Source organism: Ipomoea triloba, chromosome 1, assembly GCF_003576645.1.
Source record: "Ipomoea triloba cultivar NCNSP0323 chromosome 1, ASM357664v1".
Lineage (NCBI taxonomy): Eukaryota > Viridiplantae > Streptophyta > Magnoliopsida > Solanales > Convolvulaceae > Ipomoea > Ipomoea triloba.
This window is the reverse complement of record NC_044916.1, coordinates 27,752,615-27,819,231: the sequence shown is the minus strand read 5'-3', so window position 1 is coordinate 27,819,231 and position 66,617 is coordinate 27,752,615. Positions and strand designations below refer to the sequence as shown.

Below are 66,617 nucleotides of genomic sequence, written 5' to 3'. Positions count from 1 at the left end.
TGGATAACCTAAATCAATTTATTTTTTTTGTGATTTTTCGTCGACTATGGTCACAATGAGGGATTTACTCATGTACACTGTCGGATAGTTGTTGCAGCCTGCAAGTTTCATCATCACCAAAAAATAAATAAATATTAATGTGATGTTTGGTTAGAGACTTTAGTACCATATTATCGAATTTGATACTATCATGTTTGTTTGCCTATTTTTACTATTCTACTATTGGATTCAAATCCCCTTAGTAATCATAAAATGCATTACTTTTCTTGTGACAAAAGGTGGAATTATGCACCCTAGACGCCCCTGCACCCCGCACGCCGCCCTAGACTCGACATGATTGTGAAAGCGTAAATCAGTGTGACTTAACTAATCAATAGAAGCTAGACTTTTGTTCACTGCGCATAAGGAGTCCCCCTCATTTTAAGATGTTGCTCCAACACTGCTGCTGGTGAGACTTCATCATTATTCTCTTATGATAAATTTTACCTATACGACCAGTTGAGCTACTCATGCGGGAATTCATTACTTTTCTCATCCCTAATTTTGAACAATGGATCAAAAATTGTTTTGTTTCAATTCATATTTACTTAAATATATTACAATTATCAAATATTTGATTCCAATTAATATTTTGATTCCATGTTTAAATTAAACGCCCAATAATAAGAGTTTTTTAGAATTTTGGTATGAACTTTCATTTAAATTTAAAAAATGTGTAATATTTGAGATCAGAAACCAAATTAATATTATCATATTTTGGAAATAAAATCAAATTAATATTATTATGTTTTGATTTATCATATTTTGGAGTTACAACTAACTGACTAAATTATATAAGATTCAATATTGTTAAAATTTTAATGAGAATATAAAAACTATTGATTTAGTTATGCGCATTGATAAATTGTATTTTCTTTGAACGGCCTGAGAAACTCTTAGTCACTATTCTATGATATACATGGAGAGATCATATGTAATAGCATACAAAAAAAAAGTGTATATTTTTATTTATTCTTTGTATAGTGATAAAATATTATAAAATTTACCTCCTTTTTTATTTTTTATTTTAATTTTATAAACAAACTTTGGTAACACAAACATTCATTTACTTATTAATATTCTTAAATTGACTTATTGCAAAATATTTTATAACATAACAATAATAATAAGAATAATATTTCTATGTTATTATAACAATTAAAATTAGTGTACGCAAAAAGAACTAATGATATTTTTGTTTTACTTTTTTCTATTCTTTTTGCAATTATTTTCTCTTTCCGCTCAAATTGGCCACTGAACGAAACCTAAAAGTGCAATTAGGCCACTGAACGAAAAAAAAGTTCAATTACTCCCCTCAACACCCCAAATGTATGCAATTTTGCCTGATAGCAGGTTAACACTCCATCCAACAGGTTGCATGTTGACGTGGACGATGACTTGACTTTTTTTTTTCTTTTCCTTTATTTTCCACCGTACGTGTACAAGGCAAACTAATAAGGTATATTATAAAATTTCCAAATCAACCAAACTTCTATTAGAAATTTCCATTAACCACTCAATGTTCCATCACCGTATAACACTCAATCTTCCATTAAACAACTAAGCTTCAATTATAAATTTCCAAATCAACTATGAAATTTCCAAACCACATCTTAAATCCCTAACAGTTTATCAATTTGTAGCTTTATCGGTTCATAGCTTCATCAGTTCAAATTTTCAAAGAAAAAAAGGTTCATCAGTTCGCAGTTTCAATTCCTTAAGGTGTATATGTTCATACAAAAGAACTAGGTACTACAGTAGATTTTTTGCAGATTGTAATGAAAGGAAGTGCACTAGAGGTTTTAGCTCCAAAATAGTGTTTGGTCCACCTTTTAGCCTAATTTAACTCCAAAGTATTGCACTGTCAAGGATCCGTTTTCATTCTATTTATTAACATCTTAGTTCTTATATAAATTGAATATATACTGTTTTTGGTCCATCTTTTTCACTGAATATAAACTGTATAAAATTGAATACTCTTCCACAAAATTTATCCAGTTCGTAATTTAATTTGGAGAGAAGATTTCGATGCTGTGGAATATTGCAACTCATACGTACTACACTTATCTTAATTATATGGTTAGTTGTTCTATAAAGAATAAGACAAATAGAAGGAAAGGAAAATAAAGGAAATAAAAAAAAAATGCCAAGTCAAGACAAATAGAAGGAAAGGAAATAAAGAAAATAAAAAAAAAAAGCCAAGTCATCGTCCACGTCAACATGCAACCTGTTGGATGAAGTATTAACCTGCTATTAGGTAAAATTGCAAACATTTGGAGTGTTGAGGGGAGTAATTGCACTTTTTTTTTCGTTCAGTGGCCTAATTGCACTTTCACGTTTCGTTCAATGGCCAATTTGGACCTTATTCCAAAATTATAATATAACCATATTTATTTAAGGAAAAAAGTATTTTTGGTCCTTAAGCTATTGATAAATTTTTATTTTGGTCCCTAATTATTTCATGTGCTTAGTTAGTGCTTGAGTTAATTAAAAGGTTGCACTTTTTTTTTTATTTTTTTTTATAGCAAACCCTACTGAAGTTCTCTCCTCTTTTGTTTTCTTCACGGCCGCCGCCTCCGTGAAGTAAGCGGATCGGAGGCGGCGTCCAATCGTCTTCCCCGGCTGTTATCTCCACCTCAGGCAGCGTCCATCTTCATTGTCTTTTCTGCATTCACTGTTTTCTCCTCCATCTCCACCGCTACCGGTCGTTACTCTCTTATTTTCGCACTGTTTTTCCCTTTGATTTGTGTTATCGGTTTAATTTTGTTTGCAGTTTTTGTGTTTTTCCTCTCGTTGTTTTGACGAGTTTCTTCCTCTCGTTGTTTTGACGAGTTTCTTCCTCTCGTTTACTTGGCGAGTTCTTTTTTCATAATGCGTGAAACGATAAAACTAGTCATAGAGTACGTGAATCTCATTGATCCTGGGTGACAAACATGACAATGAGAAAGAGACTCCTATGAACTATGATATGCAGTTCAGCCCAATGGAGATATTGTCAATGCATGGATAGATGAATGGCGATGGAGATATTGTCAATGGATAGAAGAATGGAAATAGATACTCAGGTGGTGTGCAAGACTATTCAACCAGTGTCCGTCTTGGGTACGTTTGACCAAATCATTAAAGAAGCTTTAAGTTCGTTCAAAGAATTCAGTTTCAAATTTGTAAAACAGTCTGCGAATCAAGTTTTCTATGCTAGGGAAGTTGTTTCTATGTCTGACTGTAAGGAATGTTTGACCATTCCATCGATCTTTATTGTAAACGTTTCAGCCTATGATTAATGAATTAGCTTCTTTATTTAAAAAAAAAAAAAGTTGCACTTTTAGCTCTTGACCTAAAGTCATACATTATACTTAACAAACTACTACTAAACCATAAATTATTAATGTTTAGAGTGAAATTTTACAAAAATATTTTATTTAATTATATATCTAGTAGATTACCTCAAAAAGAGAGAATGATATCTATCTTTGATAATCTACCCAGCTTTTAATCACCATTGTTGCAGTTAATATTAATTTTATTGAACACCCATGTTCTTGGGTGTTCTTGTTTGAAAGTGAAAGATCTCAAAACTCCCCATCCCATGCCAATAGTTGTTCATCCACAAATTGTATTATATTCATTTTGTTTATCATATCATGTATAAACATAAATGTGCAATCCAACTATCAGCTTAAGTTTTTAGTTGAGATTGAACACATGCTTCAATTTGGTATCACTGTATCAGAGTGATGCCAAAAAGTAATTAGCCCGCACACGTGAGGTGGCGTGTAGGCTTTTAGTTGCGATATGCTTCAATTCATTTAATTTACTCAATCTGTCCATTTTATCTATCTTACTTACTATTTTCTTTATTATTTTTTTACTTATTTTTAAATATGATATTTTGTGTTTAATAATACTTTTAGTGTAGTTAATTTCTAAATATATAAATTTTGTATATTAATACTAAACTTAATATAATATTGTAAAAAAATTGAATTAAAAATAATTTCAGTCAAACCTCGTTAATCAAATAAAATACATAAAATGAGACAGAGGGAATATCATATACGGGGTGTTCTTATACCTCTAGGATATCAACATGATTTGTGGACGAAGAACTATTGGCATGGAAAGTGTTGACATCTTCCACTTTCAAAACAAAATGCCTATGGAACTTGGCATTCATCCAAACACTAATATGAGCTACAACAGTCATGGCTAAAAGCTTTGTAGATCTGGCAAATATACAGATCGGATATTGTTTTTATTATTTTTTTTAAAATAGAGTAATATGTTGGATGTATAATGTTTATTTTAGGTCAAGATCTAAAAGAGCAACCTCTCAAATAACTAAAGAATGTAACTAAAACTGAGCACTTGAAATAATTAGAGATCAAAATAACAATTCACTAACAATTTAAGGACCAATTTTTTTTTTCCCTTATTCAATTTGATTTTTTTTATTCAAGTCATTAAAAAAAAGGTGATAGATATTATTTTTTGAATTGTCACCCTAAATAAATATAGATGTCATTTCCTAAACATATATTGTCTCCTCTTTGTTTAAATCAAACGTTGTGCGTTGTAGTATAAATTTTAATTTTATGTTCCAAAACTATATTGCTTCAATTAGAATATACTCCGTATATTTTTTAGTGCAAGTTGATCTACTATATTTTGAACAAAATTTCTCTCCACTTTAAAAATTTAAATGCAAATATTTTATTGTCTAATTAATCTTGTAGTGAAGTATTTCAAACAATGAGAATTTGCAAAAAGAAGAGTTTACGTATATATAACTACAATTAAGTCCTAATTATTTACACAAGAAAAGCCTATGAATTTATACATTATAGTTTCATTACATAACTCTTTAATCACTTTTTGGCAACACTAATAAGCTCATTATAGACATGTAACTTTCAATAAAAAATAACATAAATTTGAGAAGTAAAAAAGTAGAGACAGAATCGTGATGTTCAATAATAAATTTAGGGTTTAAAGTTATAACATGTGATTTCAAAAGTAAAAGAATCATGATATCCAACAATAAAGAATTAATTTCATTTTTTATCGTAAATTTATAAGTGACAATCAATTTTAATCTTTTGTTTTTTAAACATCATCATTTGTTCTAGTATTATTGTGGTATGACTATATTTTGTCCTCTATCAACAAAATCGTAGCCCTTGTATTTACGATTTTGTTGAAGAAATGTCAAAAATTCATGTCATAATAATATTAGGACTAAAGGAAATATTTAAAAAAAGAAAGATAAAAAGTAACTATAACCTATAAATCTAGAACAAAAAATTGAAAATAACTCAATAATAAATTTTGGGTTTTGGTTAGTTGAGCTTGGGTTGAACTTGGGCCAATCAAAATCATGCAGCATGACAAAATAGTTATCTTAAGGAGGTGTGTCATTAAGGAGGTTTGTCATCAGTTACGTAGCTACTATACGATAACCGTCTTAATTAGATGGAGCTGCGAACCACATGGGTAGTTAGCAAAATAGGTGTTGAAAGATAATGAGGAAGAATTGAAGTGGCATACTAACTATTCATGAAGAATGTGCAGACAACACGTGTTGATTACCACTCTTTCTGCCGATTATTGAACCTACTCATAATAATTATAAATTTAAAAAAAAAATCATGCCATCTTGGGTCATTTCTTATCATGAAAATACCGTTCAGTTACGCGGAAGCTCATTTTGGATAACTGATAAATTCCGTGTTTGGTAAATGTCTGTTAGCTGATTGGGTTAGCTGTTTGGGTTAGAAGGTATGATTTGTTGATAATATTAGTTGATTGTAAAAAGTTGTTTGATAAATTATATGTTTGGTATAAGTTATTTTCTCAAAAAGCTAACTGAAAAGGCTGCTTTGAGTAGCCTTTTGAATTTTAGCATTTTAGAGTTACAAAAAACTTATTAACCAAATAACTAATAGTGGTCAAATAAGTCAAAATTGACTGATAGGCTTATTATTTACCAAACAGGACCAAAATAGGTGTTGAAAGATAATGAGGGAGAAATAACATATCAACTACACATGACGAAGTGCATAGAATAAACGTTAATCATCATTCTTTCTAAAAAGCAAATTTACTCATAATTTTCTTTTAAAAAAAAATAGTTTGCATGACATATCATTTCTTATTATGAAAGTACCCCAGTTTCGCAAAAAAACTCATTTGAGATAGATAGCAAAACAAGTGTTGAAAGCTAACGAGGGAGAAGTGGCACACCAACTACACACAAGGAATGTGTGGAGAACACATGTTGATCACCACTCTTTCTGGCAATTGAATCTATACTATTCGTAATTTAAATTTAAAATAATAATAATAATAATAAGTTTTCATGCCATCTTGGGGTCGTTTTCTATTACAAAAGTACCTTTCATTAGTTTTGTGGAAGCTCAAGTGGCACACCAACTACATAGGTGGAAGGTGCAGTGAACATAACCATGCCCACACAAGAAATAGAATTATAAGTTGAAATGCGACGCCCTATTTCTGTTCCACCATTCAAATTGCACAATTAGCTACACATAAATGCACCACAATGTGTTCAACAATACACTAAGGTGAAATGCAAAAATGCACCACAGAAATAGGACGTGCGGTCATGTATCGTTACGTATGCATAAATGCATCACAACATGTTTAAAAATGCACCAGGGTGAAATGCACAAATGCACCACACCCCGGTGCGTTTATGAACACGTGGTAGTGCACGTCCACATGAGAACAAGATCATATATATATATTAGATGCGCTTATGGAGGGCTTGTGCACTTATGGATGAGAGCGCTTCAATTACTAAGGAGTCATGACACTTACTGAGAAGATCCGTTGTAGTTATTAGGAGGGCGTTGTGTCGCCTTGTAACCGTTAGCCACTGTCCATTATAAAATTTTAGTCCCTATGACACCAGGGGAGACCCACTTCTAAAATACATAAGAAAATAAGAATGTAACATATCAATATAAATGTCGATGTCGAAACGGGCTATTCCACCCATATGGCCGGGCTGGCTTGCATAAAACGAGTGGAGTCTTACATGATCTATTTTAGTATACGGGTTGAGAACATGAATCCAACACGTATACTAGCAAGTTGGCCGGCTAAACAGGCCAGCCTGCTTATTTTCTAAAAATATATTTTTATATTATTATAATATTTATATATTAATTTGTATAATATAAGAATTGAAACTTCAATCTCACATAAAACATCTAAAGCTTTTCTCCAACTAAGGAACTTGTGTTTTTAAAATAAAACATGTGTATATAAGTACACATATAAGTATATGTATGTATGTGTGTGTGTGTATATATATATACATGCTATTTCATTACATATCTACCAAAAATGTAGTTACATGATCATGAATCATATCATACAAATATATAATTATAGAACATAACATATGTAATTATAAAATATATAATGTTTGAAAATGATTTATATAAATATATAGTCATACATTAGATTAAGAAATTAGGAGTTCAATTCTGTTTACTAATTGAACAAAGTGTTGGTCATATTGATTTTTTCATACGAGAGGGGCATGACTGCTCACACCAACTAAATGGTTATTATATAGATGCAAAATTGTCTCGATTTTTGTAAATCAAACATTTTCTTTTAATTAAGTTTTAATAGGGTTAACTATTTAACCAAAATATAGGGATTATACAGAGTTGTAATATTTTGATAGGATTCAATTAAGTTTGGAATTGGTGGATTGAATTTCAAATATATATTTTCAAGGAAAAAATTTATCAGGCTCCTTATTAATCTGAAAGAATACAATCAGACTTGTTATAGGTTTAAGGTACCTCATTGAAGTTATTTTCAGTTAGTGATGCAATTGCAATATTTACTTGTTTTATGATATTAATTTGACACTTTCCTTCTTAAAAAATGTAAGAAAATAGGAACATATCAATATAGATGTCGAAACAGGCCAGCCCACCGCATATGGGCTAGCTTGTCACTAGCTTGCGCAAAACATGTGGAGTCTTACCCGGTTGGGAACATGAACCCAACTCGTATATACTAGCAAGTTGCAGCTAAACGGACCAACCCGCTTATTTTTTAAACAAATACATTTATATTATTATAATATATATTTAAATATTAATTTGTATAATATAAGAATTTAAATATAAGAATTGAACCATAGTGCCGGTCATATTGATTTCTTCATACGAGAGGGAGCACGATCACTTACACTAACCAAACTGGTTATTATATAGATGCAAATTTGTCTCGAAATTTTTAAATCAAACATTTTCTTTTAATTAAGTTTTAATAGGGTTAACTATTTAACCAAAATATAGGGATTATACAGAGTTGTGATATTTTGATAGAATTCAATTAAGCTTGGGATTGTTGAATTGAATTTCAACTATTTGTAATTTGAAGGAAAAAAAATATATCAAGACTCTTTATTAATTTGAATTGAAAAAAATCGACTTGTAAAATATTTAAAATGTATAGAAATCTCGATGGAATACACCTCTTAATTTTTTTGCTTATAAAATACTCTATTTCTTACGGAGTATTATTTTTACTATTTGGCATTGGTATAAATTATATGAAAAAAAAAATATTATATTTAAACTTACAGGCGGTGTGGTTTTTTGGTAGTCTTGTAAGTTCTAATCATATGGCAACATAAACATTTAGTAGAGTGGTTTCAAAAAAAAAAGAAAAAAAAAACATTTAGTAGAGTCACGTGATTTTATAGAACCTTCGAATAGCGACGCACGCTTGGTGTGTCGACCATTCAGAGATGCCATGCCAGGTTGTCTGACACATCTGATTTGTACAGAAATCCACGAAAAACAACAAAAGTAAAGACATTGACAGAGGTCAGAGGGAACCTATGGATTCTCAGCAGCGGCGGCGGCGCCGTCGCCGTTTGGCGGCGCTGATTTCTTCGTTGGTCGCTGAAATCCTCTCTCTCCTCCTCCTCCTTTTCCCTCCTTCTTCTAACCCTCTTTCAATTTCAAACGGCGGGGTTGGGGTTCCAGTTTCCGATCAACACGACGTCGTCCTCCCTCTCCTCCTCCATTTTCTCTCCACCTCCGAAATTGCCGCCACGCTGTCCCTCCATTCCAAGAAACGCAAGTTTTCGGGGCCCGATTTGGACGACCCGGAACCGACGCTGAGTCAACTCGTCCGAGTGGAATCGGTGAAGCGGCGGAACCCGGACTCGTTTAAGCAGTTTTTCAACATGAATTCCTCCACCTTCGAGTGGCTGTGTGGGCTCTTAGAGCCGCTCCTGGAGTGCCGCGACCCAGTTGACTCGCCTCTCAACCTCGCCGCCGAGACCCGGCTCGGAATCGGGCTCTTCCGCCTCGCCAGCGGCGCCGATTTCCGGGAAATCGCTAACCAATTCCGCGTCTCCGTCTCCGCATCCAAATTTTGCGTCAAGCAGCTCTGCCGGGTCCTCTGCACCAATTTCCGATTCTGGGTCGGGTTCCCCAGCCCGAACGAGCTCCAATCCGTGTCAACTCAGTTCCAAACCCTCACCGGAATGTCCAATTGCTGCGGAGTTATCCAATGCGCCAGGTTCAACATCAGAAGAAACAATAAAGAAGACACCATAGCAGCTCAAATCGTTGTGGACTCATCCTCGAGAATTCTAAGCATCATAGCGGGCTTTCGCGGCCAAAAGGGGGATACCCAGATCCTAAAGTCTTCAACTTTATACAAGGATATAGAAAAGGGGGCATTATTGAATTCGCCGCCGATGTATATAAACGGAGTGGCTATACCCCAGTATTTTGCCGGTGAAGGATCCTACCCTTTACTCCCATGGCTAATGCTACCTTTCCCTTGCAGTGTCCCCGGGTCGAATGAGGGGAATTTCAACAATGCGCTTCGAATTATGCTCTTATCAGCCCTTAAAGCCATTGCAAGCTTGAGGAATTGGGGTGTCTTGAACAGGTCAATTGAGGCAGAGGATAAGATTGCAGTTGCATATATTGGTGCTTGCTCAATTTTGCATAATATGCTACTTATGAGGGAGGATTTCTCAGCGTTTATTGACGGGCGGGACGAGCATTCTTTGCAGTATTGTCAGAGCTCTCAGTTTCCTGAACAGACTTCTCCTCAGAAGATGGCATTGGCATCTGCTATAAGAGCTGCATTGGCCACAAAAGTTAGTGAACAACACTCGAGGCCGCAATGAGAAAAGGGATTCAACAATTTTGAGGACTGCAAATCATATCTTTCTCATTTTAGACTATCCTGCAAGCATTTCTTTGTTTCGATTCACTTAGGGAGCTGATATTATTCATCTTTTTTCTGGATTTTACACTCATGACCATAGTTCCTAGTTTTCACATTAACATCTGAATATGATAACAGAGCCACTCTGATGTGCTAGTTGTCTTCATAGTAGTGGGAATTGCAATTATACCCAGTACAGATTTGAAATAGAAATTTTATTTACATATTTGCAAGTTGTACTCATTGTTCTAACTCTAGTTCATTACTGCAATTTGTTTTCTCGGAATTCTACTGCAATGTTCCACTTGTTCTATCAAGTATCCTATTTTGCTGATTTATGCCATTGTATTCTTATCAATGTTTGGCATCATAGTCCTAACTGAATCAGTGATTTGAAGTTTTGAATATTGTTTTGGTCTTCAGCACTTGTTGTTGATTTGAGTATGATTCTTCATAGTTATTTTATGTTGTTGGTCTGCATCTGAACTGCTTATAACATGGCAAGAGAAATGATTAGACATAGGAATCTTTGTTAAACAAAACAGTGCATCTCAGGTACGAATTCCACCGGTCTGATTAACGGTGACTTTTACTGATATCTCCAATCCAGACCTCCATTTCCTTGTCGAGTTGTTGCAAGTCAATGTCATGTCAGACATGGAGCCTCCTGTCTTACTAGTCCATCCTGTAATGTCTATTGCTGATCAATTCTCTTGTGTTCAGAGCCACACGTAGAGAAAACCGATTTTGTTTGATTGATCGAGGAGTGCTAGCTGTTGAGTAACCGAGTGGTCAGTACAGAACTACAGAAGTGAAGATGATTGTACGGTGTTGCTCGTTGTATGGAAACAACTGCGCTTTCTTCTGTTATTGGTACGAATCGTACGATCTTATAGTGTTGCTGTCTGTTGGATAAACTCATCTATTGGCATTATTGTGGAGTGATTTGTAGGTGAGAATATAATTCAGTTGATTTGATGAAGACTAAACTTAAATTGAGCAGCACTGTACTGCTGTCATGTTTGGTTTTTGTTATTGGACAGGGAAATGAAGAGCAATTAGCAGTAATTCTGTGAGACTGCAACATTCTTAGTATTAATGAGGTACATAAGATTATACAACAATGTCTGTCATATGTCAAAAGGAAAGACTTTTAGAGTTGTTTATGTTTCTCTGCCCCCGGATAAATGCTAAGACTAATTACAGTTTTGACGGCCGTTCCATATGTCCCATAGTTTAATTTTGACCTTTACTATTTTTGTTTTGAGATGTGGTCTAATTTAAATAATAGAGTAAAATTGCAATCTAAATATAATAGAGTAAAAACGAAAAACACAAAGATAATAATCGAGAGACAAGAACATAGTGGAAGAGAGATTTTTTTAACATTTAGATTTCACTATAATAATATAAAGACATCTATTTATAAAAGTAAGAAACATAATTCAAAAAAACGTACGAAATATAAAATTAGAATTCTAGAAGATCTAGAAAATCTCTATAACTAAGGTAGTTGAGTCCAAATTCATATAGACTAGTTATTGTATTTTATGACAAAAGTGAAAAAGTAATAAGCATTTTTTGTCTAAATATAATGCATAAAATTCAACAAAGAAAAAAATATAAAACATTTTTGTCTAAATATAATGCATAAAATTCAACAAAGAAAAAAAAATATATTTCAAAGTTTAATTTAAAATTAGTGGCAGTTCCATGCATACAAATTTATTCACCCAAATTTTGATGTCAATTACTTCTAAAAATTTATTTTCAGTTACAATTAAGACCAATATATAGATTCTAAAAAAATATTTATCAAGTATTTTTTTTTTGAAAGAAAATATTTATCAAGTATACAAATATTGAACTATATATAAAATACTTTTTAAAAAGTTTAGGCCCCCAAAAATTGGGGGCTCTGTTCGGTCGCCCTGGCCAGACATGGCCAGGGTCGGCCTTGCGTTTTGGATTGCTCTGCCAGAAATGCCAGAAATTCTTGCAACTTTAGCCTGCCTGGTAGAAAAGTCATTTGGACTATGGGAAGATTGAAATATCTCTTTGAGAACGATATGTATATGCTAACCGAATATATTTGAGAACGATATTTGTATCATTGTATGCAATGTTATCGTAGATTTATTCGTATTTTAATTTTTATATAGATTTTATGGGATTAGTTCATTTACAAGTAATTAATGAAATTTTTAATAATTAATCAATGAAATTTTAGGGTCTATTTGAAAATTTGAAAAATATTTTTCGAATAATTTAATTTTTTTTTTAATGTTTGGCCGAATGCCTTAAAACTATTTTTTTTATTTTATGTTTAGCTAAAAGTTAAGAAATGACGTTTTTTCTGTTTGATTCATTTAATGAAAATGAACATATTATTTGTTATATAATAATAATAATAATAATAATAATAATAATAATAATAATAATAATAATAGTAGTAGTAGTAGTAAGTGGTTGTGTATGTGGATTTGCCTCCCATGAGAACCATGTCTCATGTGAGAACTATGATATAATCTAGGCTATTGAAATTAGACCATCCACGATAGCATCAATTCGCGACAAAATGGTGTAAATATCTTCCACTATCATTTTTAAACGCAAATAGTATCTCTAAGCTTCCTAGTGTTTTTTGTTACCAATTATGCACTCCTCCAACTACTCCAATCACCATATCGATCGACATCCTCATGGGCAGTGAATAAATAGCCAATGCAATTATTGTAGTTTGTGTATCAACCATGTGCATTCATACGATATTCGTCGTGCCTTCATATTGTTTTAATCGTGCATTCTTATACCGAATGTAGTGCAGCAATAACTCTCTAATGGTGCATCTAGTTCGCGAAACTTTTGCAAACATAACCTGAACACATAACTGACCTGGACTAACATAGCATGCACAACGCTACCCTACAGAATGTACACCTTTACCACTAGAAATGTATAACTGTACATCTGGGAGTGTACAGAGGTTGTAAGTTCACACCTTAAACCTCTAAACCCTAAACCCCACAAAATAAAAGAATAAACCTGAATCTATGACGAAAGCTCACAGCTAACAATGGAAAATCTGAGCCAAAAATATAAGAGAGGCGACGAAAGCTCCTGACAGAAATGATAAAACTTGCCTATATAGGTAGCTCAACTGGTTATAGGGGTGAAGTTTGGGAGCAAAGACCAAGAATCGAGTCTCACCCGCGCGGCAATGTGGGGGCAACCTCTCAAAGTGAGGGGTTCTCTGTGCGCAGTAAACAAATGTCTAGCTTCTGTATGTATGTGTTCGGTTGAGTTATCATGATTTACATCCCCCCAGATAATTGATCCATTACCCTTGCCACTTAATTTCTTTTAAAGGTAATTAATTAAACATTAAATCTTAGCCATTACATCTTGTCCAATAGATAGTTTCGATTAGACCACAAGTCATGTGTAACACACACAGTCTTTTTAAAACAAATTTGTCACCTCCCGAGTATGCTTCGAGCGTTAATTGTAGCGTCAGTCTCTCAAGATAAAATGGATTACAACAATATTTTTGAGCACTCAAAAATAATGCTTTTGGTGAACTAGAACAATAGGTGAATACTTCGTTTATTTAGAAGTGTTGACAGAAATTTTCAACAAAATGGTTTGAGAAAGAGAGAAAAATCAAAATTGTTGAAGTTGTTTCAAAAAGTAGCACAAAACAATTTGCCCAACACAAGGTATTTTAGTATTTATAGGAGATGTTCAAATAATTAGCATTAAGCCATGGTATTATCTTCTGATTTAAAATTATATTGCAACCTCTATAATAGCCCATTAAAATGGAATTAACACAATGGCTTACAGTTTTTAAAAAAAAAAAAAAAAAAAACACAATGGCTTACAAAATAAATTGAAGTTAATTCAAAATTAATTTATATGGATCAAAATTAGCTCGTTCTAAAATGATACACCAGAAAATAAAACTTGAAAGATAAATAAACCAAACAATGATTACCTTAAAGCATCGAATAGTGCGTAAAATAACAAAGCACTAGAACGTGCTGGAATAATAAAGCACCGGAAGGCGCTTAACTACAAATCCTTAGAAGGTACTTAACAATAAAGCATCATTGAGAGGTGCTTAAGAAGCACTATAAGACTTCTCTATTTTCCAATCTCAAATGAATATGTTATGCAAATTAATTTTTTCATTTACTTATTATATGTTTTTAGCATGTAATATATCAATTTTTTAGTCTCACTCAACAAAATTCAAATTCACTTTGACTCCACACAGATTAGAAGTAAATTTCATAAATATTTAATGACAAAATATATACACTTAAAATCTCATTTTTCTAAAAGCTTTCAACAATTATTTGTCTGGTCCAACCCCTCCACTCAAAACAAAAAATAAAAGTAAAAAATCAGGAGATATTTATATTAATATATTTATTTATTATCGGATGAGGTTGTGGATTCAAATATTGCATGGTTGTTGGCATTAAATGTGGCGTGAAAGGCCATTGTCAAGTCCTAAGGTAGTACCGAATGAAAGAATGACTAATATTACAACTACTTTATTTTTATTCTTTTCAAAAAATGTTTACTTACTTGGCATACTCTGATTATTTTAAAAAAACTATGAGCCATAATTTTAATTTTTTTCCTTTAATTTTCTTTCATAAATAAAATCAGAATATGTAAGGTACATGCGTTTTACTTTACATGAGTACACATATTATTACTTATTAGAGTTGCCTTGTACAAAGATGGATTAGGTCCTAGTCTACGACTTAATACTTGAAACGGTCATACATAAGTGCGTTCAAGTGGTAACATTGGAACAAATATCCGGGTGCGAACGGAAAAGTAAACACTACGCAAAACTGTAAAGTATATATATCCAATGATGTGTAAATTAAAAATGCAACTCAAAATATGTACAAACTCTAAAATTATTAAGCCATGCAAAACTACCAAGTGAGTTAGTCTTTTAGTTACACTTTTAAATATCAATAGATCTAAAAGTTCTTGAGTGCAGTTTTTAATATCATTCGATACATTTACTAGTTTTGGTGGTGATGGTGTTGTGTGGTGTGGTGGTGTTGGAGACCATGGTGTAGTTGTGGTGGTGGTTATAATAATTTCAAAACTATAAAAGAAATGAACAAAAAATAAATATGAGAAAATAAAGAATTTAAAAAATTTATTCTGACTAAATAAAAATATAAAGAAATAGAAATATTTTTCGTAGAATAAATATTTTCATTTAACTTTATTTTTCTTGAATACTCAAACACATGAAAATTTGATAAATAAGTCATTTTTTTGGGTTTTCAAACGGATCATAATTATTTTACATTTGTTTTTTTTTTAATTTATTTTTATCTTATATATTGAATTTTAACTTTTTTTTTAGTAGCACAAAAAGTCAACAGTTGCCTACACTTAGGCTCAAACCCACTCCCATCATCCATGTGGGAGTGTAAATCGGGACACTGGGTGCCAGTAGACCACAAGGTCTTTGGCATATTGAATTTTAACTTTAGTTATAAAGATATATGATAACGTTATATATTATAGTTTTTTTTTTTTATGCTCCCACGCTTTAAAAAAAAAAAAGTACCAAATTCGCAGTATTATGTTTCTTAAACAAGTCGTCCATTTTTAATGTCAGCCCCGTTTTCAAAAAAAAAAAATATGTCAGCCCCTTGAGCACGATACACCTATCATAGAGACATCCCCACTCTAAGTCCGGACGACACTTATGTATTCCCAATTTTCCGTAGGTTATTTATTACTATTAGAAAATTGGGGAAATTTCCTTTTCTTATAAAAATAAAATAAATTGTAAATTATTATGTGTACCGTGATCCACACAGTGCTATGTAGATCACAACAAAAATATATTTTTAATATACTAAAAATATATTATTTGTGTATTGAAGGTACATTATTACAAAATAATATATTTTTATACTCAAATAATATACTTTTTAAAAATAAAATGTATATTTTAAATATATTAAAAGTACACTATTATGTACTGAATTTATATTATTTGATAGAATGGTACAGAATGGTACATATAACTGTGAGAACCATAATGATTGAATATCAATTATTAAACTATTTGCGGTCCAAATGCATTGATATAACCTTTTATTTTCTTTTAATCTTTTAATTTAAATTATTACGACGTGTTGGGTCATGGCCTTCACCAACCCCCTCCAAAATATTAAATTAAAATTTAATAGAATGATATTGTTTAATGTATTAAAAAAACGTTGCAACAGCATTTTACCAAATCCATTGTCTCTCCGGCCACCAGCCAGTGCCACGGCATAGCGGCTTACCCACCCTTATTACGCCACGTGTCCATTGCCAACAAATCTCCGCCGTTCTGCATCCGTAGATGATGTTCATCGTTACGTCACTTTCCGTCAATTGCCACTGTCCATGGTCGCCAAACGATGGCCCACCTCAACGACTTCCCAAGGGTCCCACCACTAAGTCAGACGTGGAATCTCACCAACCCCAGACCGGGTTTGGGCGGTCTAATCCCACCAAACATCGAGTAAACCCCGGTTCGAACCGGATGGCTCCATGCATATATACCCTACTAGCTTTGATCCAAAACTCAGGCACCCACAAGACTACGAAGAGTGCTTTAGAAAAAAAAAAAAAACTCAGGCAACGAGTGTGAAAGAAATCCTCGCCGGAAAATTCAAAACCATGGCGGAGAATCAGACGACCAGACACCAGGAAGTTGGCCACAAGAGCCTCTTGCAAAGCGATGCTCTTTATCAGGTACTTAATTATATTATATACACTCAAATTAATTTAATTGCATTATTATATTTGATTTAAAACTATCTTCAGAAATATTATTTTCGGCCTTTTCATTTTTTTAATTCTACTTTTTGCAGTATATTCTTGAAACTAGCGTGTACCCCAGAGAACCAGAAGCCATGAAGGAGCTTAGAGAAGTCACTGCTAAGCATCCCTGGTGAGTATCACGTTGAGATTATATATATAATAATGCCCATATTAATTTATTATGTATAAATACAATTATATATATTAATTCGGATATACATATATACGAGGAACATATATATGTAGTTGGATCTGATCTGACGTTAAAGAATTGATGAAAAATGAACAGGAATCTTATGACAACCTCGGCCGATGAAGGGCAGTTCTTGAGCATGCTTATCAAGTTGATCAATGCCAAGAACACCATGGAGATTGGTGTTTACACCGGTTACTCCCTCCTAGCCACCGCTCTTGCCCTTCCTGAGGATGGAAAGGTAGTAATCATTTCTTAATTAATCCCCATTATTATGCTAATTAATTAATTAATTACTTTCCAAATTAATATATATTATATACGTTTCAAGCTGCACCAACGGTATATTTCCGGAGGAAGAAATTAATAGGATTTTTAGTAAGATTATGAATATGGTAAACAAATAAATCACGGAAAAAATCGACTTTATTGATAGTAAGTAAATAAATAAAAATCTTTAATTTAGACATTATGAAAACTCGTTTATAGGTATTTAATCTGAGATGATGAAATGATGGAATAATGTTACAATCTCTTATAAAAATCATTCCATAAATTATTATTCTATTGAATTTTATTTATTTATTATTATCTGATTTTTTTAATGAATTTGGTCTACCGGTTTTTGGGTAATTAATTAAAATAAAGATAATATATATGCAATTTCCGAAACGTAACGCAAGATGCACCTCCTCAGACGTCAGCTTTAGGTGAAACAGCTAATTCCTTCCTTTCCCTCATACCTGCTACCAAAAAAAAAACTAATTTAAAAAAAAAAAAACCCTAAAAAAAAAAAACAAAAAACTAGTGTTAGTTGAGTCACGACTTCTGAATATTTAAAAAATATATATATTGTGTTTACGTTATTGTGTTGTCGCGCGAAATTAAATCATTACCGTAAAAGAAAAGAAAAAGATAATAAATAGGTTTGCACATATTTAGTATCAGAATTATTATTATACTGATTAGAAGAAAATTAAAGCTGATGATAAGGAGTGAATGAATTGAACTTTGCAGATATTGGCAATGGACATCAACAGAGAAAACTATGAATTGGGTCTGCCGGTGATAGAAAAGGCAGGAGTTGCCCACAAAATAGAGTTCAAGGAAGGCCCAGCATTGCCCGTTCTTGATCAACTCGTTGAAGATGTATGTCACAGTCTCACCAACCTTGATTCCGACATCATCGAACAATTACATTAATATTACCAAATTTAATTAATACTCCGTAGAATATTGAAAGTCAGAATATGATATAATATGGGTTTTACTTTTATTTACAGCCAAAGAACCATGGCACATACGACTTCATATTCGTGGATGCTGACAAGGACAACTACCTCAACTACCACAAGAGGTTGATTGATCTGGTTAAGGTTGGGGGCGTGATCGGCTACGACAACACTCTGTGGAACGGTTCCGTGGTGGCCCCACCCGATGCTCCAATGAGGAAGTACATCAAGTATTATAGGGATTTCGTGTTGGAGCTTAACAAAGCCTTGGCCGTTGATCCCAGGATCGAGATCTGCATGCTCCCTGTAGGCGATGGGATTACCCTGTGCCGCCGCATCAGCTGATCACACAAAATTTAAAAAAAAAAAAAAATCCCAATAATTTTTTCTTCCCATTTACTCATTCCGTATTACCATATATCGTATAGTACTTCTTGGAGTTGCACTGTTTTTTTTTTTTTTTGGGATGATTTTGTGTATGAAGTATGGGTATTCATCGTTTATGTCCTTTTGATGGATATATATAAATGAAGAAATATATTATTTGTGATTTCACTATTTCATTAAAAAATTTAAAAGATGTTTTGGATAAATACTTTTTAATTGAAAGAAGATTATTGATTTTCACCTTTGAAATAATTAATGATATGCATGCAATCATGGAGAAGAATATATATTTTATTATTTATAAATTATTTTATTGATTCCCTTGTATTTTAAAAATGAAAAGGTGATTAGACATTGAAATTAAGCTACAGGCCTACAGCCTAGAAGATAAGGTTAGGTTGAACGGAGGAAAATCCAGGATGTATCTGCAACAAACATCCCTTCGAATTAGTTTATTTAATATTAAAATTAAAAAGAAAAAAAAAAAAGAAAAAACAAATGAAAGTAGGATAAGCACGAAACACCACTACCCAAAAGGGAGTGGGCAACTGAACTTTTGGTTCGGTTGGTGTGCTGTTATTTTCTATGGTATAGAAACGCGTGCAAATATAGAATTAAACACGTAATTTTAAAGAAAAATTAGAGTTTGAGGGCAGTCTCAAACATTTTACAATTCCTTTCTCATTCTTCAGGATTAGCATTCACAGCAAGTTTTGTTCGCTGAAAAATATTTAGAGGAAAATAGAATTTAAATTTTATGGAAAAAGTATTATTACAAAAATAAATTTTATTATTTAGAATGTAATGAATGTAAATTATTTGATAATATGAACCACACAACCACGTGAACAATAGTCTACACAATAACAATAACGATTGGTGCTGGTGGTTAAAAATTGTCCAAGTGGCTAATTCGCATCAACAAGAGACGGAATTGGCAAATCATCGATCAACAGTTGTCTTATGCCACCATCAGTCGAGGCTTCTTCCTCCATAATAGACCTCCTATTCCCGCTCCTACTTCAAAAGTGCGCCTCCATAACATTGGTCAGGAAATGGACTCATTGTCACCTCTGCACCCACGGCTTCAAAGTCCCCATATGTATACAGTATACATTATTCTCTCCATCACTCCATGAATGCCAGACGCGGATCCCTTACGGACGCTCGGCCATTGTTCGACAATATGCCACACTGAAGTACAGTCACTTATAATGCAGTAGTTATACTATGCATGGATCATATTAGAATCCATCTCTCATTATGAATTTTGGTTCAAAAATTATCTTTCTGCAATTAACATGTTATATACCTTCTGTTAATAAATTATTTATTTGTAAATAAATTGAGGGTACATAATATACTAAATGCAAGTACATAATAATTAATTACATGCACATAATATTCAAATTGCATATTATGTGTATGCAATTAATATATTATTTACATTTAGTTAACATATTATGTGTCTTTAATTTATTTACAAACAAATAATTTGTTAAGCGCATACAGATAATTTGTTAATTATATACATATAGTTTGAAAGTCATTTTGGAACAATATCTACACTGCGAACTTAGCTTGCAAAGTAACCGGATCCATGATATAATTACCCTCAAAGAACTGAAAAGAACAATCGCTTAGAACTACCACAGATGAAATCAATGATTTATGGGTCACACTTGTGTGAGACCGTCTCACGGATCATTATTCGTGAGACGGGTCAGGTCGGGTCGAAGCACCATGCAAATGTCACACTTATATGTGCAAATGTTATACTTATATGCTTAAATATAATACTAATTAGGAATACAATTTTTATTACTTATAAGAAAAAAAGTGTTACATTTTTCATAATAAGTAATGTTGACAATTTTCCTTACTTATAAGGGAAAATATAATACTTTTGAGGAAAAATGTAATACTTTTAAATCAAAATGTAAAAGTATTATATTTTCCCATAAAAGTATTACATTTACCCTTATAAGTAACAAAATTTTTATTCCTAATTAGTATTACATTTGAGCATATAAGTATGATATTTGTGCGTATAAGTGTTACATTTACCTCATGACCCGATCCGACCCGACCCGTCTCACGGTGAGACGGTCTCACACAAGTTTTTGCCATGATTTATATATTTCCCCTCTTTGAGATTGATGGCAAACAGCTGCATTTGAAAGTTGTTTGTTTGCAGTGCCAGATTATTGGTTTGATTTCTTACCTATCAAGGAAAATACCAACGAACCAACTGTGTATAATTGAATTAGGTTTGAATACTTTTCAACAATTGTTATACCATGGACTAGAGTTCATATTACGAACCTTAATATAAAAAATTTGTACCTTCAGTTAACACATTTTGTACTTACAATTAATAGTTTTTGTACATGCATGTAAACAAATAACTTGATAATTGCTGACACATAATATGATAGCTACATGTACAGAAGCTGCCAATTGCAGGTACAAAATGTGTCAACTACTACAGATACAGAATCTTATGGGCATTTGATTGGAAGAAGGAATTATCTGGGAAAGGAATTATAATTCCATGGGAAAAGAATTATATGGAAATAAAGTAGGAGTTTAAATTCTAGTGTTTAGTTTGCAGAAATAAAATTACTGGGAATTTCAATTCTAATGTTTGGTATACATGGAAATTGAAAGGGAATAAGTAGTATAAAGTCCAAAATGTCAATTGTTGTTGTTCTTATATGACAAGTATCTCTTGGACCTATTTGCATATTCAAAAACCCAAAAAATATACTACGTAACATATTAAATTCAAAATTTTGTTCTTCAAAGTAGGCAAATACGTTATATACACATCAAATTTAAATACTTGAGAGTTTTGAGAAAACATACTTGATTAAGGTTGACCTAAAATGATTATTGCTCAGGAATAATATTCTCTGTTGGTAGTAGTCGAAGAATAATACACGCTATCATTTAGAAATGAATGTCATACATTAATATTAGGTTTAAAAAAATGCGGGGTAATTTTGTCTTAGGACTCTCTTTTTTTCTTCCTGAAATTCACGGAATTAAAATCCGAGGGGGCCATGGGATTCTAATTCCATGAAAATGAGAGAATTGCCATTCCCTCCAATCAAACGTTGTTAAAGTTTTTTTTGACCAAGAACTACGATATAAGGTAGACTTTGGTATATGGGATAATTTGCCACTTTTCAATGTATTGTTTACATTATGTGCAATAGGTACCAAGTTTTAAATTTTAGGGTTGGTCTAGTCCAAGTCCAGTCTTGAATAAGTTGACTGAACTCAAGATCTTATGGGCCTGCGTACTTTGGGCTGAGTTACTAGGCCTATTTCACCCTGGGCCGAGCTTACTATCTTATCAGACTTTTAGACCATTTGTGATTTGTCCATGTTATCCCAGTGGGTGTGCATAAAATTACATTTAACAATTGACTTCCACTAATTCAATAAAATTACAAAATTTCAAATACCCAACAACATTATTATTGTATGGAATTTCTATATCCTTATTGTTATTCTTTGCAACGTATAAAATGATATGGTTCTATGATCCTATGATGTTGTTTGTGCGCACATATAGATTTCAAGTTTTGGGTATAGACTGTTCCGCTGCTGCTTTCATCTCCATCAATGAATCTTCAAAACACTTGGCAAGAACTTTGGGGTCAGGTATAATGTCTTTGGCTACCAAGATCTGCAGCTCTGCTTTCCCAGCGTAGCTCAACATGTGCATTGTAATGGCCTGCAGACATTTGACCACACAAAACACGCATTAACACGCGAGACCAGATGTAGGGTGTGTTGAGCATATATAATATAGAAATATAAATATAAATATAAATATAAATATGCAATTCAAATATCAAGTCATGTTTCAATTTGGTATCAGAACCAACATACATGAGGTAAGCTTGATGAATTTGCTCTGATGTAAGTTATGGGGTGTCCCGCAAAAGAGATCTCTTCTTGAGGGCCAACCACATTCGAGATGGTGAACGTCGAGTTGCACACGACCCGGTAGTTAAGAATGCTCGCCACCTACACATCCATTAAACCACAACATCGTGGGCGTTTATATAGTCTCGGTATCAAGTTAAACAGGTACCAATATAATATTAACCTTTGCACCAAGTAAAGACATGACAAGATAGCCGACTTTGTAGGAGCAGAGAGCTTCTAACGACAACTTCTTCTTGTCAATCATGGCTTTTGCTCTCTTCACAAACTTGAGAGGATCACTGCCACTGCCAGCATTGCGGTAATAATTTACAGGCAACAGTAAAATCCCAATTTTGTTACCCCACCGCGTGCCCGATTTACTATTCATCAACTTGATAACATCCTGAGAACCATATCATATTATATTGTAAAATATAATCCCAATATTATTATATATGAAGTAGTCTAATATTAGAAATTATAGGATACCTGAAGTCCAGGTTGTGGCCTTAAATTCACCATGGCAACACCAGTAATCTGAAGACCATCCCGCAAACCTGCATGCAAGACAAACAATTGTTTAATGTATGACAGAATCGAATTGAAACTCAAAGTTACGTTGAAGCTTTGTTAGTTAGTTGTTACCTTTGGATGAACGCATGTCCAGGTACCTAGACAGCCCACATGCTATCACTCCGAAAAGAACATCGTTAATGGTCTGCAAGTAACAAATAACAAGTGTCTTAACTAAAATTTTATTTGTTATTACATGTAATAATTTATTAGGTAGTTAGCAGTCAAAGCAAGGCATTGTTGTGAAAACCATTGAATTGAATGATATGATGCCTTAACACAAGTGCCAACGCAATAATAAATAAAGTAAAACTGCATTTAATTAAAGAGTCACGTCAGCCAAGTTGATCAGACGGATAATTTAATAATAACAAAATTATAAATTCGTTGAAATCTAAACTAATTTACTTGAGTGTAGATTCTGACCGTAGATTCTTATTGTGACTTTTTTTTTAAAAAAAAAAACTATAGTTAACAACGTACTAATTGGGAGTTGGGACCAGGGACTAGAATAGGACAAGTACGCCTGGCCTGCCGTGGAAGCAACTAATACCCAATTTACTAATTAAATACATATTTATTACATATGCACTTAATCCAATAAATCACGACACTTGATTGGTAGCCGACAATTAAGAATAGGGTATGAGGCTGACCAATCATGTCGTTAAAACCTATGATAATACTAAAAGTATTTATATTTATTTTTCAAAAAAAAAAGTATTTATATTTATCTTTATTTTAATGACTGCTTATTACACTGCACTTTTGACCAGTCCAGTCCTAGAAGGGCCAAAGGTAAATTATCATGCATGTTGGGTAGAGACAATTCACAATAGAATGTTAGTCAACTCTAAATTTTATAATAGTTTGACATTTAATTTTAAAAATATAATAATATAACGTTAAATGAGATTATTGTTTTCTATTCTAGTGTATGTGGCCACGTGGGTCGGCCTGCAAAGATTTTTTTTTTTGCCAACATTAATATAAAGGTTTTGAAACTTTTTTTCAAAGATATTATTGTGCTTGGGATGGGGACAATTGGAAATTGGAAAGTCAATCCAACGGTGATTTTTAGAATGCTGATGTGGATATATGCGAATCTAACGTCTGAGAAAGAAAGAAGCTTACCGCGTCAGCAACCGCCTTCTTAACTGTTTTCATGTCGTCAATGGTGAACTTGGCGGTGGCGAGCTTCCGGGGCCAGAGCTCCACCCCATCTCCGCCGCTCACGGCGGTGGGCTTATCTTTCAACCACAAACTCCTCAGCGCAAACTCCAAAACGTACACCAGCGTGTACCACAACACCATCATCAGTCTCTTAAAGCTCCACCTCCGCCGCGGCCTCGTCGGAGCGCCGCCGCCGATCGCCGGAGTTTGGGTGGGGTCCCCAATTTTCCGGCAACACGACATGAACAAGGAGACGATGGAAATCCCGTCCCCCAAAGAGTGGTGAATCCGTAGGACGGCGCAATTGTGAGCCAAAAGGAGATGGATTTCCCACAAGGGCTTGTCGGCGGGGAGCGGCGAGGAGACGGCGAGGTCGGCGAGGTATTCGTTGACGGCATCCTCGTCCGACACGGTGTCGTTTAGCGGCTCGCGGCGGATGACGAAGTGGTCGTCCACGTTGACCCGGGTTCTACGCCACTTTTCGCGGCCGCAGGAATCTCTTACCATGAGGCTGCTGAATCTTGGGTGTTTGACCATTAGGGAATTCCCGATCTCCGATTTAACCGCTTCCACATCCCATGGATACTTCACTCCGATGAGTGCGTGTATTACTTGGTTCATCTCCGGCTGAAGAAATAGCCGGCCGGCGGGTGTTACCGGCTCATCTCTCATCACTGGGATCTCCATAAATGCTCTTTCTTTTATGTTTTTTTTTTTTGGGGATAGAGTTTGGTGTACATCTTAGGCCATTATATAGTCATCAATAATTTGCCTGGGTGTTAATGGACGGCCATTAATTACAGTTATCATTTGCTATAAACACATATATACAGTACAAGATGACTACTAATTGAGAGTGGCCATATATATTTTAAAATAAATAAATAAGGTTCCGTTTAGAAACAAGGAATATATTTTGGGAAAAATAATTTTCACAAACTAATTTTCATATTTTTGGTATTTAATTGGAAGTAGGGATGTCAATTGGGTCCGTTCACTTATTTTTGGGATAGTTCGGTCAAGCGGTTGAGTTTATCAATTCGAGCTTATTAGTTTTTTTATTGTTAGGTACAATTTTTTTTTAAAAAAAATGTTACAAATTTTAGTTGAATCTACCTGATAAGCTCGATAACATGAGTATATTTTATTGTAGGTCATGCATCAAAACACATCCACACAAATAATATAGATTTACTAAATTTCATGTTTCTAAGTAAATGGGAGTGTGGTGTGCCGAATAAGTCCAACTATGCTCAGCTCTACAAATAATGAACTTCTAAAATCTCATATTATTTTTTATGCATAAGGTATATTATTTTTACACAAAGAGTCAATAGTCGCCTCCACTGGGGCTTGAACCCACTCCCTTTCATATAGGAGTGCAATCGGATGCCACTAGACCTCTTTGGCTAACTAATTGTAGGTTGATTATTTAGAAATGTATATTCTAGGTGCATTTATGTTGCACATGAAGTTCATTATTTGTATAATGTACATTCATTACATAAATAATGTACATCCCTTGAATATAATACACATGTTTAATGTACTAAAAATACATTATTTTTATGCTGAATGTACATAATTTGATAGTATGGTGCACACAGTTGTGTGAACCATAATCCACACAATAATGATTGATAAAGCTCTCTACGTATTTAATTTCACATCACTTGTGAAAGAGTAACCTTAACTATCAGGCTAACCCACTAAATTTTGGAGTAACCTATTTGGACCATTAGACTTATCAATTTTGAACTAAGATTAACATCCTAATTGTAAATCAAAAAGTAATTTTTTTGTTTGGTTGAAAGTTTAATTTTTTATTTTTATTTTTAAAAACATGAACATAAATCTATTAATAAGTTATTTATTATATAATATTAATTATTTTAATGTATATAATAAATATTATTTACATTAAAATAAAATTATAAATTAAAATTTATAATAATTATAATGATTAATAATAATTACAATAAAAATATGTAAATAAATTTTTTTTTACTTGTAACTTTTTTTTTTAGTACTACTGACTCGGACTTGTAACTTATTATAGTAAAAAATAAATAAACAAAATTCATAAATATAATAATTATGAATTAAAGAATTTGAAAAGAAAAAAAAAAGAAAAAAAAAATTTTTTGGGTGATATGGTTGGTCCGATCCAGGCCAACATTTTTATTGTTTGACTCATCAAAATTCAATTCACACTTAATTTAACATTGATAAATGTAATAAATATGAACTAATGGAATTAAATAATTTTTTGTTTTAAATTTCTTGAATTGTGGGTTGGACCAAAATTTTAAATTAAAGGGATTAAAAAAAACCAATGTAATAAGTTTAAATCACCCCTTATAATTTTCTTTTCTCTTTTTTTTTTTAAAAAAAAAATTAGCTCAAGTCGACTAGACCCATATTTTAACTAGAGTAATCTAATCCACTTCAAATAATAACCTACATGCTTACTTGTCCTTTTGACATTACTTAGAAGAAGGAGGGAGAGAGGGAGAGAGAGATCATAGAATTCGGAGATTAAAATTCGGATAATGTCTTACGACTTAAAATCTTAAAAGATGTTTTTTGTTGTTTTTTTTTAGATATCTAGCTAGTGATCTCTTAGACGTTAGTTTTATGTTTGTTAAACGATTCGCGAAAAGAGCAGCTCATCAACTTGCTAGGGAAGCTTTGTTCACTGTCGCTCGTAGGGAGTGAAGATTTGTTACTCCTTCATCCCTCCTTTCTGTATTCACTTTTGATAATTAATCTATGTTGTTGCTTAAAAAAAAAAAAGAAGATATTTTTTGTTAAAAATGATCATTTTCCTTTTAATCGTAATGAGTATTTAAAAAAAATTATTTTTTGTTCAAGTCAAACACTAAAAAAAAAAAATTACAAAATGACTTCCAATAATTATTTTTAAAAATTTTAAACAAACCCAGAAAAGACAAACGAGATCGGCATACAAGAAAATGTTCATCGGATCATTAAGCTTTATTCAGTTAGCTAGTCCGTGTTAATTTGAACCAAGTTGTCGGCTTAATTGATATATTTTGTGGGCGTGTACTTTAATTTGGTGACAAGTATGTTGCATAAATGATTTATGAATGGAGATAGGATATGATTACTTAGCTTTCTTCCCAAGGAAATGATTACTTATTCGAGGGATATACGTCTGCCTCTATTCTATTAATATCATAATTGTTTTCGATTAACTTATGAATGAAGAAAATTTTGATGGTTAAGATTCACTCAATCACAAATCACAAAGGAAGTTCAAAGATGTTGGAAAATTAGTTAAAATGGTATGTACCATAATCATTTTGATGCAAAATTTTTAGTGAGTTCACTTTCAATTAGGATTGGGTCAAAATAGATTCAGATTCTCTAGTATTAACATAAAAGTTTAAATCGATATTGATAGATACCCAACACCATTATTCCGCAAATTTTATTGTAGATCGCGGTCCACAATAATTGGTAACATCAAAACGACGTCGTTTTGATTAATGAAAAAAAAAAAAAAAAGAAGGCAGAAACGGCTCCGTTTCGTGCCATTAACTCTATGTGTATAACATATTCAGTTTCATTTTATATACAATGTAATTCCCTTTCAACACAACTACAGTTCATTTTTTTATATAACTACGGTTTCATTCGACATTATACACTTAAATATGTGAAATTGTTATTCAATTTCCTTTCAACACAACTACAGTATTATTTTGACATAACTATAGTTTTATTGGACAATATACACCCAAATATGTGAAACTGTTATTTAGTTCATTTTATATACACTGCAGTTTCCTTTCAACATAACTACAGTTTCACTTTGATATAATTACAGTTTCGTTTGATAATATAAAAACAAATGTGAGGTAGTATCTTTTGAGATAATGAACTATAATTTCATTTACGGAGCTCCGTTAAGACTTGACGGCAGTCGTTTCTTTACTTAATGAAACGGCAGCGTTTTGGAACCATGGTCCACAATGCAATACCCGTAATCACCATTAAATCTCCCCAATTATTACTCATAAAACCTCTTAATTACCTATTAATTTTTTCCATTTATCATTCATTAAATCCCATTATTACCCTATTAAATTACCTATTAATTTCCCTACTCAACATGTACAATCCTTCTACTATAAAAGAGGAGAGAACGGAGAAGAGAAAGGGGGCTCCATCTCTAGATTAGAAAACATGCAACGTTACATGTATAAAAATAATTACAATATAGTGAAATTTGGCGTGGCACCGTTCAAAAATGCCAATGATTTTCACCTTTTCGGTTTCCACGTTAAAATTCTTGTCGATCTTTATTTATTTATTTATTTATTTATTTTGTTTTACATTTTATTGAGTCAATCGGTTATGTTGGCCCGCCGAGTGACTATCCTCAGGTCACAAAACCAACAGATATATTATATATTCAAAATAGATAACAGATGAATGAGAAATTGATTATCAAAATATACTAATTTGATCTTAGAAAAATATGGGTTTGTGCTTGTTATAAATATTTTGTTTATGTTCATTAAAATTTGAGACTCTTCATTTGCCTTCCATTTATTTCATTGTTTATGTTAAAGAATTGAAAGGTTGTATGGAGGTGTATATATTATTATATTGAAGTTGAAGAGTCTCCTTTTGTTCTACTCCTTTTGTTCTTCTCTTTCTTTACCTCTTTACATTTCATATATATATATATATAGTGGCGGATCCAGAAAAATATTCCAGTGGGGGCGAAAACATAAAAGAGATAACACCAAGTTGCTCCCTTATATGGAGGTTGTGTTTGAGACTCAATAATATTGACTCTTTGTGTTTCAATAGGTTGAGAAAGTAGTAAAGAACATAAATTGCATTGTAATATAACGGTAGTACTTAAAAAATGAAACACTTAAAAAGATTATAGTCATAAATATTGTTGGATATAGACGAAAAATAAAACACATCAAAACTTTATACAAATATTAATAAAAATATATGAAATATAATTAAGTTGATAAAATAATTCAAATAGAAAACATATTATAAATTGAATCACTTAAAAGGAATATAGTCATAAATATTGTTGCATATAGACAAAAAATAAAACACACTAAAACTTTATAAAAATATGAATAAGAATATATGAAACATAATTAATTTGATAAAATAATTAAAAGCACTAAGAAGGCTCTAAATAAAACCACGCATACTGTTCACATGAGTTGAACACTCGCCCTCTCCTAACTAAAACCGCAGACTACCCAACTCAGCCAACTTATCCATTGTTTACTTATATCTGTTTTCATATAATTATACCTAAAATTGTACTACACACACACACACACACACACACACACACACACACACACACACACACACACACACACATATATATATATATATATACTGGCTATTACCGTGCAACCATCACGCGAGAACTGAGCAAAACAAAAGGTCAAATTATAACACGTTATCAGCACGAGTTTCCTATATGTTCTTTTTGGAAAAATGCATCCATAATAACTGCATGGACAATATGATTTTGTAGATCATGTCTTATATCACCAAATGAGAATTTACTAAGCTCTTACTTGCAGAAGCAAATATTTAACTTGGGCTCTAGAAATCGAGATTCATCTCGCGTCTAAAGAATTGAGTCAAACCGTTGTTGCTAAGTCACAGTGTACTAAACACCCAGAAGGCGCATGCTTTCATTTTCTTACGTCACCACTTGAACCACGACCTGACAAATGAATACCTAACTAAAAAGAACCATTTGCATTATGGAAGTCGCTGAAGGACTGTTTTGACCAGCAGTCATCGATTGTCCTTCCTCAATCCAAATTTGAGTGGCTTAATCTTAGGTTTCAAGACTATAAGTCAGTATTGATTACAATTCGGCCCTTCATAAAATAGTCTAGCAACTAAAGCTCTGCAAACAAGAAGTTTCAGAGAAAGATTTAATTGAAACGACCATGTCTACTTTTCATGCGAGTAACCTTGTACTCCAGCAGCAGTACAGGGCAAAGAATTATGAAAAGCATTTTAAGCTAATATCTGCACTTCTTGTGGCTGAGAAACACAACCAGTTGTTGATGGAAAATCATAATGCACGATCGGTTGGGTCTGCCCCAGTGCTTGAAGCACATCATTTTGCCCAAGGAAGCAATTCTAGAAGGGGTCGAGGAAGGGGTTGTTGTAGAGGTCACGGTCGAAACAACCGAAGTGGTAGAGGCAAAGGCAACACTAATTTGCCTAAAGCAAATGCAGTTATGAATGATGATGATGATGACCTTTTAAAATATGAGTTTGAAGACTTTGGTGATCATGAGTGATCTGTTTGTGTTTTTGGGTCATGACCTTATGCTTTTTATATTGAATTTTTTTTTATAACTAAATGTCTATGGATATTTTTCTTTAATCGTAGTGGATGGTTTGCTTTTACTCTTCACTTGTTGTCTTTGGTGCAAATGTGATAAGGGTTTTTTTTTTTTTCAAATTTTACCTCTCAGATCTTACAACATTATGAAATCTATCGTTGTCCACACAATGGAGTATAAACCAACATTGTGTTTGGTGGATAGTGCAACCACACATACTATCCTTACGGATAGGAGGTTTTTTCTTACCTTGAACAAATCAAGTAGTAATATTACTACCGTTACTAATGATGAGGTACAGATAATGGGCACCGGAAGAGCATCCATCATCCTCCTTAAGGGTACAAAGCTACTAAAGTACTAATTAAAAATGCTTTGTTGTATCCCCAATCTAAACGAACCTTGCTGAGTTTCAAGGACATTCGATCAAATGGTTTGCCTATCGAAACCAAGACTAAGAGAACAATAAGAAGTTCTTGATCATGACTCAGTTGATCACTGGTCAAAAGCGAGAGGTTGATGAACTTGCCTCCTTATCTTATAGGTTATATTATACTTATATAAAACCCAATAATTCATGTGTTTCACTAACCATGAAACTCAAAAGTCCACATTATTTTCAATCGTGGCATGACGGTCTAGGTCATCCTGGATAGAATATGATGAGTCGGATCATATCTAATTCTGCTAGACATAACCTTTCGAGGTCTCATGTACTTTCACCAAATATGTTTACATGTGTTGCTTATGCGAAAGGTAAATATATTGTACGCCCATCGCGTACTAATTTGAACATGAATCGCATATTTTTCTGCAAAGGTTACAAAGCGACATTTGTGGACCAATTAGTCCACCTTCGTCTGTGCCATTCAGATATTTTATGGTCTTTATTGATGCTTCCACTTGTTGGACTCATGTTAGTCTATATCCATGAGGAACAAAGCTTTTGCTAAATTTATTACTAAAATTATTGAGTTAAATGCCCAATTCCCAAATTATCCTATTAAATCAATAAGAATGGATAATGCTGGAGAATTCACATCAATGACTTTCAATGATTATTGTATGGCCTTAGGCATCAAAGTGGAGCATCAGGTACCTTATGTCCATACTCATAATGGTCTAGCTAAATTTCTGATTAAGCGTATTAAATTGATTGCTAAACCATTATTGCAGAAATTCAGTTTACCGGTTTCTTGTTGGGGACATGCAGTATTGCATGTTGCAGCTTCATCTCGGCTTCATCTTGGGGTAGCAGCGGAGTAACCAGATTCTACACCCTCGCCACCATGTGGGTTAGTGTTGTTGTTGCCTGCTGAAGATCGTGCTATTGTTCCAAGCTCATTAATGAGAGAGAAAGACATGTGATAACATGCTTGAGAGTTGATCTCATGCTCTCAATAAAAGTACAAATGACGGTAATAATGTTACTAGAATATACTCCCTCGTCACATTTTATGTGTCTAGTTCGTTAACGAAACTTGACTAAAGTTATTTTTAATTCAATTTTTCATAATATTTAGTTTAGTATTAGTATACAAAATTTATATATTTAGTAACTACACTAAAAGTACTATTAAACACAAAAAAATCAAATTTAAAAATGAGTAAAGAATACTAAAGAAAATAAAGAAAGAAGAAAGAGTTGGTTTGACCAATGAATAGTAAGTATGACAGATAAAATGGGACAGATGGAGTACTATACATTAGCCACTAAGTATAACGATTATAATAATGAGCACAACGACCTCCTAATAAGTACAACAACTCCCTTCAATAAGTGTTATGACTCCTTAGTAATTGTTGTGCACTCTAATAAGTGCATTGGCTTTGTGCTCAACCGCTCGACCTACTCTTTGCTCAACTCTTGAGCGTTACTACTTGACTGCTTGTTTTGACTACTTTGAGTTAAATCAAAAGTGCTTCAGGTCAAGTCCAGTAGCTTATCCGATTATCTCTCCAATATATATATATATATATATATATATATATATATATATATATATATATTACTGGATAGGCATGAGTCATTTTCAATAAAGATGGTAGATTGATATGGTGGTGCAAAATATAATATAAAAAATTAGTTCATGGAATGGCGTGTGTTAGGACTTATGGGGGTCCTTACTTCTTATTTACTTTGGATTACTAAGTGGGGTAGTTCACGTGGCTAATAAGACTTCCACTCATATTTGATGGTGACGGAATACAATGCTTATATAATGAATCACGATTCAAGTAGATACAAGTTCATTTTCAATATAATGCAATTTTATTTTTAGTGTATTCTATATTCGTTTTGACTTAATAAAAATAAACATGTATCAAAATAAAATAAATATGTTAAAAATAAATTTATAATACATTAAAAATTAAAAATGAACTTACAATGCACTAAAAATAAACATCTATCAAGCTCTATTATAAACTTTATTTTAGTACTACTGACTCTATTACAATATAGTATATGTTCATGCACACTTTCTCAACCTATTGAAGCACAAACCTATATCATGATTTATTATAAACTTGTATCAGTGTCACACGGTCTATTTCACAAAGTAGATCTCAAGTGCTAGATATAATTTGTTGAAAGAATAGGGTTAGTGGTAAGTGGAGCTTTAGGTTGTGGGTTGAGAAGTTGGTGCCGTGCTATTGTGCAGATATTATAGACGGTTGAATTTAAAAAAGAAATCTCTAAGTCGAGAGATGTTGGTGGGCCAGGGTGCCCCAACGGTGTACGAGCTTTAAATGCTTTTTCAGTTTTCCTAGTTCAGCACAAACAAGAAAATACAAACATTTGACAGTTAGCAAATACATGTACTAATGTTGTTGTTGTTCAAAAAAAAAAAAAAAAGCAAATACATGTACTATCCAACAAAGCTTTAAAGATTTTTTACGACACCAATAGATAAAGTAGGGTATAGACTAGATTCTTACCCACCACATTATACCTTTTTCTTTGTACCCTTCTGCCTTCTCCCCTATTTACTAAACGTGTTTTCTATTGGAAAAAAGAGAATGAAGAACAGGAAAAATAAAAATAAAACTGAACAATTGAGGCAAACACCTATAGTATCAAGTATACTAGATTTTTCTAGTGTTTGAAAATTCAAAAAATAATTTCTAGTGTTTGGATGTATTTAAAAAATTTAATCAACGAAAAACATTTTTCATTGACTATGAAAAATCCACCCATTTTAATAAAAATTAATCTGTCAAATTTGACAAAAATCATTTTTCATACCAAGCTACATCGACAAAAAACCAAGACTTCCTATCAAAAGCCTTTCAAAACCAAGGCTTCCTATACAAAGCCTTTCGGTACTCTGTTTCCAACGGATTGATTTCCATCTTTCTTTTTTTCTTTAATAAATAACATTATTTTTAATATTTTTACATTTTAATAAAATAATCAAAATATACAATTTTACTCATTTTTCCAAAAAATAAACCAAGCACATCAACACGATTTTTAAAAATACAGCCAAATACTAGAAAAGAAAATTTTTTTAAAATACAGCCAAATACTATAAAAGAAAATGTTTTCTAAAAAGTGGCTCATTTTTCAGAAAATATTTTCTAGAAATCATTTGTTTTTTCTTTCTAAACAAACTTAGAAGACAATAATGCTAGTCCTATGTGAATATATGCTGGAAAAAGAAAAAGACAAAAAACAAAAACAATACATACCATTATGGCATTATCCACCGCCGAGAACTTCACCTATGAGTGGTGCCATTCTGACAGAGACAATTCGGGGTGAGGAGTGTAAAAGTGTAAAACCATTCACAAGGGCACACAGAGAAACTATGCAGAGTAAAACAAAATAGAGTAATGTCCTCAAACCAAAGAATTCATAGTAGACTAAATGTCCTCAAGCCCACGCAAGCAAAGTTTATGCAGAGTACGAAACCAACATTATCCGCAACACAAATTCAGAAGTTCATCAGAAAAGGAAATAGTAGTGTGTGTGTTTTTTTAAATCCCAAAATAACCACTCCCAAGTTCCAACCAGTCCACTCAAGAAACTAGACCATCATTCAGCGACAATGAAGCAAGTTGATCGGCGGCGTTGTTGGACTGCTGCTGAGAAACATTCCTCAGGACATCCATGGCCTCTGCAACCTTGGATTTCAGAGCTTCAGGAGACTCAAGCAAATGGAGGACCTCTGTCTGATCCATTTCCAGAAGCATGCCAGTCACCTTGGCTGCTGTCTCGGGCTCCAGCTGCTCCACAAGTGGGTATAAATTTTCGCCCAACATCTGTAGTTGAAACCACATCAATAACACATTAGCAACAAATAATGAAAATTATAACCATAGTCCATAGGCTAAAACACAGCATTAATTCATTATTTGTGATCTCATTTGGTAAACAGGTTCGTCCACCATAAATTCATGTCAGAATAACCATTACCAGAAGCAGTGAAACTTGGAACACATTGCAGTTAGGAAAACAAAATAATAGTAACTTGCTAGTTATCGATCCACTAAAACCAAAAGGAGAGCACATATAATACAACTAAATGTAGTGGCATGTAGGAAAATATCTGGTTCTAGCAAAGGCATACCGTTCTTTGTTCAGTAGGAGAAGCATTAGCAAGTGCAGATGCTAAAGCCCCGATTGGCATTGGCTGAGCCATTCCTGCATCACGCACAGGCATAACACCCATATCATATGGGACAGAGAACATGCCCCCAGCTACACCGGGAATAGAAACATCAGGGAGACCACGTCCTGTAGGATAACGATACCCGCGTCCCCTTGGAAGCATCTAATATTCAGGAAAAGAGAAAAGTAAGTAAATATCACAAACAACTTTAATCTTGAGAATAATATTAAGGTACTTTCCACGAACCTGCTGCTGCATCATTGGAACTGGTTGCTGCCCCTGCTGCATTGGACCAGACCCTCCACGTCTGCCACCAGGACGCTGACCTTGCTGACCTTGCTGAACAAGTGGCATAAAGAAATTTGGCATATGTGCCCCCCCAGGCCTCATACCTGGGACAAGCTGCTGTTGATACCCAAAACCAGGCTGTCACATAAAATCAAGATGGAGTAATAATGTCAAAAGCAATAGCATTATCAGAGCATATTGCTAATTAGGGGCCAAATATTTTCTCTAATTGGTAATAGGATCAGATACAATATAATTGTGGCACTAACAAACTATCAATTAAAAATTTCAGTTTAAGAGCTATGATTTACTTGGGGAGGAAGCAGAGCAGGTGGTGGCTGTCCATAGAATATTTGTTGCCCTAAACCTGGACCACCAGGGGGATACATTGGCATACGAGTACCAACTTGAGGTGTTATTGCAATTGGCCGCATCTGAGCAAATTGAGCCTGCATAACAATAGCAAAGTAGGCGCAGATAGAACTTTACTTTTATTACTTGATTGCTGATCATTCAAAAACACAGCCATATATAACCCATGAGTGATATAACACAAACTGACACACACATGCATGTATTTAAGATAATATATTTTGTAGTTTGTACCGAACAATGAAGGGGGGAAATCAGTGCACAACTGATTCACATCTTTGCACCAAACCAGTAAAGTGCAAATGGAAACACAATTCTGTGTTATGCACAATTGTTTAAAATATGGGCAAAAAGAATAACCAAAGATACCTGTAACCTTGCTCTTCTCTCTTCTTTTCTTTGTGCAAGGGCAACATAGAGAGGTTTGCCATTGATCATCTTACTATTCATCTCAGCCAGCTGCAGAATGAATTCAATAAAATGATTAACATTTCAAGTTTTTCCCGGTGCAAATTAAAATAAACTACAAGTGGCAAACTTACAGCTCTAGATGCCTCTTCGGGAGTTGAAAATGCAACAAAAGCCGATCCCTTGCTTATTCCATTAGGATCTCGCATAACCTATTCCAATTTCACAGCCCAAAAAAAGATGTTTGGTTAACCAGAGAACATTCATGACCAGTTCATATATTAGCTTCTTAATCAGAGGGTTAAGAGACTATGCAAACCTTGTATGAAGTTATGGTACCAAATGGAGAGAATAATTCCTTGAGTTTCTCATCACCAATAGTATCATCAAGATTTTTTATATAGAGATTTGAACCTTGTGACTTGTCAACTGCCTCTTTTGCAGTCTGCTCAAAACGATTTTTTAATTCAAGCTCTCTCTCAGCTTTCTTCTGAGCTTTTCCCACATACCACTCTCTGTTATCAAATTTGTGGCCATTAAGCACATCCACAGATCTAGCCGCATCATCTGTATCCTCAAAGTTGACAAATCCAAAACCCTTTGATTTTCCATCTTCATCTCTCATAACAACAACACTAGTGAGTGTTCCAAAATCACCAAAAACTTTCCTAAGGTCATCTTCGGTTGTAGATTCAGATAAGTTCTTCACAAAGACATTAGTGAATTTTGTCTTCTCCCCAGCCATTTCTCTTTCTTGCTTGCGAACAAAAGGTCCTACATACACTTGTTTGTCATTCAACAGCATACCATTCAGCTTCTCAATAGCTTTCAGTGCAGCTTCCTCAGTGTCATATTGCACAAATCCATACCCCTTGGACTGACCAGTGGCATCTGTTGCCACCTTGCAAGAAAGAATGCTTCCAAATGCAGAAAATGTATCATGCAGTGCCTTGTGATCAATTGCCTTGTCCAAATTCTAGAAACAATTTAATGAAAAATAAATTAAAAAAATCTGATAAAAATGAAATATCAAAAGAGACCACCACAAAATGTTTCTAGATAGCTATACCTTGATAAAAATGTTTCCAGCACCACTTTTGCGCATGGTGGGGTCTCGATGGGAATACATTATCCGGATGGGCTTCCCATTGAGAGGAGTGAAGTTCAGCACCTCCATAGCCCTAGCAGCTGTACAAAAAGCATTAATGGGAAAACACCTACAAGACTGAAAGGAAGCCCCACTCTACATTTGTGTAAAAGGAAGTCCATATCAATGCACACAGTGAATAACTGAATACCCAAGAAATGACCAAGTCCAAACTTCGAAGGCCAAACAACCAATATCTCATTCACAGCAACATGTTGGCATATATAGGCATTTCAAATTAAAAATCTAAATAACTTATGTACATTTTGTTGTATAATTGCAAAAAGGCAACTATAATGAGCAGTTTAAACCACAGAACCAAGTGCAAAGTAAATTTTCCACTAGCTCTTCCATATGATCCTCTTCTTCTTTTTTTAACTACATAGATTTATGCCAATAGGTTTAGGTTGGTTATTCAAAATTTCCAAATTCAGAGGCTCAGTCTTTGTTCATTCCTATTATCAAATTCAAAATTAGATGGCTACAAAAGTTAGAAACACTCTGCAAGTATACATTCCAAAAATAAACTATATACTCAAGCTTCTTACCTTCCATTTTCAACTCAAAATTGTGCATGAATCGGGAATTCAACGAATCAACAATTTAATGTACGATGATATCAACACAAATAGACTATCAACACAGATAAAGTAATACTAAATCATTGACATTAAGGAACGAAACACTAACCATCTTGAGGGTTGCCATAGTTCACATAACCGTAACCCAGAGAGCGCTGGCTAGTCAAATCCCTGCAAACCCTAACCGAGACCACTTGCCCGAGCTGGTTGAAAATATCGTACAGCTGGGAATCCGTGACGGTAGCATCGAGATCGCCGACGTAAAGCGACGTCACGAACTGGTTCACTCCACCACTGGGGTTCCCGGCCTGAGGCTGAACCTGAACCTGTGCCATCCTAGTTCAAAACCCTAGCAAAAAATTGGAAAAAAAAAAAAATTCCCGATAATTTTAATATATAATTTTTTTGTGCTTTTTTCACTTCCCTCTCCTCTTTTTATTGGCAGAAAAATACAAGTTTAATCGATTGGGATAAAAAAGAAAAGAAAATCAAACCCCCCGATGGAATTTTTGAAAATTTTTTGCGAGATTTTCTTTTTTCTTTTTTGGTTTTTTGGATATGATTTTAAAACATAAAAAATAAAGAGAGGAGAGGGAAGTGTGGATAGGGAAGGATAGTCGGGAATCCGACAAGCGGACGAAGAGATCGCCGCCGGTGACTGAAATAGCAGACAGAGAGGAAGAGATGGAGAGGGCAAACACCAAAATGGGACGCCTTTTTCTTTATACCCGCAGTTGTTGGGGGTTGTGCCTCAGCAAAGCCCTAAGATAATCTCTACACCAAAATCCTCACCGTTGGATTAAATCTGTGGGGCCCCGTGCCTTCACGACGTGGTCCAAGATGCTGCGACCGCAGCGGAGCGAGTTCCAGATACTATGAGGTAAGGTTTACGGCATTGCTAAGCAATAACTGGAAATTAATAATAAACAAATAATTGCTATTTTCAGATATATTAAATAAAACAATCATGTTATTCCAAATTAAACAAAAATAAAATAAAACAATCATGTTGTGTAGCATAAATATGAAAATATTTGGAAATAAATAAAAGAGGGGATGAAGTATCACTCCATAATAAATTGTTTAATATTATATTATTCTCTAAAAAATTTACAATATCGCGTATTTTACGTTAGAGTATATATACTTATGACAATATAATTCAAGATATTGTAAAACTTCATACTATTTTATCCTACTATAATATATTCATAATATTTATTTTAATGTGATACTAAAACTTTTACACGTGAACTGGTCGGTGCTAGACACAAATGTAATGATCAAACTGAAAAAATAAATCAATTATATTAATAAAGCAACTAAGAGAGATGATAAATGAGTACAGAAAACGTTGTTATTATGAAAAGTTGGTTTTACAAAACAACGAGACTTTTAATACACCCAACTCAAAACGAAATAACGTAAATGCAAAAGTTAATTGATACGCTAACTTGACACGTCACCTGTTAAGCTTGATAAATCCGTAAGCTAGCATGAATAGATTATGCATGCCTAGCTTAGGAACAAGGCAAGAGGAAACCAAAAAAAAAAGGGGGGGGGGGGGGGGGGGGGGGTGGAATATATCGACAAAACAACTAAGATAGAGGATAAATGAGGGTGGAAAATCTCTTATTATTAAAAAAAAAAAAAACATATTTTTGCAAAGCAACAAGGAAACTTTTAATACACCTAACTCAAAACATTAAAAAAAAAAATTATGGTTGTTTGGAAAGTATGAAAATGACTTTTGAAAAATGTTTTTCGGAAAATATATTCATGTTCCGTGTTTGGATGTATTCTAGAAAACTGTATTTGTGCGTTTAGCTCATTTTCTGAAAAAATGAGTAGAAGTTATCTGATTTCCGCACCAAAGTAGTGCTGCTCTGGATTCCGGTGGGAAACCAGAGCATGGCTTTGGTTTCCGCCGGAAACCCAAGCCTGTGACGATTCAGCAGCATGTTTTTTTTTTATCGCCGCACAAAGAAATTTTTTTGTTGCGAATGAACATTTTCCACCATTTTGGGTTGATTTCCCCAGTCAACGGAAATCAATTTCTGTTGACTGGTTTTTCAAGTGTAGCCAAGCATGAAAAACTCGGAAAATGATTTCCGTAAATCATTTTCCGTGTTTCCAAACACAGTCTTAATGTGAATGTTATTTGATATGTTAATTTGACACGTCAGCTTCTAAGTTTGATACTCACGGTAAGTTGTGTTGAAAATTGACTTTAAAAAGTAATCATTTTGTGATATAATTTTCAGTGAGATTCGCTCTCAATTTTAGTATGGTCAAATTAGATTCAAGTTATGCAAAGTGAAATTTTTAATATTGGAGTATATTATACACATAAAATGGATAATAGTGAATGTGAACTTAATTCTCATAATATATCCATGTGAGTTAAGAAAAAATGAAGTTGAAAAACTTTAAGTAATCTTTGTTTCACATTGAAAAATGATGTAGATTTGCACAAGTACATATATATAACTTCCTTTTCTAATGAATTTGAATTGTATAGTATATAGATTCTCTCGATCTCGCGCACATAAAGTGCAAATTAAATCCCTGCTTGCAAAGACTTTACTCGTGTCCACTTGCATACAAAAATTTGTAACCCATGCAAGCTAAGTTATGCCATGATGTAAGCAGCACAAGACTGTGAGAACATGTGATGTCGTGAGAATCAAACATTTTTATTTAACTCAAGACATAAACAATTAATGTGAAAGTTGATTCTTATGTTAACTTTACACGTCAAGTTATAAGCTTGATACTCACTGTAAGTTGTGTTCGATAATGATTTTAAAAAGATCATTTTGTTTATTGAGGCTTACTTTCAATTTGGGTCGGGTTAAAGATGATTAATATTCTCTTAAGTGAGAGGTCTAATTTAATATATCATATGCACAAAATGGATAATGATGAATGAGAAATTGATTCTCAAAGTGTACCAATTTGGGTTACAGGAAATATAGAGTTGGAAAGGCTTGTAGGTGGTAAATCTCAAAAATGAGCTAGTGAATGTATGTTGTTTAGTAAGGAGTATAGATTTGTGAACTTCTGTTGTACTGAAGCACAAAGAGTCAACAGTTGCCCTCACTTAGACTCGAACTCACTCCCCTCCATGTGAAAGTGTATACCGGGTGCCACTAAACCATAAGGTATTTGGCACTAGTTTTGAGAGTTAAGAATTGAATTTTAAACCAGAGAACTTCTACTCATTTTACATAAAATGAACCAAACACACAAATACAGTTTTCCTGAAAACATCCAAACACGAAAAATGAATCTATTTTCGGAAAACATTTTTCAAAAGTCATTTTCCTACTTTCCAAACACACCCTAATTGTTTTTTTTTTTTTTTTTTAATGTTTTGAGTTAGGTGTATTAAAAGTTTCCTTGTACTTATCCTCTATCTTAGTTGTTTTGTCAATATATTCCATCCACTTAGCATTTGCATTTATCAAGCTTAACAGGTGACGTGTCAAGTTAGCGTATCAATTAGCATTTGCATTTACGTTATTCCGTTTTGAGTTGGGTGTATTAAAAGTCCCGTTGCTTTGTGAAATCAACTTTTCATAATAAAAACTTTTTTGTACGCATTTATTATCTCGCTTAGCTGCTTTATTAATATAATTGATTGATTTGTTTTTTCATTTTGGTTATTACATTTGTGTATAGCACCGACCAGTTCACGTGTAAAAATTCTAGTATCACATTGAAATAAATATTATGAATATATTATAGTAGGAATGTAGGATAAAATAGTATGAAGTTTTACAATATCTTAAATAATATTTTCATAAATATATATACTCTAACATAAAATACACGATATTGTAAAATTTTTAGAGAATAATATAATACTAAACAATTTAGTATGCAGTGCTCTTATATTTATCTCCAAATATTTTCATATTTATGCTACACAACATGATTGTTTTATTTATTTATTTTTTTGTTTAATTTGGAATAACATGATTATTTTATTTAATATATCTGAAAATAGCAATTATTTGTTTATTATTAATTTCCTATACTATTAACGTTTGCGTAATATTGTAAAATATGGTCATACAATTCATATTCGTACTATAATTGTACATTAAAATACAGTAATACAAATCCTAATACAATATATACTTTCATACTTTCCTATTTGTAATGCAATTCTATATTAAGATTATTAATGGTAATAATACAATACACATACTTCCCTGCAACATAATATTGTAAAGGGAAAATGATCAAATAAACCCATGAACTTTAGTCAAAAGTGCAATTAGGTCCTCAAACTTTAAAAATGTGCAATTACACACTTGAACTTGTCATTTTTAGGCGTTTAAACCCAGTAGTTGCTTATTCACTTGAAATAACCGGTCATTTAAAATTCCGGCGAGATATTTTTTTTACGACGACAATTAAAAAAAAAAAAAAACTTCTCCGATCTACCGGAGAAGGCGACCTTGGTCGTCTCTTCTCCAATGGGAGAAAACGACCGAAAATAATTTATGGCAGTTTTTTTTTTTAATAAATTTTTTAGCGGTGGTGAACAGTAATAGCAGCGATTAACGGAGGTCAACGTCAATAATTTACCGGTAACTTGTTGGTTACCGATAAATTAGGTTTAGTTGACTCATTTCAACAAGTTCAAGTGTGTAATTGCACTTTTTTAAAGCTCGAGGGCCTAATCGCACTTTTAGGGGCCGTTTGGTTCGGGTCATCTGAGATTACCTAGGTAATCTGAGTCTGGTAATGTTATATTACCTCAAAGCTGATGTGGCGGTAATGTTTCAAGGTAATGTGATTACCCCCGTTTTTTTACATAATCTAAGATTACCTTGGATTATTCCAACTTTGCCCTTGTTAACTAATCCTTATATATAATAATAATAATAATAATAATAATAATAATAATAATATTACTAACACAATAACATATATAAAATAAATATATGTTTATATAATCAAATATACATGTGTGTATATTTATATATTTATTTTTTAATACTACGTATTAAGCATCAATACATTCATACATATATATAAGGACATTATAGTAAATTGTCCCATATAACATAAAATATAACCCTTAACCAAACAAAGTAATATTATATTCCACAATCCAAACCAAACACATCAGGTAATGTTACATTCCCAAAATCTCACATTACCTTCCTGGAGGTAATCCTATTACCTAGGGTAATCCAAGATTCCGTGAACCAAACGCCCCCTTAGAATAAAATTCAGGGGCCTATTTGACCCATTTTTCTATTGTAAAATATGGTAATACAATTCTACATTAAAGAAACCAAATTAAAATGTCCACCCCTATAATTTTTATTAATATGGGAAAACACAATGGAAGATTTTGTTTTTAATAATAGTATAGAGTATAGATTGTATTTGATGTAGAATTGTATTATGAATAGAAAAAATATATTGTATTAAAGAGTTGTATTATCGTATTTTATAATATTATGTAAATCTTAATAGTATATACGTGTTTTTGGCGAAAAGTTAAAATATAAGATGTTGTTTTTATTAATGGTATGGATAGATATAGATATGAAATTGGTTTCAAAGATTAATTGAAAGGCAAACCAAATTTTGATTGAAAATGGAATGGGTTTGTTGTGTTCGATCAGCCCAAAAGGATGCTTAAAAAGGCCCATATTGATGACTGGTAACAGAGGTAAGATTATACGGTGGACCATGGTCCACAATTGTTGACTATGGTCACAAAATGCCACTATTTCATTCAGTAAAAAAAATAATTGTCGGAATTCTTAACGAAATTGCGTAAAGGATACTATAGTTTATCTCAAAAGATATTGTCTCAAATTTTTTTTATATTATCAAATGAAACTGTAGGTATATCGAAATGAAATTATAGTTGTGGTGAAAGGAAACTGTAGTGTATATAAAATGAAACTAAATAACAGTTTCACGTGCATATTGTCCAATGAAACTGTAGTTATATCAAAATGATATTGTAGTTGTATTGAAAAGAAACTGCAGTGTATTATAAAAGAAATTGAAGTTGTGTTGAAAGGAAATTGAATTATAATTTCACACATTTGAATGTATAATGTTAAATGAAATTATATTCATATCGAAAAAGAACTGTAGTTGTGTTGAAAAAGAACTGCAGTTGTATTGAAAGAAAACTTTAGTATATATAAAATGAAAATTTTTCAACAGTTTGTTTTCATTAGTCAAAACGATGCGGTTTTGATACATGGATCACAGTTAAACGTGGACCGCAATCCACAGTAAAATTTGCGCCGGTAAAGCGAGAAAATCCTTAATGCGCTGGTCCCACGTGATCATTTCATCGGAGATGTTGCGGAAAACTCTGGCGAGTTTCTATCCGTTTCTACAGACCGACTCGCCACTTTCTCCGGGGTGAAGAAATTGCCCGGAAAGCTACACTGCGCTTTCATCTGTTCCTCAGTCCTTTCCATTCATCAACCAAGGCAAAGCGAACAGATCATTGCGCAATGGAGTCTCTGACTCTGATCCTTCTATAAGTACTGATCTCAATCTCACTTCCGTCAGTTCCTATGGATTCGATCATTTCCCTTTCCGGCACAATATTCGCCGTCAATTATCGTCTTCTCCCCTGCAATATTGCTCATCATAGACTGTCTCCTCCGAGACATCCGGTCGTCCTCAATACCTCTTCTCGCCGGCGGCGCCATGAACTTTCTGAATTTCGTCGGCCTGCTGCCGTTCCTTCCTCCATTTCCGCTACAGCTGCCAGCAATTCTCAACCTGTAAGGTTCTCTTCTGTTCCGTGTTAGTGTGGGGAGGTATGTCCGATGAGTGTATTTGTTGATTTGGATTTTGATTTTGTAGCCTAAAGATGGACATTACACGGTTGGTGATTTCATGACTAGAAAAGAGGATTTACATGTCGTTAAAGCTACAACATCCGTTGATGAAGGTTGCTCTTATTCCTTTGTTTTTGCTAGCTGAACTTCTGAAATACTCTACTTTTTTTGTTTGTTTTTGAAATTTTATTATAGATTTTGAAATTTGCAGCCCTTGATACTCTAGTTGAGAAACGAATAACTGGATTTCCTGTCATAGATGATGATTGGAACTTGGTAACTTCTGTTTTATTGTCCTTGCCTTTTCATTCCATTGCATAACAAAATCTGAATATGTTGGAAAAAAAAGTATTGGCCATTGTTCAAGTTGTTTATGGACTTGGTATCCTCCTATTTAGAACATTAGTAGGAAGGGTGCACATTCTAGCAATGAGAATCAGAGAAAATAAATCTCCACTCACTTTCTTAATTGGTGAGGGATCAAAGATAAATGTATGTGAACTACACAAAACCCTCAATAAGCTCTGGCAGATGTCTGGTTTATGTTTGAGCAGCTTGACAACTCTTCAAGCACTAGTCTGGCTAAAACTTACTAATCTGTGAAGTTAAGTTGAGCTGGTTTTCTGCATAAACAACAGTAGTTATGGTAACACCAACACATCCACTAACTGACTTTTTGCTGTAGGTTGGCGTGGTGTCTGATTATGATTTATTGGCACTTGATTCCATCTCAGGTATTATTGATGTTCTAAGATCAAATATGTAGTTCTCTTGACAATAGATTTTTTCAAACTAGTACTATGCAGTAGTTCTGCTTATAGACTTTTTTTGGGTGATTGTCACTAGTGAAGTGAGAGTTCATTTGACATGACAGTTTTCTTGATAGTTGATGGAGCATATGAACAGGCTGAAGTAGATAATGGTCTGATCATATGATCAGACAGATGAACTCTACAGACCCTGATGTCTTATTCATTTCAAGAAGTATGGAGTTGGTCATTTCTTTGTGGCACTAACAAATGCTTTTGATCTTGACTATTTAACACATTTTGCTTAGTCAGATACAGACTTTTTTTTTTTTCCCTAGAGAATTCTAGTTTTAGTCCCTTGACTATTGCATTTTCCATATTTAGTTCTCCATTTTAAAATCAATCATATCTTGTATCTGACTACATTTCACATTTGGTCCTTCCTTAGTCCAATCTGTTAAAATCCTTCAAATTCAAGGATAAACACGTGACTTCACAAGGTTGGCATGTTCTTCCACATTTGGAGTCAAAATTCCCAACTTGGAGTGCATATCTGTTCTTTCTTTCTATAGAAAACTGTGGGAATTAACAAGATTTTCAATATGGAATCAACAAATTCATTTTTCATAAAAATATACTTGTTGGTAGCCATTTGTTATAATCACACTTCATTTCAAGGCAAGCTATGTAGTCAGGTTTCATTTGCCCTTTCCTTAGTTTCTGCGGCATTGGTGGGTATCTTGGAGTGGCATATGCAGCAACATTACTAAGCAACAAGACACTTGAGAACCTGAGCGAATTTATTGGTCCATGTTAAAGTCAAAGTCTAAATGTGGAAAAGAGCAATAGTTGATGGACAAAAACTAGAATTTAACTCTCTTATCCTATATTGCGCATCAATGTGCAGCTCTGCTTTCTACAGTAATTGATAATAACTGAGGTGCGCTTTCTTCAAACTCAGGTGGTCCCCAAGGTGACACAAACTTGTTTCCAGATGTTGATAGTACTTGGAAGGTATGTGATATTTTTCTTCTATTTTGTTTTATACTCTTACAATCCTATGTGTTTGACGGCTTGTATCATCTTTTCTTGATATGATTTGCTTTCTGGTAGTGATACCAGTTTGTTGTGTTACTGTTGACAAGCTCTGTGCTGTTATGAGAGTTGTGCATTGGGGATGATGGGTGAGAGATTGCCAAGTGTTGATGAGAGTATCCATAGCAATTTGCCCTTTACATCTAAGTTTCTCTAATTGTTGATATATATGGCAGACTTTTAATGAAATCCAGAAACTGTTGAACAAAACTAATGGGAAAGTTGTTGGTGACCTCATGACTCCAACTCCTCTTGCTGTTCGTGAACACACTAATCTTGAGGATGCTGCAAGGTATTGTCTATGGTCATGATTACTTTTAATGATGCTACTGTTAATCTTAAGGTTTTTTTTTGGGTGTGACAGTTATTTTACTTTTATTGTTACTATTTCTACTGGGTAAAAGTCTTTTATTTACTCTTCTTCTACCTATTCCTAGTGCTAGCAAACATGAGTCTCTTATAAAATATTCTAAATGACTGTTTCATTGCTATATTGCTTTTGCTTGCTCCTCAGTGATTCATGTTTAGCTGTTTAGGACGATATTGTCAGTAAATATTTGTTTCCTTTTTCCTTTGTCTTTTATTAAATACCATGTGAAATATCCGATATGTTTTGGTCACCTTTTATTATTATTATTATTTTTATTTTATAACTTTACTGGATACCAATAATATCAAGAATACTGAATTATTAGTTTTCTAATTTTAGGTTGTTGCTTGAAACAAAGTATCGTCGATTACCAGTGGTGGATGGTGATGGCAAACTGGTATTGCAATTGTTTTATTTAGTTGTTTTGACTGTAAATTATAATCAGCAAGCATGTAATTCCTGACCAGTAGCTGTCTTCTTCCATGTGAAGGTTGGAATTATTACAAGGGGGAATGTAGTTAGTGCTGCCCTTCAAATAAAACGTGCCATTGAGAAGATGCAGTGACTCAAAAATGGAGTAAAAATGCTCTGCATCATAAATTATTTCCTTCATCGCCATTGAGAAGCCTGTTGGTGAGTAGCATCAATATTTATTGTGGATGTCAAGGCCGGTATATCTTGACATATATATTACTCTTGACTATATTTAAAGTTGAGTTCCGAATTCTGAGTAATTGAGGATGTGTGTGTATAAAATGATTCAGTATATGTTTTGTTAGATCGAGAGACTATGGAAATTAACCTCTTCCTGTATTATTCATTCTTCTTAAATAGTTCTTTGGGGTATAAGAACTTGCATGGTTTTCGATTTATTGCAAGACATGTAAAACTGAAATTTAGAAATAGGTAGTATGGAGTATGAATTTATAAGCTGCAAATGTTGCATTGAATGATTCACAACAGGAAGAAAAATTTTAGGAGGGTAAAAAATAGTTTTTTTCTTTTAATAATAATATAATTGTATTGCAAATAAAATTAGTTATTTAATAAACAATATAATACCTATTATTTTTTTTTTGAAGATAAACGTAGCTATTCCATTAATTCATAATATAAAACGTTTACATCAATGATCAATGAAATGGTAAATCATTCCTTACAGTCAGACATAGAAACAACTTTTCTAACTATGCTATAGAAAACTTGAATCGCACATAACTAGGAAACTATGTTCCTTCAAGGAGCTTAAAGCTTCATAAAAAATCTGGGTCATCATCATCATTCTTTTTTGCTCGCCCATGATAAGATCAACACTTGCCAAAACCAAACTAAACGATTTATGCTAATGATAATGAAAAATTCGTGAAAGTAACGAGAGGAAAAAGCCCGTGAAAGTAACGAGAGGAAAACACAATAATAGAGAAAATAAAAAGTGGTAAAGCCAAAGTAGGGTTTGGGAGTTCAAGACTACCAACACAAACCCCAATACCTACTTACTATTATTTTATTCAAAGGGAAAGAAAGCGGAAGAAAAATATCTGTGGCGGTGGTCGGAGGCGGACAGAGCTGCAACGGTGGTCGGGGCGGAAGAAGAGCGAGAGTAAACATAGAAGGTGACCAAAACAGTCGGCTCAAAGCTCCATTAGAGCTCTGGCCGGAGGCCGGCGGTGGAAATCGAAGTTGAGCAGTAGAGAAAAGCTTTTTGTTTTAGAGATAAAAGGGAGACAACATTAGGGTTTAGCAGGATTAATGCCTATTATTATACGCAACAAGTTTCATCACTTGATTATAATATCAAGTGAGAACTTGTGGATTAATCGGGGTCACTTATTCTAAAGGAATTTGGTCACTAATCAACACGCTCAATAAATTGGTTGAGTAGTATCGTTGGATCAATAGTATGTTCAATCGATCTATTGAACATGTTGATATGCCTTGTTACCTTAAGTAGTATTTGATTATTTCTATATAGCATGTTGTGCATCAATACCTCTTTAGTTGTGCATTCAAACACAATCTAGTATCTTAGGATGCGCATCTCAATGTTCTACAATGCAACACACTAAGCGTACTAAACAATTACCACATTATCCTGCCTCCAAAATTTAAAATAATAGATAAAAACAAAACATTAAATGAAGCCATCATATCATTGCCATATCTACCGTCCAAAATGGTTCACGGGTTCTCACGTAAGTGGTTCTTATAAGAATCGAGATCCATGTGTGTTTGCACATATATTAAAGGTTACATATCTAGATCATAATAGCTCATACTTTAGTAATGTAATATACTTATAGTAATTGGGATTTATGGTAGAGTGGAATATTTTGTGAGATATAATAGTGATTTAGGAAATATAAAGATACTTAGGTAGTGGAGGTGATTTGAGGAATATATTGATATTTTGGAAAGTAATTTCTATATGTTGACTTGCCACTTTAACTCCTTATTGGGTATCTATCCCTAACAACCAATTCCTCCTTAGCCTATTCATTAGATATGGAGTGCACCATCATATCGTTGTTACCCATTTTCTCGTAGGTAGTACGACTATTCCATCTACTACTCACAATTGATGACTTTGATCCCCCTGGCGTATTCGGCTTCATACACATGTTCAGAGTAAGAGAATAATATTATTGCTTTGAGTAAAATGAGTTTAGCCCTTTAGAAGCCCCTATTTTCAGAGTATTTATATTGCTAAAAAGTACCTTTCAAAAAAAAAATTGCTAAAAAGTAATTATGGTACTTCCACTAAACTAGAAAAGTAATAAATACTAAATACCCCAAAACATGCACATTAATTATAAACCGGTCACCTATAAAAATTAGAAAGGTAGTAATCCCTTCCAAAATTGTATGAGCATCTTGAAATCTCATATTGAAAATTTGAAATAGGTCGAAGCCGATCACTTGGGCTGAAGCGGAATGCAAGATTGCCGCCATTGCCCAACCCATAGTTTATTCTTTCTATATATTTTGCAAGTTAACCAAACATTAACAAATATAATTCATTCTATATTATGAATTTTTGCGTACCAAACTTTTGGAGGGTCACAATATATATTCTTTCTATTTTTATTACGTGAATCAAGCACGACTTAAATAAAAGTTGAAAAAAAAAAATCTGTTTTCTGATTACATTTCCTTTACTAAAGTTTGGAAAGTGAATTTAATTAAGAAATTAACCCTTTTCTCTTCCTTTAAATGCTCCAATGGCGTCCTGTGTTCTCTTCCCATTTCTCCAGGCTTTCTTCATCGTTGTATCTCCATGGCGGCTTATGATCAACTCCACGTTTTCTTCTTCCCCATGATGGCTCAAGGCCACATGATCCCAACTCTCGACATGGCAAAACTCTTCGCTTCTCGAGGCGTTAGGGCCACCATTATCACCACCCCGCGAAACCAGCCCGTCTTCTCCGACTCAATCGTCAAAGCCACGACAGAACTCGGCCGGCGAATCCAAATCGTCGTCCTGGATTTTCCGGCCGCCCGGGCCGGCTTGCCGGAAGGTTGCGAGCGGCTAGATCTCGCGCCGGACGATGCGGTCCCGAATTTCCATGCAGCCTGTGCGATGCTCCAGGAGCCCTTGGAAGAGCTTTTAGAGCAACACCGACCGGATTGTCTCGTCGCCGACATGTTTTTCCCGTGGGCCACCGATGCGGCGGCGAAATTCCGCGTCCCGCGGTTGGTTTTTCACGGCACGAGCTATATCGCGTTGTGCGGGTGGTATAACCTCCGGGTTTATGATCCGTTTAAGAATGTGACGTCAGATTGTGAACCCGTTTCTATTCCGAATCTCCCGCATGACATCAGGCTGACGAGGCTGCAGCTCTCCCCGGTCGACCGTGGGTTGTTGGATTCTTATTCGGGGGAATTAATGAAACGGGTTAGGGAATCCGATGTTAATTCGTACGGGGTGATTTTCAACAGTTTTTATGAGCTGGAGAGAGAGTACGCGGATTACTATAGGAATGATTTGGGGATAAAGGCCTGGCCGGTCGGACCGCTTTCTCTTTGCAATGAAAGTAGAGCGGAAAGAGGGGATAAACCCTCCATAGACGAACACCAATGCTTGGAATGGCTCGATTCCAAGGCCCCCAATTCCATTGTTTATATCTGTTTCGGGAGCGGAATGGCCAGCTTTGCTCCCAATCAGCTCGGCGAGCTCGCCCGGGGGATCGAATCCTCCGGGCTGGACTTCGTCTGGGTAATCCGAAAGGGGCGGGGCGAGGGCGCGGAGGATGAGAAATGGATGCCAGAAGGATTTGAGGAGAGGACTAAAGAGCGAGGGCTGGTCATAAGAGGGTGGGCCCCTCAGGTGGTCATCCTGGACCACCAGGCAGTAGGAGCTTTCGTGACGCATTGCGGGTGGAACTCGACTCTGGAAGGAGTCTGTGCTGGGGTGCCGTTTGTGACGTGGCCCATGTGTGCTGAACAGTTTTACAACGAGAAGCTAGTGACCCAGGTTTTGAGGACCGGGGTCGGGGTGGGGTCGAAAAAATGGATGAGGTCGGGGAATGATGGGGTGAAGAGTGATGCCATTGCTGAGGCAATGAAGAGAGTGATGATGGAGGGTGAAGAGTTGAAGAGCAGAGCAAAGGCTTACAAAGAGATGGCTAAGAAAGCTATTGAGGAAGGAGGGTCTTCTTACTGTGGTTTGACTGCTTTGCTAGACGAATTAACCACACTTCATTCTTCAAGAAAACATTGAGATGTTTGGACAGCCAAACTATATCAGTTTAGTTACCATAATTTACATCCTTTTATATGTGTTTTGTAGAACTTAAAAAACACTGAAAATTTACCCTTGTTACCTATCTGACACCATGAAACAACTTTTTAAATTTTTTTCTTTAACATGAAACAACTAAATTATGAGTCGAAATTTACTTTCTTGGTGGATGTAGATGTGGCCAGATTGTGTATACTTCATGTTTTTCTGTAATTCAATCATTGATCAGCAGTGTAGCGTGAATCTCATTGTTTATTTTCCATGAAACAAATTTGGGTTATTTATATATATATATATATATATATATATATATGCTTAATCAGTGTCGCCAGTCAAGTGCACTTGTTAAGTAGCATTGCACAAATCCGATTCTTTCACGTTCATCTTAAAAAGAATTAGTTCATCTCAATATCCTTGAAAATGTGGTGAAAGAAGTAATAAATCAAAACAAAAGGAAAAGAACATTAAGGGCACTTGTTGACACAAAGTCACAAATATAATAATGCAACATTTCATATGATACTACATTACTACTTGATAGATGCTGGCCGTGTTTAATGACATGCAAGAGAAAATTTCCATGTTTTTAGGGAAATAGAAATGGGAGAAACAAAATTTTAAAAAATATGTTTACTTGGAATAAATGCAAAATCGAATTCATGAGTTATGTATGAGATAATGTGGGTCTCTTTCAACTTAATCAAAAGTCTCGAGTTTAAAAAATCATAGAATTCCAACAGGTCAGTTCATTTGCTGTAGACTAATTGTAGGCCAATTGAGTCACATTTAGCTGTTTACCTCCTCACCAATCTTCATAGTAAGAACAGTGAAGAACTATGTATTAATGGCATAATTAATTAGTAGATTTATTATGCTGATTAAGATTATCCTTACTAATCCAATGAGATTACAAGAGTTTCTTAATATGTGCGATGTGCCACAGGCTACAGCTAACGCGTAAACGAGATTCGTCTGTTACACAATTTTTTTTCTTTTTTTGGAATAATTCCGTTACACAATATTATTTCTCAATGTAGTCAAAAGAAGCAGTAGTGACCCCCCGTTTTTTTTTTCTTTTTCTTGTTTTACCTATAATTATTATGTATAGTATTTTAAGTATAGTTATTTCATATTCGAGTTATTATTATTTTTTTTTTAATATTACTAACTATTTTCTCAACATATTGAAACTCTCATATGATAGAGTAACTTGTGTCACTGTACCATAAGGTCCTTAGCATATTAGAGTTATTATTGTTCAATTCTATTAAAGAAATTTTCTTGTTATCTAATCACTTATAAAGATTATTGTTTACGGTGCAAGTCATGATATCTAATCAATGTGAGACTAATATGATCTGTTAGGAACAAATGAAATAGTTAGATTTTAATGATACTTACAAATTATGAAGTTTATGTCCCTAATTATTTTTCATTTTCTAGACTTTGGAATTTTTCATGTAATAAAATGTCAACTTTATAAATGAACTTTATTAACCATAAAATAAATCAACCCGTTACACTACAAGCCAATCATTAGTGCACCACTCAACGAGAGTGTCAACCTTGTTGATCACGGGATATATCAATGGGCTCAACATACTAGTCAACAGGTTCAATAGACCCTTTGGTCCAACAGTACTACTAATGAGTCTATCGAACCCATTGCTTTTTTAATTAACTTCTTTCAATCACTTGGTGGTGCACCACAAATCATGGCTTATTATACCACATACCAACACTTAGTTAACCATATAAATATAAATGGTACACAAAACTATAAAAATGCAACTGCGTTTTTTTTTTTTTTTCTTTTCATTGATATCTCGGAGAAAACTAAGAATCAATCTATTGAACGAATCAGATCAGAATAAACCATTCTATCACATTTTCGTAATTATCATCAACTTCACTTTGCAAACTTTAACACTTAAATATCCAATTTGTAACAACTAAATATGCAAACCTGGATAAATTTAAAAAAATCAATGAAAAATATTAAAATTTAAATATAAATCATAAATGCTAGACCCTAAGCCCTAAAAAAGTGAACTTCTAAACCAAATAAAACAAAAAAAAAAAACTGAGTCATAAACTCTATAATCCAAACCTTAATTGCAGTGTTCAAAAAATTATAGATTCCTAATGGTATATCAGCTTCATTTTAATTGGGGACTACTATTTTTTAACTTATAAAATTTAAAATCATAAATTATTGGTGCATTAAGGTTATAATGTTGCATTTTAATTAGTTGACAAATAATATAAAATTTAATATTAGTCCATAGAATGGTTTAACCCAATGGGATAGCTCAAGTGGCAAGTGAACTCTCTTTGTGGGGAGGAATTCCGGGAGAACCCGGGGACCCGGACGGACGGAGAGAAAGACATGTAAATTTACAAAAAAAGAAAAAAGAATGGTTTAAAAGTAATTGCGCAAATAAGAAATAACCTATATAGATAGATAGAGTATTTTACAAACTTAATTACTTTTTTTTAATAATGATTTTATAAATAAAATAAAGTTAGACTATATGTTTGAAAAGTTAAAATTGCATCATATCAACTTAAAAAAAATATTGGTAGAGAAACCAACAAGTCCGATTGTCTTAATCTTGGCTCATGCCTTATGCAATAGAGAAATCAATCGGTCCTATCTTAGTAGTATTATTTTTGACTGTTTATCTAGTTCATTTTTATCTATTTTTTCTTTTTTTAGTTTAAAGGAATGAGTTTGCTCATGCTCTTGTTAGAATGGTTGAGACACAATCCAATCATATATACTAAGACGACTTCCCTCCTTATTTCTTTGATGAGACTTAATATATTGATTTGTTTGTCTTTCAACAAAACTTATAAAAAATATCTAGTTATAATTATAAATTATAATAAAAGAAAAAAAATTAAACCTAGTCAAAATTTCTCACGCCCAGATTTTTTAAGAGAATAATAATAACCATTTAATTCACATGGTGGTGAATTAAAAAAAATTCAGAAAAAATAGCGTACTCTCAAAAAATAAGAGTCTGAGTCTGGTTGGATGGACAACATCGGACCTTACATAGGGTCGCAGAGATTTTACGTATCGCCGCATTTGAACGTCCCATTTCCATCGGACTTCTCCTTCCGATCCCTTCTCACAATCCAATTTCTTCATTCCTTCTCGGACTCGTCTTCCCCCCTCCCAAACCCTCTATATATCTTCATCCACCCGAAGCCAATGCAAAACCCCAACGATACGATGGCTTCTTTCAAGATTTCTCTATGCGTTCTCTGCGCGTTTTTCGTTCTTTCGTCGGCCCTCGACATGTCCATCATCCACTACGACGAGCAGCACGGCGTGAAGGGAACGGCCCTCCCCCGCTCCAACGAGGAGGTGATGAGGATCTACGAGACGTGGCTCGTGAAGCACCGCAAGAGCTATAATGCCCTCGGGGAGAAGGGGAGGCGCTTCGAGGCGTTCAAGGATAATCTGCAGTTCGTCGACGAGCATAACTCCGTCGAGGGACGGAGTTACAAGGTTGGGCTGAACCGCTTCGCCGATCTCACCAATGACGAGTTCCGGTCCTTGTACGTTGGGGGAAGGATCGACCGGAAGGGCCGGCTGATCAAGAGTTCCACGAAAAGGCACGCTTTCCACCACGGCGACCGTGTCCCGGAATCCGTTGACTGGAGAGAGAAAGGTGCCGTTACTCCTGTCAAAGATCAAGGCCAGTGTGGTGAGCCTTAGCTTTTTTACCCTCTTGATTTGAAATCATTGAGCTTTTTGTTTTTTTTTTTGTCTTCCCGAAGAGGTTGAATCCTTAACCCTAGGAAATTCATATCTTGGTCCCATTTATCATGTGAAATGAGATAAATCACTTTAACCTAGCTTAGAGCACAATGATTGGTCTATTTTGACATAATCCTACACTACTGCCGTCGAGTTTCAAATTCTGTTTATTTTTTGTCATAATTACACACTCTCCTGTCTGATTTGAACCTTCTAAATAATGCCTAGTAAAACCCACTTAACTAAATCTGTGTTTTTTTACTAGATTTGTTTTTGTTTTTTCTTCTTTAAACCTTGAATCCCTAAAGCCTAAAGGTTGAATTCCTAACCTTGTCATCGTGACGGTAACCCCTATCTTGGTAACCCTAGCTTAATTAAACGATAGGGCCAGATGTATAGTAGATACACACAAGGATCTATCCACTTTGACATAATCCCACATAATGTTGTCGAGTTTCGAATTCTGACTACTTTTAAGCATAATCCCACACCGTTGTGTCAAGTTTCGAACCTTCCAAATAATGCCTAGCTACTAAAAACCACTTAACTAAGTTCATGCGGGTTTCTTTTTGTTTTCTCGTACAATTCATTAGTGGATCTATCATGATCATTTGGTTTAATTTGTTTGATTCAAATAAGGGAGTTGTTGGGCATTCTCAACTATTGGCGCTGTGGAGGGAATAAATCAGATTGTTACCGGGGACCTGATCTCCCTGTCAGAGCAAGAACTGGTGTCTTGTGACAAGATTTACAACATGGGATGCAATGGTGGTCTTATGGATTATGCCTATGATTTCATTGTCAAAAATGGAGGGATTGACACCGAGGAAGACTACCCTTACAAAGCTCAGGATACTTACTGTGATACTTCTAAGGTACGTTAATTAGTTTAATTTATAACAGACATACAGAAATTAAACCTAGCTTTCTTAACTTTGATTGTTATTTTCTTGTAGAGAAATACACGTGTGGTTTCCATTGATGGGTATGAAGATGTTCCCGAAAACGATGAGAAGTCATTGATGAAGGCTGTTGCTCATCAGCCTGTTAGTGTTGCCATTGAAGCTGGTGGTCGGGCATTCCAATTCTATGAATCGGTACGTCTTACTAGGTTTTCGTCATTTTCATTAATATTCGAGCATAATTACATTTCTTCCCCACAAGTTAAGGTTGAATTTTCACCTACAAGATCGAGTTGGCACACCTTCACCTTTGCTTGACAGGACATTTGAGAATGTAAATCAATAACGCAGTGACAGTGTCAAATGTATCTGCCTTTTTTGGGCATAATTCTGCTCTTTTTGGGCATAATTTTCACACTATGGTTGTTAAAGTTTTTCAAATACTGCATACTGAACCAGTGAGTTAAGCTCGAGTTGTTTGTTTGTATGTAGGGTGTGTTCACCGGGTTGTGTGGGACACAACTAGATCATGGCGTTCTGGCCGTTGGATACGGGAGCGAAAACGGAACGGATTACTGGGTGGTGAAGAATTCATGGGGCCCAAACTGGGGTGACAATGGATACATTAAGCTTGAGCGCAACTTGGGCAACACATCAACAGGCAAATGCGGTATTGCAATGGAGGCTTCGTACCCCATAAAGAACAGTCCCAACCCTCCGAATCCCGGGCCATCCCCGCCGTCTCCACCGGAAAAGCCCCCCACCGAATGCGACGACTACTACAGCTGCCCCATCGGCAGTACATGCTGCTGTATTTACCAGTACTCCAACATCTGCTTCGGCTGGGGATGCTGCCCTATAGACTCCGCCACCTGCTGTGATGACTACTACTACTGCTGCCCACCAGACTACCCCGTCTGTGATACCGCCCAGGGCACATGCCTAATGGTAACATCATTCTAATCCAATCTTTTATGTTTTGAGACGACCAGAAAACCCTCAATCACTACTCTCGAGGACCACCCTAGGTTAGGTGGTTGACTGGAATCGATCAATCATAACCATCACTACTCGAGGATTAGACTAGAATAGACGAGTCATAACCATCACTACTCGAGGGTCAGCCTAAGTTAGGCTAACTGGAACCAGTCATAAACATCACTACTAGAGGCCAAGGCCAGGGCCAGGGCCAATAGACCAGTTATAACCATATATACTCGAGGGCCAGCCTAAGATTAGGCTAATTGGAATAGATGAGTCATAACCATCACTACTCGAGAGCTAGCCTAGATTATGATGACTGGAATCAGTCATAACCCTCACTACTAGAGGGCCAGGGCCAACCTAGATTAGTCTAACTGTAATAGACTAGTTATAACCATCACTACTTGAGGCCAGCTTAAGATTAAGCTAACCAGAACTAGTTATAACCATCACTACTAGAGGGGCCAGCCTAGATTAGGCTGACTGGAATAGACAAGTCATAATCTAGGCTGGAATTTGAACTTGTAACCTTATCATTAATCAAATCTGTTATGTTTTGGTGACGTGGTTTCTGATCACAAAATCTATGTTACTATGTTTGTGAACAGAGCGAGGGGAGCCCGATGAAAATAAAAGCATTTAGGAGAGGACCTGCGATATCGAAAGGAGTAAACTGGAACCAGATGCTCAACTATAATTGAGATGGAGATGATGCATGTTGGTGGTGTCGTTACAATGGACAACTCCAATCGTTGTACATACATATAAATTATAGCTAGCGCTAGCTTTAATTTGCATTTTCCATTCCAATTTCTGACATTAATTATTGTTATGTTCTTCTGATCTATTATATTTAAGATGGAGTAATAGGATACGTAATCGTCCATGGCTACTAATATATCAATGTGTACTATGATTTAATTTCCACTTTATATGACCACATTATTCACAGAATTAAGCTTGTGTTCCAACAATATATAATGCATTTGAATTTTCGGAAATTACAATAATTATTATACAACACAGAAATAAAAGTGTTGTGTTTAAGTCAAAATTCAAACATTGTTAAAATTTGTATAAATTGTAAAATCTACACGTACAAAGCCGGCAATAATATGTGTAAATATAATAGTATATAGATGACACCGTGAGACTAGCTCACTGCTCACTGCTGGATAGAGTTTATAAATTATTTAAGCTTATTACAAATTAAATAAGCTTACAAAAACTAAGGAACGTTTTAAAATAATAGGCTAAGCTAACTTATAAGTTATGTTGCTAAACAGAAAAAAAGAATTGTTCTTGCAACAACTAATTTTTTATTTTTTATTTTTATTTTGGTGCGAATTATGTGCACTAGTCTACATTACATGAAACAATTGGGCGCATAAAAATTATAATTTCATTTTTAAATTATTATTATTATTTTTCTCTTTTTTCCTTCTCTCCACTCTTCTCCTAAAAATCTACTACTAGCTTGCTATTAGTAGCGTACTCCACTACTCCATTAGATGGATCTTGACATGTTTACAAGATATTGTGGAATTAAGGTTTAAAAAGGGAAATTCAAGGGGTTTTATTGGAATTTTAGAAAACTTTTTGGGGAAAATTGTTAACATTCGAAACGTTTGAGGTCCAAGTAAAATTTCCGCTTCTTCCAAGGACCTTTCAAAATACGGAGTCATTTATTAATTATTATTATCACGAGCAGAAAAAGAAGATGTAATTACTGTTTTATCCAAATAGATGATCCGTATTACAATTTTGCCCAAGATTATCCGCCCCGGCACTTCATTTTCACTTTCACGAGACACAACACAACAAAGACGGCTCAACACGAAGAAGCAGCAGCAGAAGTAGAAGTAGGGGAAGTGGACAGTACGACGTCGTGCATCAAAGCCCTCTCTCGCCGCCGGAAACTTTCCGAACGTTAGTTCCGTCATTGAGGTAGCTCGCTCTTAAAGCATTCAGTTGCGAAATGCTAAAATTGTTTTTCTTCGCGTGTGCGTCATTGTTTGTGTTTAATCTTCTTGTTGTATGATGAGGTCTGTCGATTTTATGAGTTGCTTCTTCTGAAGTGAATGAAATTTTCGGATCGGGTGAATAAATTTATATATTTGTCAGTATGATTGGGCTCACCAAATAGGGATTTCTCTGACAGGCTTAAGGTTCACCAATTAGGGATTTGATTTTGCTGCTAGGATTAATCCCGAAATCGTCATCCTTCCTCTTTCCACCATTCCTACTTTTGAAATTCACTTTCTGAAAGTCATTGCTCCAAGCCAAGATGAAAATCAATTCATTGGAGTTCTTTAGTGTCCTTTTGTGCAACATGATTTGGAATTAGGAGCTGATAATGCTCAGAAACAGAGAGAAATATAATATTTTCAGCAGGCTGAGGAATAAGAAGCTTAATGTCAGTGTACTCTGCAGTGAGTCTTTAGTTCTTTACTACTATGCTATTGTGAGTGGAATGATGGTTGGGCTTCCACGAAAAGGCATTTTCCTTAGTCTGCTAAACGAAAGCTGACTTATATTAACTTGTCATATTGGGAATGGAAGGAGGGATTGAGTCTCTTTCTGTCTACTTTATTTTGGTAAAATAGAATCATCACTTATGGTTATGTATTTAATATCTCTTCCAGACTCTTATTTTGTATTTGTTACGCCTTACGCGTAATGTAGCTTCAAGTTATTCATTGGAAAGTTAAGATTGATGAACTTCTTTGAGTAATGTTATTTGACATTTTTTTAGCACTTTGGGCCAGCACAATGGATACACAATTGTCTAATGCATCAAATCCACAACCTTCCGTGACTGCCAATATGGAAACTTCCAATGTAAACTCCGTGCCAGCACAGGATGGGCCTTCTAAGCTTTCCACGTGGGCTAAAAGTTTGAAAATTCCTCAACCATTCACGGGATCTCAAGAGGAAGAGAATTCAGGAAATGCAGCAAAATCCACCTTTGCTCGTTTTACTAGTGGGTTTGGAATGCTTTCATCTCCAAAGTCACCAACAGATGATAATTCTGAAGGAACTTCAACCACTCCACAATCTAGCTTTATTGGGACATTTACAAAAGGATTAGTTGACTCTTCCAAGAATGCAGTGAAAGCTGTATCTGTCAAGGCTAGACATGTTGTTTCACAGAACAAACGAAGATACCAGGTAACTTGCTATCGTCCCTACCCATCATAAATATCATTCTTTCTTTGACTTAGACATGAAACAGGTGTTGTTAACTGGAAAATCTATGAGCATCTTGCACTTTCCTTATCTGATATTTGCATATTCATATGTTATTTGTCTGGAAAATATATGTCTGGTCATATGTTAACAACACAGTTCCCTTTCACAGGAAGGAGGGTTTGATTTAGATTTGACATACATTACTGAGAATATAATTGCTATGGGCTTTCCCGCTGGTGATATGAGCTCTGGATTTTTTGGTTATGTTGAGGTCAGCAAGCTATCTTTCTCAACCATGGAATCATCAATCATATTGCATTGTGTAATTGTACTAAATTGGAATACTTTGGGATTTAGGGATTCTATCGAAACCATATGGAAGAAGTGATTAAGTTCTTTGAGAGCCATCACAAGGTAAAGATTCTCTGGTTTGTGCTTGAATCTACTTTGTGGATAGAAATTTCATATGGTTAATTGAGTGTTAGGAGTAGTCTTTTATTCTGAATTTCGGTTCTTCTTTTCAGTTTTTTCCTTGTAACTATTGATTGGAATACTTGTGTTGTTCTCTACATCCAATTTTTTGCAGGACAAATACAAAGTATACAATCTTTGTTCTGAGAGATTGTATGATGTATCATTATTTGAGGGAAAGGTATGTTGCCTTCTCTTTTCAGAAAACTTTACCGTAGTTTCTTATTGAAAGGAAATGTATGTTTCTGCAGTATCTTAATTTGAAGTCTTATGATCCTTTGCCAGGTAGCTAGTTTCCCATTTGATGATCACAATTGTCCACCAATTCAACTCATAATGTCATTTTGTCAAAGTGCATATTCATGGTTGAAAGAGGACATTGAAAATGTTGTGGTTGTGCACTGCAAGGCAGGAATGGCAAGGACTGGCTTGATGATCTCAAGTCTTCTTCTGTACTTAAAGGTACATCTTTTATATTTGTTCTATTGATATGATGTATACAATTTAATGGCAAAGTGGTAATCACAAATAAGGGCATTCCCTTGATGGAGTTTCCATTTCTTCTTTGCTTGTGCTGGAGATTTCTGTGAGAGTAAACTTTGTTATTTCTTCATGCAGTTCTTTCCAACAGCAGAGGAATCTATTAACTATTACAACCAGAAAAGGTGTATGGATGCAAAAGGCCTTGTTCTGCCAAGTCAGATTGTATGTGAAATAGAAAAGTTGACCTTCTTTCCTCATTTATTATTAAAGATTTCTCATTGATGAATTCTTTTTGTGGTAGAGGTATGTCAAGTATTTTGAACGTATCTTAATGTACTTCAATGGAGAGAACCAGCCTGCTCGTAGGTAAATCCATCTCCGATCCATGGTCAAGTTCCTTAGATTCTTTTTCAGGTGACAGGTTTATGATCAAAATGATCCTCTGTTCTGTAATATTAGTAATTCCCTGTAATCAGGAAAAAGAACTACCTTTGAAGGTGGTTAATTGGGAAATTATATCTGCTTCAAGCCTCCGTTTGCATCAAATATTTGTTTGTCTTTGCTTGATGACATTATTGCAGGTGCATGCTTCGGGGATTCCGACTCCATAGATGCCCTTATTGGATAAGACCCTCGATCACAATCTCTGATCATAATGGTGGGTTAGATCGTATATTTGATGGATATCATATACATATACCTGTTCTATTGCATCTTATGGCTAAATTCCATATGATTCAGTTGTGTCCTTTGAGATCATTTATCTTGTTATTGTATGATTTAAATGCTAGTGCTTTCTTTTCTGTCTAATGTTTTATTTCTTTGCAGGTGTGGTTTTTTCAACAAAGAAACATCCTAGAACTAAGGATCTTCTGGTGGGTCATGTAATTTTGATCATTTTCTGAAAAATAAATTCATTAACCATCATGAGGCACTGTGATATGTGGTACCTGAAAATTCTATGGCAGTGAAACACTGGGGTCATAAAAGCTGGCAAGATTAAATTTATGATTGTTATATTGGATTTGTCTATTAATTTGAATTTGTACCTTCCATGTTCACTCTTTGCAGCCTGAAGACTATTGGTTTAGTGCACCAAAGAAAGGGGTAGTGGTTTTTGCTCTTCCTGGGGAGCCAGGTGTTGCAGAGTTAGCTGGGGATTTCAAAGTCCATTTTAACGACCGGCAGGGAGACTTTTACTGGTATACTACTTATGTTGTAGTTTAGGAAAATCTCAGCAGTTTCCAGTAGAAAGTATTGAAAGTTCATGGTTCAGAGGCAAGATAGAATGTTGGATTTATATGTAAATCATTTGAATTTTATATTATAGATTTAGATGTAGTAAGTAACATCCTCTCTTTGCCAGAGCTGATCCATAACTTCTTTTGCCATGGGCTCTTGTTTTGTTCTCTTCATTTTCAGCTGGTTAAACACAACAATGATTGAGAACAGGAAAATCCTGAACACGAGTGATCTTGATGGTTTTGACAAGGTAACTTCGATCACTAATAGCAGGCAAATTAGAGATTTATATCCTTATTATCTTGGTATCTTCTCTAAGTTCTAAGTTTTATTCACTATATGCTTTTATTTTTTAATGGACCATTTTATTCAGAGAAAACTGCCATCACCTGGTTTCCAAGTGGAAATTGTGCTTGTCGACTATGACACTGCTTTTCCAACAAGATCTCAACCAGAAGTGGCTGTTAGTAGTAAATCAACTGATAATTCAAGTACCAATCCTGCCTCTGGGTCCAGTCCTCATTCAGCTGATGAGCCTGCAGATGCAAACTCAAACCAAAAATCAGGGAGCAGTGAGAAGGATGATGTATTTTCGGATAATGAGGCCGAGGAAACTGAAAAGCCAAAAGTTGGGAAAGTTACGATTGCTTCTGAAGGTGTACAAGCCAAAGTCTCTACTTCTGGGAATAATACTGGTTCACCTCAAATCTCAAGTTTAACACAGAAGACGCAACAAGTATCACTTGGAGATTCAGGGCTTAAACATAATGAGCAGAAGAGGGATACCACGGTAGGAGCAGCATCAGTCCCAGAAGTCTCTAACACAGAAGTAAGTGATTTCAAGATCATGGCTGCTGATGCATCCGTGTTTACATTTGGAGATGAAGAAGATTACGAAAGTGAATAAAAAGGCATGGAAATGCCAATTTGTAAAATGTGTACATAAATAGCTTGTGAGCGGCTGTTTAGGGTTCATACCCCGCTTTCATTCAGCATTTCAAATGTGTTCATGGCTAAGTATTCTTATCAATCTTGAGCTGGTCCTTGGGATTGTTAAGGAGTTGCAGTTTGGTTAATCTCTGTCAAATCCATCTTCAGTTAAAAAGCATATATAACACTGTAATTTTATGATTGTTTTCACTTTTCACTAGCAAAATTTGGTGATTCATGTTTAGTAGAGTCATTTCAGTGTGTGAAGGAATTATGAAATTATGTTGTTGCAGTGGTGGTGGCATGATGTTGAATAATTGCAATCATCCAATGAATGGACATTTCAACTATAGTAGTCATTTTTTATTTTTGACCTCCGTGGAAAAATCTTATTACTAGTATTTTTTTTATGACTCTGTTACAATGTAGTATTTGTCTTTACATATTTTTTTAATCTATTGAAGCACAAGGAGTCAATATTTTCATTAGGATTTAAACCTATGACCTCCCAATTAAGAGAGTTACAGTTACTTGATCACAAGGTCTTTGACTAGTAATAGAGAGTTACAGTTATAATAGAACTTTAATCATGGTAGTTCGAGATAATGAGTGTAGTAGTAGTAAGTAGGCATTGGGAGTGCTTTCGGTGTTCCACTTCTGTAACTTTTGCCCACGTAGTTAGTGGTTGATGATTGTGGCATGTTGTCTGGTCAACCTCTGCTGCTGTGCAATTTGGCTATTGCTTATTATATTGTATTGTGTGCTTGGGAAAGGGTAATCCCCTTTTGTTTTTCTTGATGAATTGACTCCTTTGAACATCCCACCTTCATTGTTTTTGTTAATATATAACTACCCAAAGTTCATGATGGGTTTATTGAGTTGGTAGGTTGTTCTCCTAATGTGATAATGACATTAATTCCAGCTAAGATTTATCTTGGATAAAGTAGGAGTATTGTTTTGGTTGGTCATAGTTTTTACTGACTAGTTAACTAGTACCACATAATAAGAGATGAATCCTATTCGAACTAAGAGTAATCTTTGATAAAGTATTTTAGTCTAAGTAATATTTAGTCTCTATTGATTTAAAAGTATTGTTATATATATTTATATTATTGTGTATTTATACGTTTATTACTACGTATTTGATTAGCGAATCTATTTATTATGCTCTATTGATTTAAATGTATTTGTTATGCTCTACAATCTAACGAGGAGATTAGTCATCAATACTTATAAATATTATTCATCAAATTAAAGGGTATATTGTTATTCGATTTGGAGCACGGGCACATTGTATAGCAATTAGCATATACCATTTTGTTTAAATGAATTCATTCATATATCTTCACGTACCACTCTGAGAAAATACTATAATTTATGATCATAAAGTTGGGTAATCAAACAATAAAGCAGATGAAACATATAAGTGTTTAAATGAAGAGGCAAGGAATGTTACGTGCGAGCAGCTACGCTAATTTAAGGTTAAATAGCTAGGGTCCTACGTATCTGTTAAAACAGCATGGGAGTGGGAGGGCAAATGATGAAATGATTTGAAAAGGCGATCCGGTCTGCTATTTTGCTTTTCAACTGAATCTCAACACCAAAATTTGGTGCGAGCTGTGGGCCTGCCCTGCTTGCTTGTTTTGACTTTCACAATCAATCATTCCACCAGCTCAGCTGCATGTATTCTTTGCTTGCTTTCTGCTGTTTTCTCTCCACGGTAAATTTTGGAATGATAATGAGCCGTTGAAGTATTCTTGGTGGAAGAAAAGAGGAAGAAGAGTAGGTGGAATGATCACATTACAAGGAAAAGTAAAACTATATATCAACAATTTGATTAATTAGCCCAGGTGATATACATAAGCTTGATCAATCTGGCCTTATTGTACATTCTCTTGCACAATATGGCAGTTGATCTCAAAATGTTTCGTCCAACAACACTTAACAGGAACCATATCTACTGGATTTCAGACACAGCCACTACCAATCAAAGACCTGTATTCAGCTTCAAATGATGACTTTTAGGTAATGACATCTTCTTTTGACTTCAAAGATCGAATTCCCAAAGTATACAATAACTCTTTGGGAAAGTCACAGTTATATATACCGCAAGATCTTAGGTATTATTATACAATATTTTTGGACATCGTCTTCTCCATTGGAGAAGACAACTAGAGAAAACGACTAATGATCTTTTTCAAAGAAAACGATCTAGACAACCGGAGAAAATGATAGCATGGTCACCATTTTCTTCAATAGCGTAGGGCATCCATGGCCAAGCGTTCGACGGCCGCCAGGATGATAGACAAAAACCTAATAACCGGTTGTTCCAGATGAATAACCGTTGTCCAATTATTTGGGTTTAAATGTATTAAAATGACAAGTTTTAGAGTTTAATTAAACCTTTTTA

The 66,617-nt window shown here is 34.4% G+C and overlaps 8 protein-coding genes across 10 annotated transcripts; 6 read left to right on the top strand and 2 right to left on the bottom strand.

The window, feature by feature from the left end:
* The first annotated feature begins 8,882 nt into the window (after window positions 1-8,882).
* Window positions 8,883-10,617, top strand: LOC116020346 (protein ALP1-like). Its single transcript, XM_031260826.1, has one exon. It carries the CDS (start codon window positions 8,930-8,932, stop codon window positions 10,238-10,240), a length of 1,311 nt encoding a protein of 436 aa, XP_031116686.1. The 5' UTR covers window positions 8,883-8,929; the 3' UTR covers window positions 10,241-10,617.
* A 6,297-nt stretch (window positions 10,618-16,914) lies between these two features.
* LOC115997386 (caffeoyl-CoA O-methyltransferase 5) lies at window positions 16,915-19,125 on the top strand. Its single transcript, XM_031236934.1, has 5 exons — window positions 16,915-17,076; window positions 17,196-17,275; window positions 17,435-17,579; window positions 18,356-18,487; window positions 18,622-19,125. Exons 1-5 carry the CDS (start codon window positions 17,002-17,004, stop codon window positions 18,913-18,915), a joined length of 726 nt encoding a protein of 241 aa, XP_031092794.1. The 5' UTR covers window positions 16,915-17,001; the 3' UTR covers window positions 18,916-19,125.
* Window positions 19,126-22,366: 3,241 nt separating this feature from the next.
* LOC115996434 (O-acyltransferase WSD1-like) lies at window positions 22,367-25,391 on the bottom strand. Its single transcript, XM_031235649.1, has 6 exons — window positions 24,607-25,391; window positions 23,545-23,617; window positions 23,389-23,456; window positions 23,081-23,302; window positions 22,861-22,998; window positions 22,367-22,702 (listed from the first exon to the last, which is right to left on the bottom strand). Exons 1-6 carry the CDS (start codon window positions 25,330-25,332, stop codon window positions 22,544-22,546), a joined length of 1,386 nt encoding a protein of 461 aa, XP_031091509.1. The 5' UTR covers window positions 25,333-25,391; the 3' UTR covers window positions 22,367-22,543.
* A 9,457-nt stretch (window positions 25,392-34,848) lies between these two features.
* On the bottom strand, window positions 34,849-38,775 carry LOC116015456 (polyadenylate-binding protein 8-like). Its single transcript, XM_031255531.1, has 9 exons — window positions 38,550-38,775; window positions 37,782-37,900; window positions 37,032-37,688; window positions 36,847-36,924; window positions 36,674-36,763; window positions 36,244-36,381; window positions 35,891-36,070; window positions 35,603-35,806; window positions 34,849-35,294 (listed from the first exon to the last, which is right to left on the bottom strand). Exons 1-9 carry the CDS (start codon window positions 38,773-38,775, stop codon window positions 35,052-35,054), a joined length of 1,935 nt encoding a protein of 644 aa, XP_031111391.1. The 3' UTR covers window positions 34,849-35,051.
* Window positions 38,776-44,773: 5,998 nt separating this feature from the next.
* On the top strand, window positions 44,774-48,365 carry LOC116000303 (CBS domain-containing protein CBSX2, chloroplastic-like). Its single transcript, XM_031240378.1, has 8 exons — window positions 44,774-45,222; window positions 45,305-45,392; window positions 45,491-45,555; window positions 45,965-46,013; window positions 46,990-47,042; window positions 47,300-47,415; window positions 47,833-47,890; window positions 47,984-48,365. Exons 1-8 carry the CDS (start codon window positions 45,010-45,012, stop codon window positions 48,056-48,058), a joined length of 717 nt encoding a protein of 238 aa, XP_031096238.1. The 5' UTR covers window positions 44,774-45,009; the 3' UTR covers window positions 48,059-48,365.
* A 2,349-nt stretch (window positions 48,366-50,714) lies between these two features.
* On the top strand, window positions 50,715-52,366 carry LOC116024034 (scopoletin glucosyltransferase-like). The gene has a single exon (XM_031264941.1). It carries the CDS (start codon window positions 50,768-50,770, stop codon window positions 52,208-52,210), a length of 1,443 nt encoding a protein of 480 aa, XP_031120801.1. The 5' UTR covers window positions 50,715-50,767; the 3' UTR covers window positions 52,211-52,366.
* A 2,977-nt stretch (window positions 52,367-55,343) lies between these two features.
* Window positions 55,344-58,843, top strand: LOC116024044 (cysteine proteinase RD21A-like). The gene is made up of 5 exons (XM_031264950.1): window positions 55,344-55,950; window positions 56,643-56,878; window positions 56,960-57,100; window positions 57,398-57,853; window positions 58,498-58,843. The coding sequence occupies exons 1-5, from the start codon at window positions 55,452-55,454 to the stop codon at window positions 58,588-58,590; spliced, it is 1,425 nt and encodes a 474-aa protein (XP_031120810.1). The 5' UTR covers window positions 55,344-55,451; the 3' UTR covers window positions 58,591-58,843.
* A 796-nt stretch (window positions 58,844-59,639) lies between these two features.
* LOC116024018 (phosphatidylinositol 3,4,5-trisphosphate 3-phosphatase and protein-tyrosine-phosphatase PTEN2A-like) lies at window positions 59,640-64,571 on the top strand. 3 transcript variants are annotated; one of them, XM_031264929.1, is made up of 13 exons: window positions 59,640-59,836; window positions 60,658-61,060; window positions 61,251-61,352; window positions 61,439-61,495; window positions 61,668-61,733; window positions 61,838-62,014; window positions 62,171-62,257; window positions 62,337-62,401; window positions 62,617-62,693; window positions 62,864-62,910; window positions 63,107-63,237; window positions 63,458-63,527; window positions 63,651-64,571. In XM_031264929.1, the coding sequence occupies exons 2-13, from the start codon at window positions 60,662-60,664 to the stop codon at window positions 64,182-64,184; spliced, it is 1,812 nt and encodes a 603-aa protein (XP_031120789.1). In that variant the 5' UTR covers window positions 59,640-59,836; window positions 60,658-60,661; the 3' UTR covers window positions 64,185-64,571. The 3 variants fall into 3 exon arrangements, with proteins under 3 accessions (XP_031120789.1, XP_031120774.1, XP_031120780.1); XM_031264914.1 differs by having other exon boundaries at window positions 59,680-59,836; window positions 60,645-61,060; XM_031264920.1 differs by having other exon boundaries at window positions 59,687-59,836; window positions 60,661-61,060.
* Window positions 64,572-66,617: the final 2,046 nt, after the last annotated feature.

Excerpts from the sequence above, each read along its gene's own strand:
- LOC116020346 (XM_031260826.1), top strand. The coding sequence starts at position 8,930 with ATGGATTCTCAGCAGCGGCGGCGGCGCCGTCGCCGTTTGGCGGCGCTG.
- LOC115997386 (XM_031236934.1), top strand. The coding sequence starts at position 17,002 with ATGGCGGAGAATCAGACGACCAGACACCAGGAAGTTGGCCACAAGAGC. Across the intron at positions 17,580-18,355 it reads CCCTTCCTGAGGATGGAAAG|ATATTGGCAATGGACATCAA; the intron begins GTAGTAATCATT and ends TGAACTTTGCAG. Across the intron at positions 18,488-18,621 it reads TTGATCAACTCGTTGAAGAT|CCAAAGAACCATGGCACATA; the intron begins GTATGTCACAGT and ends TTTTATTTACAG.
- LOC115996434 (XM_031235649.1), bottom strand. The coding sequence starts at position 25,332 with ATGGAGATCCCAGTGATGAGAGATGAGCCGGTAACACCCGCCGGCCGG. Across the intron at positions 22,999-23,080 it reads TGTCTTTACTTGGTGCAAAG|GTGGCGAGCATTCTTAACTA; the intron begins GTTAATATTATA and ends ATGGATGTGTAG. Across the intron at positions 22,703-22,860 it reads ATTCATCAAGCTTACCTCAT|GCCATTACAATGCACATGTT; the intron begins GTATGTTGGTTC and ends AAATGTCTGCAG.
- LOC116015456 (XM_031255531.1), bottom strand. The coding sequence starts at position 38,775 with ATGGCACAGGTTCAGGTTCAGCCTCAGGCCGGGAACCCCAGTGGTGGA. Across the intron at positions 36,071-36,243 it reads CTGCTCTGCTTCCTCCCCAA|CCTGGTTTTGGGTATCAACA; the intron begins GTAAATCATAGC and ends TTTATGTGACAG. Across the intron at positions 35,295-35,602 it reads CTCCTACTGAACAAAGAACG|ATGTTGGGCGAAAATTTATA; the intron begins GTATGCCTTTGC and ends TTTCAACTACAG.
- LOC116000303 (XM_031240378.1), top strand. The coding sequence starts at position 45,010 with ATGGATTCGATCATTTCCCTTTCCGGCACAATATTCGCCGTCAATTAT. Across the intron at positions 45,393-45,490 it reads TACAACATCCGTTGATGAAG|CCCTTGATACTCTAGTTGAG; the intron begins GTTGCTCTTATT and ends TGAAATTTGCAG. Across the intron at positions 47,416-47,832 it reads AATCTTGAGGATGCTGCAAG|GTTGTTGCTTGAAACAAAGT; the intron begins GTATTGTCTATG and ends TTCTAATTTTAG.
- LOC116024034 (XM_031264941.1), top strand. The coding sequence starts at position 50,768 with ATGGCGGCTTATGATCAACTCCACGTTTTCTTCTTCCCCATGATGGCT.
- LOC116024044 (XM_031264950.1), top strand. The coding sequence starts at position 55,452 with ATGCAAAACCCCAACGATACGATGGCTTCTTTCAAGATTTCTCTATGC. Across the intron at positions 55,951-56,642 it reads CAAAGATCAAGGCCAGTGTG|GGAGTTGTTGGGCATTCTCA; the intron begins GTGAGCCTTAGC and ends GATTCAAATAAG. Across the intron at positions 56,879-56,959 it reads CTTACTGTGATACTTCTAAG|AGAAATACACGTGTGGTTTC; the intron begins GTACGTTAATTA and ends ATTTTCTTGTAG.
- LOC116024018 (XM_031264929.1), top strand. The coding sequence starts at position 60,662 with ATGGATACACAATTGTCTAATGCATCAAATCCACAACCTTCCGTGACT. Across the intron at positions 61,734-61,837 it reads TATCATTATTTGAGGGAAAG|GTAGCTAGTTTCCCATTTGA; the intron begins GTATGTTGCCTT and ends ATCCTTTGCCAG. Across the intron at positions 62,015-62,170 it reads GTCTTCTTCTGTACTTAAAG|TTCTTTCCAACAGCAGAGGA; the intron begins GTACATCTTTTA and ends TTCTTCATGCAG.